This window comes from Pseudopipra pipra, chromosome 2 (assembly GCF_036250125.1).
Source record: "Pseudopipra pipra isolate bDixPip1 chromosome 2, bDixPip1.hap1, whole genome shotgun sequence".
In the NCBI taxonomy this organism is placed as follows: domain Eukaryota; kingdom Metazoa; phylum Chordata; class Aves; order Passeriformes; family Pipridae; genus Pseudopipra; species Pseudopipra pipra.
In genome coordinates, this window is record NC_087550.1 from 114,307,915 (window position 1) to 114,365,870 (window position 57,956).

Genomic DNA, 57,956 nt, shown 5'->3' on the forward strand with positions numbered 1-57,956 from the left:
GCTTCAAAAATCCCTTAACAACCAAGGACAGAAAAGTTACAGGGTTCACATTTTAAAGATTGTCGATTGTGCAGACCCAGTGCTGCCAACCCACAGAGAGATTTATGGGCCACTTCTGTCACGACCTGAAAACACTGGATTCTATTAACTTGAACTATGTCTCTTTACAGGAGCCCACAAGGTTGGAAAGGCATTTCACTGCCTTCTCACACCTTGCTTTTCTCTGGCAAAACCAGCTGTGATCACTCAGCAGGTCCTAAAGAACTAAGTCACAGAAAAGGAGCAGATTTGATATTTCCAGGTGACAAGAACGAACAGATAACCTGATTTGGGCAATCACTTAAAAGCACATTAGTGGCAATCTCACTGTGCTTTACACACTGGACGATCAGGTTACTTCAGGCCTTGAAAATTAAACAACCCAAAACCTATTTGAAGGTGTTTAGCATGCCAAAGGCAGGGGGTGGGGGGAAAGGAATCCACATCGAGCTTGGCAAAATGAACCTGCTGCTGCTTCAGCTGCACTGCAGAGGGAAGAGCAAAGTGCCCCCAGCACAAGGCTGATGATTTGATCATTTGCACACCACAATTAAACGTGCATGTTCATGGATATGCTGTTTTCAGGAGGTGGTGAAGAGTCTGAATTTATTATTAGGAAACCAAAAACATTTCACTTAACTGTTCAACATGCGAGATTTCCATGAGGGAATGAAGGGTAGTTACATTTCCAACAGGATTTCAAAACTACACTTTGCCTATTCAACTCTAAGCTGAATGTAAGGCTGAAAGGTTGATGAAAAGACTAATCAAAGTAACAGAAGTCAGAAAGACAACAATAATACAGCACCTAAAAATGGGTAATTTACACAGTTTTGACATTTGTGTCTTGCATAGACCAATACTTATTAATTTTTTTTCCTCCCAAGATGACTCTGCTTCAGAAAATAAATGTTAAAACATCTTTAATTACAATTAAATGCATGTGTTCCAATTTTTCAAAATACCAGGGTGTTCTGGATTTTTGTTTTTTTAAGTGCAAATATCATCCCTTGGAAAGGCTTTTGTTTCATCCTGTGGGCTGTCAACTTCATAAAGTCAGGAAGATGAACCTCTAATTCTTCCAGAACCAAATCCACATGTTATTCATGCATTAAGTCCTTGTGGCTTCATTCCACTAGAATATCCATAAACCTGAACCTACTCTGGAAGCACAGGAACTGGGAACTCCAGTTCCTCACTGTGGGTCTGGCTTCTTGGCTGCATTTTGAATACCAAAACAATTACGTGGTGCACACCAGCCCAACATGAGTTCCTGCCCTTCCAAGCCCTTCATCCATACCCTGGTTGCCACTGGAAGAACACCCAGGTATGCAGGCAAAATAAAGCTGGAGGGCTCTCCAAAAAGTTCCTAACAGAGATCAGGTACCAGAACAAGGAACCAATTCCCTGGCAGATAAATGCAGCCTGATATGGAGCCTTATGGAGTTTCCCTGAGGTCAGCAGGACTCCACTTTGACACAATATCCAGACGTAGAAAAAACCCACTGCAGAGCCAGAGATGATTCTAAATATTTTCTAACACGATTATTTCTTTGTAACAGTCATTTAGAAATATATCCTGATCGTTTTGGAATTGGTTTACTAAACTGCAATGCTTCCAAAGTTAAAAAGCGACAGGAAATTGCCTTGCCTGTTACAGGAATCTTGAAAAAACTGGACTGAGAACCCTGTTTGGGGTTAGAAAAATAAAAATTATAAGTTTCAATAATCATAACTGCAGAAGAATCACATTGATTTTTAAAAAAATTAGTTCTATTGCATATGAATATGACTTTACTTGGGGGCAGGGGGGCAATTACTTATGGGTTTAAATTTATGTCCCCTATAAAGACTTTTTAACTAATGTAAACATGTACCTTTCCTGAATGGTGAAACTTTGCTGAAAGCAAAGTTTTCTTATACAGGAAAAATGAAGGACACTACTTTTTCTTTTTTAAAACCAAGAGAAGAACAAGCACTCCAGTGCAGTTCACACCCACTACAGAATTCTCACTGAATTAAAAGAAAAGGTTTGAGTTTCATATGTTAAGCAATACCTTTGATTATACTGGTAAAGCCTTTCCAGTTTTAGGAATTCACATTCCTATGTTTTCATGTTTCTAATCTTACAGTGAAACTATTCCATATTCCCCTTTCACAGTAAACTCTGTACAGTTCAGTCTCTGGGTACTGATAAAGTAGCTGAACACAAGGTTGCAAATTTTTCAGAAGAATAAAACTTCTGCTGCATGGAGGGTGGAGGGAATAAAAAAAGGGGAAAAAAAAAAGCTGACTAGATAATGGCTTCTTTCTGAAAAACACACTTTCAGAAGTTTGCAAACCCTGAGGCTTGGTTGTTTCCAATTGAGTTCCAAGTGGCACATAACAACATATTCCTGAAGCCTCTTCCAGTTGGTTGTATAGATATTAAATTGCTTTAATGCCTTCTCTCTTTTTAGGATCTCAGTCCTCATAGTTTTGAGGTGTGGGCAAATGCCCATTGCCACGCTATCTCCAAAGGATGGAAGTTTTGCCCACTTTGGTTTTACCCTTCCCTTCACTGCTGGCTGTTTGCTACCCCCAGGATCAGCTGGATGAGCTGCTTCCAAGCCCACCTGGAAGCAGGATGGGGAAAGCCTGAGGCAGCAACAGCTGGTCAGGGAAGGAAAGGATATGGTGAAAAACAGCCTGGTGCTCCAGCACAGCCTGATTTGGAAAAGCAGGTGTTTGTCCATGGGCCTGTACTCACTAAAAAGCAGATTATTCCTCTGCCTACGTGCTACAAGTACAAGGATTAAAGGTCTATTAAACATAAACAAGGGTGGTTGAATAAAACCCCCAAAACAACCAACAAACATGACCTGTTGTATGATGGAAACTGTGGGGGTGATGAAGCACTTTTGGAGTTAAATCACAAACAATTAAAAACACAGAATCTGTCTCTCTGTTCCAGTAATCTCAGTTATCTTTTGTAGGGGCAGTAGGTTGAATGTTTCCAAAGGAGTAGGATTCATACATAGTTTCTGTCCTTTAAAATATTTTGGGGTCAAACTGGATTTGACAACAGCCTTTGAGATAGTTATGCTATGTCAACACCTTCCTAATTAAACCTTTCATTATTCATTTACTGTGCTGTTTAACAAACACCCCACATCAGTGGCAAAGCAGAGAAGCCAGGAGAAAACAATTTCTTTAGGAATTACCACTCCAGTGGAGCAGATCATTACAGCATTTGAACTGAGGAAGATCCTCAGCCAGGAATAAGTGAGTGCCACAGCAGAAACATCACTTGTGTTGAGTAAAACCAACACCAATTTTTTTTTTTTAAATAGATACTAGTCACTGAAAACTAGTATTATTTTCCATGTGCATATGGCAGTGCTATTGACATTTCTTCCATAAGTTTTTCTTCACACCAACTCACACCTGCTTTGGAATCTGCAATGACCACCTTCCAACCAACTAGATTTGGTCTAAACCAGAAGGAAGTTCTGATCCAACCCCTCACTGTGACAAATAGGCAGAGATTAAAAAGAGGATGTTGATCATACCACGAGGCTCCCAGAATCCGTTATTAGTACTTGACAAAGGGAAATACAAAAGTTCCAAAAGTTCGTGGATAGATAGACACAGACTTCAAACTTTGGGAAAATAAATGAACTGTTACCACAAAAAAAAAAAAAACAAAACCAAAAAAACAGCTGTTTTCACAACAGCTCTTCGTTTTTAAATGACACACAAGGATTTTCTACTCTAATAAAGCCTGTATATTCTGATAGTAAACTTCAGATTTGAAGAAATTTTTATATAAATCCATAAGTTATATTTCTTTTCGTATTAGGGGAAAATATTTCAAATGCAATAAAATAGCAGAATTCATGACTGTATAGTAGGCAACTTTTCATTTTTTCAGATTCAGTTGTACAAACTATAAACTGTTAAATTCATCTAGTAACTGGAAAAGTTGTGGGTATTTGAATTTACTCACCTGAATAGTCATTTAGCAAATATTTTCAGATACAAGTCTAGATACAGAGTTATGTAATTTGAATATTAGTTTACACATAATATAAATCAATGTTTGACAATATCAAAATCCCATCAAAGAGTGGGCCCTTCTTATGCTACTATCAAATATAGTATATCACTGTGGGATAGCTGAGAATCATAGAATGCTACTGTAGGCTTGTTTATTAAATTGGGTCAGTTTTCAGACCTTCCAAATAGGAATACTAAACATTTATTTTTCCCCTCTGGAAATTTTTTTTTTTTTCTCCTCCTGCTTAATACAGTCGTCATCCCAATTTCTAATGAATTTATAAAAATACTTTTTTTTTTTTATCCAATAACCCCAGCAAGGTAAAAATAGGAGTTTTCATAGCAAATGATAAACAGGCTCACGGACTATGAGAGAAACTAAACTTATTTAAATTGCCATACATTCGCTACTGAATCACACATCAACAGTTCCTTTTTATGTGTGTTGCTGTCCACCTCAGACTAGCAGTTTTTAAGGTGCAGAAGCATCTTTCAAATATATGCATCTAACTTAATAATTAAGTTTCACACACTAGTGTCACATGCTTTAAATTTACATCACCTGCCCATCCAAAGCTGTGTTAAATAACAGCACTAATTGAAACTGCATAATTCGTTAGAAACTGCAGCATGTCCAATTCATAGGACAAAGGGGTGCTTACGTGGTTCTTATTATATTACTAGATATAATTTTCTGAAATAAGAAAAAGGAAAAAGAAACGAAAAAAAAACAAACCACATTTGAAAGAAGTTGCTGCACCTGCAAAAACACTCTTTAAGCTTACTATGAAATACAAAAAAGTGCACCCTTCTATATCTACATATAAAACATATTAGAAATAAAACTTGTGTAAAATGTTTGCTGTGCAAACTATAAAAAGTCAGTCAGTCAGTCCATTCTTTTTTTTTTTTTCCTAAGTGTTTTGTCACACTTTCTTGCTTCCTACTGCAGAGAATCGCTGTTATCCAAGACCAGCCCGCTGATGTTTGTTGTTGAGAGGTCTCCTCCATCGTCCTCCCCGCTGTCTACAGACTCATCCTCGCTCTGCCCTGCCATCATGACTTGCTGGACAGCCAAAGTAGCACCATCAGATGACAAAGACTGGAGACTGTCTACATTCATGTTGACTGGAGCTGTAATGGTGACAACAGCACCTGCAGAAGCACAATCACAGTAATTTAGCATCTTTCTTGCTTTCCAATTTTAAGTAATATGTATTTATTATTTATAACAGGGTTTTTTCCCAATCAACAGGAAGAAAACCTAAGAAACTAGATTAAAATAAAAGCCATATAGGTCGTCAAACACTCAAGTATCAGGAAATGCCAGGATTAGGTTGGTCAGGAATCTTAAACTTAGCTGTGTTATAGACACTCACTACAGCAATTCTCCAATCAAGTCATCACAAGACCATTTCTGCAAAGTATTCCAGCTTAATTCATTGCAGAAAAATGGGAGTGTTCATAGAGGTTCAAGGGGATTTTTAAATGGACAAAGCTGTTGTCAGGTCCAGCACAGGCTGAGGGAAAAGTCTGCTACAAACTGGAAAGGAACAAATCATCAGGCAGCAGGACAGAAAGGATGATCCTGAGATTAAAGCAGGTATTTATCTTTCTCAAATTAGGTCTTCTTGTCTGATCTGATGCTGAGGAAGTTACTTCAGTCAAAGCCTCTCTGCCTCTCACTGTTCACCTCGAAACACGTGAGGCAGATGTAGAATTGCAGATGCTCAGCAACGAAACTGAAGCTGCAGCCCCACAGTGCTCATCAAAGAGAACACTCCTGACGTGCACACACGCACTGAGAGAACTTAGTTCTACATCAGAGCTGTACATCTCGCTTTTGTTCTGCCATTTCACAACTTCTGAAACAAAAGCAACAGTCTCTCGACGCAAAATCCAATAAAATGCTCCTCTAAAAACACAGGCAATTAAAGACAAAAAAATTGACACATTTCTGTTGTGTTTTCCCGGATTAAAACCACATTTATACTGAAACATGAAGAAGTTCCCCCTCCCCCTAAAGGCATCAATCCCCTCATTTCCCTGTTACGAAGGAATTAACTACCCATGGTCTCTCCTTACCGTCGGACATGGTGAGCTCGCTGGATTGCTGCTGAGCAACTCCTGAGGCAATGGAGTCAGGCCAGAACCTCTGCACCGGCCGGTTCTGAGCTGTTTTCTTCTTCGTTTTGGGGGTTTCAGAACAACTGGAATCCAGCATGGGCTGAAGAATTCGCCTTCTAGCATTGATAAACCTGAACACAACCGAGGGCAAGGAGAACTTGTGACCGGTTTGCTGCAAGTTCTCTCCCACACTCACAAAGCATGCAGTGGAAAGGAAAAAAAAAATCAGGAATATAAAATCTTCTCCCTATCAGCTGGGCTTCATTTTTTTTTTTTTTGAAAGCTTTTTTTCTGCTTTCAGAATAACCACATCCTTTGATTTTGGCAAACTATTATTTGGCTTCTATTATTTTGCAGCTTGCAGCATTTTTTTCCCCCCACCTCAGAAGGAAAAATCCTCCAGACAGCACAACAGATGTACACTTCAGGATCTTATTAAAAACTAAGCACCAGAAAACTTGCTGACAGCACAGCTCAGAAAGCTGACACTCTTCTCATTAGGGTCCACCTAAAATCTAGCCCCTGCCTAACCTAGTTTGTTTGGCCTGGTTTCATTTACTTCCTTGAGCTTCCACATTACTTATTTTATAGGCTCCCTGGCTTTCCAAGGGCTGGCTCCTGATCCAGGAGACAACAGCAAACACATTTTTCACATCTTTCCCAATTCCTTTTAGTTCCCTGGTTTTCACTTGTTTATTTTAGCATGTTAATTGCTGCCCCTCCTGCTAGTGAACAAGAAAATGCTTAAACCACATCTCATTAGCTACCAGCAATTAACTGAATCAACTTTAATGCAGGAGCTGTGCCAAGGAGCTGGGACTGAGGATATCATCCCTAAATCTGACAAAACACAGCCAGGACACACCTTTGCCTGCAATGGAAGGAGGTTGGTTGCAGCTGGCAGGTCCATGTGGTGTAATAAAATGCTCTTCAAAGACAGCAGTCGGATCCCAGGCCACAGAGCTCCGTGACTACATGTCCCACAGGCAGAGTTACACTGTTCCACTTTTGGAACCTGTGTTCTGTCACTATCTTAAGTATTTCCCCACTGGACCCCTCTGCAGCCATGCAGCCAGTGTCCTCTTTGAAATCTGAGGAAGATCCCTGCTGGACTTTGCTGCAGTAATTTTAGGAACTGAACCACAAGCAGAATAGGTGCGTGTTGGCACCTTCCCTCCTCTCTTCTGCGGGGGCAGGTGTCTTATCTTACACCTCCAGTGAAGATAAAACATGCTAAAACATGCTGAACCATGAACTAGTGCAGCTGAGGTACTGCCACTCTCCAGGCATCACTGCTCAGAAGAGAACCCTTTGATACAAGGGCAGAATCAATCTCTGTTGACAGTAACTTCTTAAATGTTTGCAACCTTTACAGAGCTCCAGGTCACTGAACACCTTTAATCTTCCATTTGTTTACTTGCAGAAGAGAAATGAGAGTACTTCCATCTCTCTCAGCAATAGAACATAATTCCTTAATGTTGCAATGTTTTCTGGAGTCCTTATATAATTTAAATGGCAGGAGTGTTATTATACCTTAAAAAAATGACATGCTTGTGTATCAGTGCACAACTCCTGTATTTCTATACATATTTTGTAGCATGTGTAGAACAGCAAGTTCAATTCCAGATACCCAACTTACACTCTTAACTATTTCTATGTTTTAAGCACGTGGAGACGATGACAGATATTAAATAAGGGTTTTGCTCTTACCAGTTGTTAACCTGGAGTAGTGTCAGATTTGTTTGTGCTGCAATCTGCTTCTTCTCATCCTCTGTTGGATATGGATGCTAAAGAGGTCAAAAAAGCAAACAAAAAAAAGGCATAAGCTTGTTTCATCTCCTCATCAAAAATAAGGACTCCTTTATTATAACTGATTAAAGCTGCTCCTCATCAAAAATAAGAATTCCTTTATTACAACAGATTAAAGCTGCTGGATTAAGACCATCTGACTCATTAAAACACGAACTTTAGAAAGCTCACAAACTTTTACAGACATAAATAATTTAACAAGGAGTGCTTTACTACACAAAACTGATTTTATCCTTGAAAGTGTCTATGACACCATTAAACTACTGATGTGTAATTCAGAAGAAAAAGCTTCTCATGGCCGACAGTCTTTATTACACAGCGTGATCCCAGGGCAACACAGCATGTGATAACATCTGATTAGTTATGCTGTCTAAAGGCAATGTCATATGAGAGCACTGACAAGCACTTTCTAGTTAAATAAAGCTGCTCTGAACTAAACAGATGAAGTCAGTGCATGTAACACAAGAGGAGCACACGCAGCTTCCCTGTGTCAGTTTTCTGCTGTGAAATGGTTGTAAAACACAAAATATCCATCAACTAAACACTGAAATATAACTTGAGACCCATTTATCCTTTCAAGGTAAGTTGAAGGCACAAGTAGATAGTAACACACTTGGTACACATCAGGGTTGGTGGAAAGGAGACAAAGCCAGAAAATTTGAAATTTTCCTCTATCAAAAATACCCCCAAAACACCACAAAACACAGATGGAATTATTTTTCCTTGTGCCATGAACCAGGGTGTAGGGAGTGTTAAGTACTCAGCACAGTGAAACGAAGAAAGCTTCCCTTTAACAATGTTTATTGAGACCATGAAGTACAAATGTAACACACTTATTAAAATAATAATAAAATCAACTGACATTAGACTGTGGAACTACTCCAAATGACTTCAGGGAAAACTGAACTGAGATTGCATAAAGGACACGAGAATAAATTCACCTTCCTTATGAAGCAAAGTTGTAAGAGACCACATAAAAGAGTTACATAAAAAACTGACTCTTGACCATGCTCAGTCCTTACCCCTATGTGCTGAAAAAGCCAAGATCTCATCACATTTGTAGCGTGCTTGGGAAGAACTCCTCTTTTATTTTTTGATGAGCCATCATCTTGATGCAAGATGCCTAGATCTTGGTTTAATTGCAACTGAAGCTGCATATAAAATTTTAGAAGAAATAAGGCAGTTAGCACAGTAATAGTTCTGTGTCAATGAATGAACAACTCATTTAGTGAACAAAAAGAAATTAGGCTTGAATATTTTGAATAAAGTCACTGTGTGCAAATATAAACAACTATGGAAGCTGTAAAATACTTCCAATACTTCCAAAAATCTCAAATACAGATTTGAGAATTAAACAAAGGGTAAAGTAAAATTAATTATTATTTTAGAGTTGCACACAATGATGTTAAAGGTCCTGTTAAAAAATGCATCTAAATTCTCAAAGAGCAAGAAGACTTATATGGTAGAATATGTAACTCACTTCACAACACTTTTACTACTTCCTAAAGGTTCATATTTCTTCATCTTTGTTTTTCACTTTCTATGGATACATCAAATCATTTGCACATTGGTTATCTATACATTTAGGAATACATTCTTAAATGCTTACACAGAGGTAAAAAGAAATACTGTACAAATTGCATATAAGATTCTATTTCAGACAATTATAATTGAAATCATTCTAAATCAGGTTTCTCAGACAAACCAACCATTATGCCTGTGTCCTGTATGAAACTAGTTTTGAACAAGGTTTAAGCTATCAAATTACAACAAATATATATCTGGAGCATACTTTGATTTCCAAAATAATGCTTTACATTCTACATAATCTGCTTGTATATGGAGGCTTTATAATGAACTTTCAATAGCTCTCCACCAGTAGTTTTCCCTACCTCCAAAGCATTCTGAAACACTCAAAAAGAAGAAACTGAAGAAGGATTTTCTATGGGTGACAAGGAATCCAAGTCCAAACCTATGCACAGGTGGGTCTGGAGATTCCTACTAACATCAAAAGTAGCCAGAGATGTTTGCAGAAGGTCAAGTCCTTTTTTTGTTTATAGACTATACACATTATTTTCGACTCAGTATTTTTTTTTCCCCATAAGAGGTATAAAAACCATTTTTCTTCAAAAACACTTCAGTATAGAAGAGTAATTTTACACATTTCTTTCTGCAAGGTGTCTGAAGGCAGAACTGTATTTGTTCTAGGCAAGTACATACATGCTCCTGCCAATTAAAAGAACGCTCTGTGCACGCTTTCTTTGGTTGGAAAGTCAGAATAAGGAAGAAAAGAAGCCAGTGAGTCAGTGATTACCAACAGATTCAGATGGTAGCTCCTCATTCACATTTTTAATTGACTCCAGGTTCCTGGAAGATTTGATTTACCACTTCCAGCTCCAAGAGAAAGCGAGCCAGGTTTTCTGTAACTAAAGATGGTCTAGTTTTCATGTTTCCTTTTCCTCAGTTGTTCCTTTGAACTCTCCAGATCCAACTCTCAGGATCCTCCCCCAAAAGAGTGCTGGCCCTTATCTTTCAGGGTACGACACACTGAGCCAAATGTGAGGATCTCCCATAGTCTCAACTGAGTATCTTGAAGGTTTTACAGCAAAATGCTTCCCAAAACAGACAGACTCTGAAGTACACAACAGTTTCACAGTACCAGCGGTTGCCATCATGAGAAAAAGTCAGATTTCTGACAACAGCAGTGTGGCACCATAATGCAGTACAGTAAATGTATCTAAACCTCGTTCAACAACTAGAAGAGTTGTAATAATTGAAGAAGTGTCTATTTAATTCAAAGGGGTTTTTGGTTTGGAGGGTTGGGGTTTTTTTTCCCTAGGGAGGAGGTTAGAGGTGTTTTGGTTTTTTTTAATTTTAGTTCTTTTTTTTTCTTATTTCTATGTGTCTATACTCTTCTGCCATCAGCAAAGGAAGACATTTAACAGGTAGGAACTATGATGTGGCAAGGGAGCTCTGTCTGGGATCTCCAAATTATGCCATGTTACACAACTTGTAGCTCCTACAGCAGCACTTGCACTAATTTTACATGAGTTATTATGTGTGTGCACACAGAGCTCGTTCTGACAGTCTCCCAAATTGAAACCAAACCTCTTAAAGTCACTGAGATTTATCTGAACCCCGAATAACTGTTCTGTGAAGGCCATGAAACAAACCTGAGAGTTCTGGATCCGAATAGTCCCAGGTGACAGTGCCTGTGTCACCACTTGGCCTTGTGGAGTGACCACAGTGACGGGCTGATACACTGTCCCCCCTTAAAGCAAAACAGCAACACACATTACAGGTAAGTAAAAGCCCTTCAATTACTATTATCTTTAAACACATAAAGACATCAGCACTGCAGACAATACAAGAGCTTTGGTAATATATTTACTATGGTTTTTTCTAGTAACCATGTAAGATGTGCTCTTTGCTACACTAACATTTTCTTCCATTCACAAAAAGACTGCACGAAATTTGACTTTATTTCCCTATATTTTGGGCATCCTAAACCTATTTTCAAAGGAAAATGTCACGATTATCAGGCTATAAAAGAAGTTAATTGTTTTGTTTTAACTGACCCAAGTCTTCAAAAAGGGTCTCAACACCAAAACCACACCTATGTGAGTGCACTGGTTAGGGCAGGTAGCTGGGTTTGTTTTAAAACCCTGCTTAGAAGGAAGATAACATGTTTCAGTTAAAATGTCATTTCTACAATAGCAGGGCAACAAGGACACAGACTTGTAGGTGTGGTTCCCAACTCCAGGGAGCATGAGGCAGCCAACAAGTGCAATGTTTTAGGTAATGCATGCTTTTGTCAAATAGAATTTTTTTTAAAGGGGAAAAAAAGTCTCTAAAATGTCTTTGTAGTGTTGTACAGAAAGATCTCTTAATCTTATATACATGTAACTGCCACTCACATAGGCATACTTGGTACACAAAAAATTAAACCTTCATAAAACAGTAATGCACTTGACTGTATTATAACAACTTCTCAGGTATTAAGACTAAAAACACATTTTTTAAAGTCTTTGTGTATTTTTTGTAACAACTATTAAAGAAACCAACACGAAGAGCAAGGTGCCAGTTGTTTTTACTTTGTCATACCTGCTACTGTTGCCATAGTTACATTTCCCTGCTGCAATGCTGATGCTGGCACCATAATCCCTTGGGGACTGAGTGTGCCTGCAATGGCACTTGGAATTTGCTAGAAAAATAAAACAATTAGTTGCTTGCATTTTTTTAAACTTTTTTTTTTTTTTGTAAGGAGATAAATCATGCTTGTGTGTTTTTTTATTTTGTATTATGCATTTTTGGTTCTAAAACACATTTGGAGCTTAATCACAGGATTACCTTCAAAGAGAAAGAGACTTCATTAGAGGTTCATCATTACCTATATTAACTTCCTCATTATCACCAACCATTACCTTTGAAAACCCTCATGAAAGCAACTGTTAGATGTAAAACTACCTTCAGAAATTCTAGTTCTAGGTGTATATATATAGCAAGAGAAACAGTTTCAAAAAACACAAGGGAAAAAGGACAGATGAAATGAATGACCCTTGATGCTCTGATTACAAGCATCAAAGCTTTAGAATTTTAGTTATTACCTTAATTCCATCAATTTCAAAATGATGTATTAAGTATTCAAGATGCCCAGCATGTTTTATTCTGCTCAATATAGTTCTTACTCAACCTTGACCATGCAAACTCTTCCACACTCCTTAATGTGTATGAATAATTTCTTTTGATAGCAAATGCAAAATGTAGGAGACATACAAAAAACACCTTTAAAAGGGTTCTTTTTATCTGATTTTAGAATCTCCTTTCCACACTTCCAGACACTGAAACCTAAGTAAGGAGTGCAGAAAGTGGAGTTCAAAAGTCATTGAGGCTTTTTTGAATACAGAACATCAGACACATGAGTAATTCAGAGAAGGGCCATCCCTTAAGATTCAGTATCTTGTACATACTTGGGTGTCAGGGCTCACTTTGCAGCATTTAACAGCAAAAATATCAACCATAACATACAAACTGTTGTTAATTGTTACCAATTTACTACAAAAAATGCAATTGGCCATTGTATTTAGTAATGTCAACAATATATGAACTGAGGTTCATATGTATAGAAATGGGTCCTTTCCATAATTACACATTTACCTGATGTGACATGCAATGACAGACATCTCAAATATTGCAACTATAATCCATCAGACATTGTCTATTTGTCCCACAATACAGACTGTGTATAAAATGTATCAGTCACCTCATTATTTCAAGGAAGCAAACCAGACTAAAGAGACCTTCTTAACAAGGACATTTTTTAGTTCTCCTTTGTTTACTCTGTTTCCTACCCGCCTTCCAACACAACAGCAAATCCAAGCTATTCTGAATATTTACACTTGCTGAACTGAGGGAAAATCATAAAAGCAAGTCAGACAATAAAAAATTGAGTCCATGTTCTGGCATATTTGAACAAATTTGTCCATCAGGCAGTGGCACACAGGTGTGCACACAAAAAAAATAATAAAATAGCTCTTCCTACTCTTAGTAAAGGATTTGAGAAAGTAAAGGAAATTGCAGAAACTCTGTTTGCAAACTAATAGCAAGAGAAGTGCAGCTATGAGTTCTTAAGGAAATCTAAGCAAAACCACACTGAGATGTATTTGAAACACACCTGAGATTGCACAGGTGAATAAGGACTTCCAGGCTCTCCACTTAACAGAGTTTCACTGTTCATTTTTGTCTTCAGGCAGGCAATGTAACGACTGCAGAAATCCTTGCAGAGTTCATTAACCTTTTCCAGCTCGAGCAGATGGATACGAAGAACTTGGATTGCTTTTACCATCTAAGGGAGAGAAGTGGGGGGGAAAAAAAGTTAGAAACAAAACAACTGTTAATTCAAAAAATATTTAATGTGAGATTTAAGCAAAACACTACTTCCCAGTACCAAAGTTCATCCAATTAAAGCAGACTTGCTAATTGCTAAGTCCTGAAATGTGAAAGGAACATAAGTAAACTACCACACAGGGGAAACAGAACAGGACAACAACATGATCTTTGTCACATGTGACACATTAAGAAGACAGAGCACAGTGAAGGTGTTGCAGGGCACGGGATGATCTTTAACCCCACTGAACAACTCTGTGCCATAAAAACACACAAGACTGAAAGTGAAGGAAAGTAATCCCATCCACACATATTATTTGGAAAGCAAGTTTGGAATAGGTTTGGCCACCAGCAGTTGTCTTGAGCTCTATAATTTAGAGATATCAGCTCCACGTTACACCCTGACCCAAGGAAACCAAAAGTGTACACATGAGTTTGAGATACACTGAGAAGACCCTCCTGTGATTTAATCATAAATTTGTCACACAGACTGCTGGGGAGGGTGAAAGTACAGGAAATGGCCTGTCATCTCACCTGTAACCAAAACACAACAGCTTTTATCTCTCAATTAAATTAGAATAAAGAGGTCCCAAGCTTTGTCACGTTGTTCAACAAAGCTTAAAGTAATCAAACAGTTTGTCAGTCCTACGGCTTTTATTTAAGTTCCTCTGCAACTGTATGTCAAAGATGAACAACTCTCAGGGAAAACCTTGTAAAGAACTTTCAGGTGAGGAGACTGGTTATGAAATATATATCATTAAATAAAAAGCAAGAAACCCAATTAAAAAAATCCATGTTTAAACAAAAATCAAAGTGCAGGAGATATGTACATGGTGAGAATACTTATCATGTTTACTGTAAGAAAAAGACTTGTAAGCCTGGATAACCAGTGGCATTACATACTGCATAAAAATAGCTTAGGTGATTGTAAGGGTCATGGCAGAAGATCAAAAGCTAAAACCAAACCCAGATGGTCTAAATTTTCATGAAGCAGTAAGAAATCCAGGGCATTCAAATATGTACACAACACACTAGCAAAGTAATTATTTTTTATACAGCATGCCACCCCCCAACATTTATGTGCTATGTTATATCTCCAAGTGAAATACCCTTTGGTTTTATGAAACTGAGGAATTATAATTTTGAGGCAAAGTGCACAGCTTGATTTTATAATTATTTGGAAAAGCTTCTCCTATATGAAGGGTCATTTCCCTGGCCAGAGCACTGAATCCAATGATCAGAAATGATCATTGGATTATGAACTAATCCACCTATTACTTCTAACTCAAGAAGCCAGCTGGGAGCTGAAGTTGCCTTTTTTCAAAGCACCCAGAGAAGATCAAGGCAGGAAAACTTCTGGGTGTTCTCCCCTCTCCACCATGACACTTCAGCTTTCATTGTGACAGATCTTCTCCCTGTTTTTCCAGCAGAAGGTATTCCAGCTGTAGGACACTCACTCACTGTAGACAATTGTATGTTAAAATAAACAAGAGACAAAAACATGAAGGGATTTAAAAAAAAAAAAAAGGAAGAAAATCCTATTTCTTCTCAGGGCTAAAAAGAAAAAAAAATTACATGTATCTTTCGAAGCACAGCTGCAGAAACATCTGAGCTGTAGATGTGAGGCAGTGGATCCAAATTAGTATCTGGTAACTCTTTGGACCTATGGCACCAAAAGCCTTTGAAATAATAAGTGCAACGACCCAGCACTGAGGCATAAAACAGTGATCTTCTAAATCAGCCCAGGTTGCTGTTTAAACTCTGTTTAAGTACCTTTAACACAACAAAGTTAAACCATGCAAATTTAACTAGATTTTACCACAAAACAAAGGTCATCCATGTCTAAACATACTCTGTTCCAGAGACAAAAAAGCTTAAACTAGAAAATTCTTCGTATGTTGCAGATCAACACATTGCACGTATGTCAGTGAGTGCTTTAAACATTCAGCTAAAACTGAGGTAACAAAAATATGCCTTTGGACACATAATATTTAACTATATTAGGGATTAGTTTTGCTCGGTCAAGAGGGTTTATTTTTCTTAAAGCATTACCCATATTTGCATTATTTATTTATCAGCATGTGTTTGGAGGAAAAATAAAAGTTCTTTCTTCAGCTTAGATTTAGTTTCAAACTGATGGTCAATACCTGAAGTGAAAATTGAATTAAAGTCAGAATTAACCATAAATCAAGAATCAGTAACACTATCCAGGTTTCTCCAGAGCCACACACTGCCACACTACTCTTGCAGGAAGCTGTGCTAGAAGGCAAACAAAACTTTGTAAATGTGCCATGCCTGTCACCAGGACTTATTAATTAATTTACAACTACACTAATTGTGGCCATATGGCTCCTACTCTCTTGTAGCATGGGTGGACCAAAGTTCCATGTCAGCAGAAGTTCAAGAACTCCTGATAAAATCACCCATGTTGAACAAAATTAATACAAAGAAGTGTTTTCAGACAGGCCATGGCAGCAGTAATATTTCACTCCTGTGCTCTCAAAAGACACCACTTCAAAATCTACAACCTTGTTTTTGGTTTTTAGTGCTTCTGGACGGAATATGCCACAGAACAATGGATTTTTTTATTTGCCAATTGATTCAGTTTTTTCAGCTGTAGAAATAAACCTGGACTATAATTTCACACAACATGCATGAAAGAATCTCCATATACTGACACAATCTTCTCACTCAAATAACTCTTTCCATTTGCAAAAAAACCCAAACAATTAAAATTCATTCACAGCTCACCTACCTCCCTGACCCAAATTCTCCTGGGGTAATTTAGGTCTTCAGGGGAAGAACACAAACTCTGGGAGGGGGGGTATCTTGTCTTCATTTGTTTTGATTTGAAAAACCTCTTTCCCCTATTTTGACATAGCTAGAAAAGGTATAACTAGATGTTTATGAGACAGTTCTGCACATTAAAATACTAAGAACACTTGTCAGAAATGCAAAAGTGTGACTTGTTCAGTCAAGAATATTCAAACTACATCAGCTGGCTTCACCACTACAACCTATCCTGACACAACTAAGAATTCAATAGGACAGTCTTTGAGAAGAGGGTACTGAACCAAAAATCCTTACCCTGAACAAAACAAAAAACTTGAGGGGTCTTCAAAAAAGTCAGTGAGTGTCCTCTTCAAATACAAAAATGAGAGCATATTTAACACTCCTTGTTTTGTATTGTTTCTAGACTTGACAAAGCCTTAAGTAACCTGCTCTGACTCAAGAGCTGACCCTACTTTGTGCAGGAGGTTGGACTACAGACCTCCTGAGCTCGTAGTCCAACCTGATCCATCCTGTGGTCCTAGGAATGTGGGGTAATTTGAAAAGTCACCCACATGGGGGAAGAATTTACTCTGAACAGAAGCTACACAAGAGGTAGGAACACTCTGAGGCAACGTGGTATTTATGCAGCATCTGGGTTAACACTAAGCAAAAAAAAAAACAACCAAAAACCAGTGTTAAGTAATGAAAGTCTTAAAGCATGCAATCTGTGAAAGCTCTAAAAAATTATCTGCAAACACTCATGCTGAACAACCTCTTAGACATGGAGGAGCCTGTCTGTGTAAGTCCTAAGCACAAAAGGATACAAATGGAGAAAAAAAGAGCAGTTTAGAGCAGTGGTTGATTACAAGATCTGTTTTATCTGTGAAAATGAGGTAGAGATGGCAAAGGGTAAGGGCTGAAGGGTATGAAGCTCCAACAGATGATACTCCATGTAATGAGGACACTGAGCTGGAAGCTGAGCATGTTTCCAGAAAGAAGCACATGCACTTGGGAACCTCTGGCTAGTGATACAGAGCAGATTTTGTTGCAAACTCAGGTCTTCTGATACTGATGCTTGATATAAGGACTAAGGTGGATGCAAATAACATTCCAAAACAGATGAGGAGGTAGTTAAAGCTTGGAAAAGAAAGCGCACTTCCAGTCTAGTAAGAAGAACATGAGCACAGCCTTCAGCTTCCACTTCATTCCCACAGGGACTAGGATTTGAAAATGGGAGGTCTGCAGCACAGGATGGGTCAGGCTGGAAGGGACCACAGTGGGTCATCTGGTCCAACCTCCCTGCTCCAGCAGGGCCATCCCAGAGCACATGGCACAGGATTGTGTCCAGATGGTTCTGGAATATCTTTAGTGAGGGAGACTTCACACCCTCTCTGGTCTCTGTTCAGTGCTGGGTCACTGCCCAGCAAAGAAGTTCTTCCTCATGTCCAGGTGGAACTTCCTGGGCATCAGTTCCTGCCTCTTCCTCTTGTCCCTTTGCTGGGCCCCCCCAAGCAGAGCCTGGTCCATCCTCTGACACCTTCCTGCAGACACTTATTGATGAGGTTCCCCCTAAAGCTGCACTTCTTGCAGCTAATCAGCACTTTCATCCAGTTCAGAGAACATCAACAGAGACACCACGAGTGACCAAGCCTCAGAAAAGAGAACAAAATTATTGAAAACTGGAAGAAACCTGCAGAGGACATTCCAAGATAGAGGATAGTTCCAGTTCAAATAATAGGCTGTGCCATGCACATCTGTAACAGCTAAATACTTACTGCAAAAAACCCCATAACATAAACCTTTTACCTCTCTCTAAATAATCTAAACCTGCGTGGTCAGTCAGTGGAGTCAGAAGGGAACAGTTTCAAAGTTCTGTTTGCAGCCTACAGTTCTTGAGGAGCAATTCTAGCTGCCACAGAAAAGCCACTTTCTCTGTGTATTTATTAGGGATGGACTGGAACTCCCCCCTGAGTTCCAGTCCGAAGACAACTGCCTCTTCTGACTGGAAGATGGATCTGCGCTAAAAATACACACATACCTAGAACGTCAAGACTTCCTACATCTCAGAGCAAGCTGATAAAACCTGTCCAGGAGTAGGAATGAAGCTTCTCAGTTTTCTTTCAACAGATCTCAGAACTGAACTTTGCATTTTCCTGCTATATGCTCTTCCTTGGAAAGAAAAGAGGCATCTTAAACACCTTTCAGATGTAAGAAGAGACAACAACTGAAACTTCACACTTCAGGGAAGCCACAGCACAATTTTGTGGGGTATTTTTTAGTGCTGCAGGTTTTGAACATAAACCATGGCTAACTCTATTACATGAATGCACACAGAGAAAAAACCAGGAAAATAGCAATAAACCAAATAAAAAATAAAGTTAATCAATGTAATTTCATGGAGTACCCTAAAAAACACCTTGCACAAGAAAGTGTAACTTTTTCCACATCTTTTCAAATTCTTATAATTTCTTCTGAGAAATTCTCATTCTCTTAAACATGCTGAATCCTAACACCAAAGTTCTGACCCATCCAGAAGCCAACAGTTATAGAAATGTTCTTATCCATTTCACTGCAAAAATCCTGCTTTGACCACGTGCCTGACAAAATCAGACTTGGGAAAGACACTGCAGAATAAAAGGCCTGGTAACACTATTTCTGAGTGGACCACAACCCTTTGCCTTGCTGCTTCAAGATCATCAATTTATGCTGTTGGAGTGTTTAACTGGAAGGAATAGAATCCCTCCATCTAGATAATAAAGTTTGAAACTTGGTTTACAGGTCAGTCTTAACAATATATGGGTATCCTTAAAATTAAGTTTCAGGTGGATGCTACCGGTATTTCCCAGTACTGAAATCCTTTATACTACTAATGCAGGAAACCACCAATTAATTCAGAATGGGAACCATAATACCCAAGTAACAAGGTAATCTAGACTGTATCTTTAGAGCTACTCAAGTTGGAACAACCACACACTGCTCTCAATGAACCTCCTTTATGGTCAAACTGATCCAATGCCTGCACCACTCAGATTAAGATTCCTTTGGATGAAAACCAAGCTCTTCCTTTGGAATATGCAAGTGAGAGCACAATGTGGAATGTTGCCAGGACTGTAAGTGACCCTACAGTCACCATCTGTGACCCTTCATAATTTCTGTTACCTGGTTAATTAGCTGACAGGCAGTACAGAGAATGAAATTATATTCTGCTGGTTTGGAGCCATCAGTTTAAAGCTCCATCACAAAACCTGAGTAGTTGAGTTTTACATGCCACTTCCAAAAGAAATAAAATAAAAACCAAAACAAAACAGCTGAATTAGTGGCCCATTTCCTCACTGTGACTCTTCAGATAGGACTTGAATTTGGCTCCTTAGAGTACTGTGATACTCAATTTATCTTAGTGTAGCTCTGGCTCCAAGTTGAACGACTGCAAGCATTTACATCTGATTTGTTTGACTCTTTTGGGTCTAGAGAAGAACACAGGTGGAAAGTAATCAGTTGTCTGGCCTACCTGCTCCACCCTTCTAGCTCATTCTAATTAACAGCCCTAACGGCTTCTCCTTTCAAGTGAATAGTTTAATTAACATTGGGAGTTAAAAAGGGAAGGACAGAAAAACAGAAGATGCAACAAAGGTGCACAATAGGGGCCCTCTCTACAAAAAAAAAAAGAGATTTTTAATCTGTGTAAAAATGTATATATTTATTTGACACAAGGCAGAAAAAACTGCCCATCTACAGCGTTCTCTGGGCAAGCACCAATATTTCAAGCTGAAGAAGGGACTGAAAACCATACTAGCCAGTTCACTACTTGACAGAAACTCTTCTGCTCATTGCCCCAGACAAAATGATCAGCCTGACAGAATGTCAGCTGTTCAGAGTTCCCAGCCTCCAGGACAGGCAGAGGACAAGCTGCACTCAGATTTCATTTGGCATCTAGCAACAGAAAGTCACAGCTAACAATATGACCACAGGACAGGAGTTCAATGCCAAAGATTTTTAATTTTGCAACCTGGTTCCAGTTCAAGACAGAACTGACCTCAGGAGCCACGGGATCCAAGACATAAATACTTCCTCATCCACCTAAAGCAAAATCAGCCAGATTTGTGCAGCCCATTAACAGAGGTGAATACCACCTCCCTGGGCACCCTGTACTATTCAATCCACCTCACAGTAAAAAGGTTTTAATGGAATTTCCCTGTGTTTCAATTTATGTCCATTTCCTCTTGTCCTTTCCCTGGGCACCGCTGAGAGGAGTCAGAGGGTCTGTCTTCTTTACTCCCCTATTAGGTATTCAGGTACACTGAGAGATGCTTTCATCCCCTAATCTTCTTTTTGGTCCTTTGCTGGACTGACTCCAGTATATTCATGCCTAGAGGTGAGGAGCCCATAACTGTACCCAGCACTCCAGATGTGTCCCACCAGTGCCAAGCAGAGGGAAAGGATCACATTCCTTGACCTGCTGGCAATTCTCTTCCTAACACAGCCCAAGTATGCTGAATTTCTTTGCTGCAAGGATGCACTGCTGCCTCACACTTGGCTTGGTGTCCACCAGGACTGTCAGGCTGCTTTCCATAAAGCTGCTTTCCAGCTGGTCGGCCCCCAAGGTGTACCGGTGGAGGGGGAATTATTGCTCCCTAGGTACAGGACTCGGCATTTCCCTTTGTGGAACTCCGTAAGATTCCTGTTTGCCTATTTCTCCAAAACCAACAAAGTACCTCTGAACAGTGCCAGAACCATCTGTGCACCAGCCACTCCTCCCAGTTTTGCAACATCTCCAAATTTGCTGAGGGTACACTCTGCCCATCATCCAGGTCATTAATGAAGACATTAAACAGTTCTGGTTCCAATATCAATCCCTGGAATACATCACTTATAATTTGCCCTCAAGTGGCTTTCATGCTGCTGACTGCAATCCTTTGAGCCCAGTGGTTCACCCAGTTTTCAGTCCATCTCACTCCTCATTTATCTAGTCCATATTTTATCAGTTTGTCTATGAGAACATTGTAAGAGACATCAAAATTCAAGATGAACCACATCCACTGCTCTCTCCTCATCCACTGAGCCAAAGCTACTACATTCCACCTACTAGATTTCAGCTGTGCTTCTGAAAAGAAACTGGGATTAGAGAGGTAAGGGAAAACAGTGTATTTGTGTTGAATTCAGTTACAAATGAAGTAAATAACCTGAGGCTTAGCAAGTCTGCAGACCTGCTTCATGCAGAACAGAACTAACTCTCATTTCTGACTAAAATATTGAAGGCAAGTATATCAAAAAAAGGGAAAATCACAGATCCATCACAGGAAGGACTTCCAGAAAGCCCAAAGGAGTCAAGAAATAATTTGTATACTGTAAAGAGTTTCTAAGCTCATCTTATAAGAGCTCTTCTCCCACATTAATTAGATGAACCCTGATTAAAAAAACAGCTGGAAAAAATTTACATTGATTACATGTTTTTTTATAAATATATGCTATACACTCTAAAATTGATATGCAGTCAACCTGGCAATGGCAACGATATGTTTCTGCTTGTATCCAAAACACCGATCTCAGCCAGCTGAGAAGGGGAAACAACTGTGAAGGGCCCAACGTAAATTTACAGATAAAAGGGAAAAAAGGGATCAGAATAAACTTCAAAAAATGTTTCTCAGCATTAACATAAATAAGAATCTCTCACAGGAAGAAAAACGTGAAGAAAAACTATACACACCAGTGGAGATCAGGAATTAGGAAGAAGATGCAGTGATGACTGTTTCAGAAATAAAACAAGCAGCTTACACTTACCAAATTATCGGTTTCTGGGTCTTCACAGAAAAAAGGTTTTCCTTCTTTCTCCTGCTTCCTTACAAAGTTTTCAATATCTACATCAAAACTAGCAGAAGTTGTGCCTTCTGAGCCTTGTGTAGATTGTTCACATTTTTCAAATAATAGTGCTAACAAGGGAAATAGTGGGTGCCTAGAGAAAAAAAGTTTAAACATATGAATAAATATTTTCACTTATGTGTACACCACTGAAAATTAGGACATCTAACTCAGATAAGGTCACAGTCACTCATGTAAGTGTGACAAGCCTTGGAAGAGACTGCATTTAACATCACTGGTAGTAGCAAAATATGACAGTTTATTTTCATTTTGATTTGTCACGTTGTAAAGGCAAATACACCACTAAAATAGGTATATATTTAAATAAAGAGAACAATCAAAAGTGAAAAAGCTCTGACATACTATTTAATTCACTGAAATTGAATAGCAAGAGATACATTCATACAGTGCACTAGAAATGAGAATTGGGATTTACAAACAGGATGAATGCAGATTTAAATGAAGTCTGATAAAATTCATCTATTCTTTAACGTGGGCCACACTTATACATCACAAAATAACTTAAAAAAATTGAGAATAGTATTCAGGCTGTACTCAGAGGCCTCCTATGAAATCATGCTCTGAGGAGAAGATGATTTTGTTAGCACAAGTCTGTAAATGAGTGAATACGTCTTTCTCGTCAGGTTGGCTTTTTTGGTAGTTTGTTGTTTGTTTTTTCCCTTCTTTTTTAACCTGAAAACCAGTAATAATTCTGTCTTTATAAAATGGTTAAAGCAAAACAACATTTAACCTCATCAAAACTGAGCAAACTGCTTAGCACAGCACTTAACACTGAAAAATCTCAAATTAGTGTGTTTGTACATCAATATTTAATCCCTTTCAAGCTAATTGCTGGGCATTAGATTGTTATTGCTAAAAAAAAAAAAAAAAAGGAGCAAAGATCAACCTAATTACAATAAAAATAAAAACTTGCATTAAAGATAAAAACTACAATATAACAAATAGTGACCACAGTTCAACAGTCTAAGGTAGCTTGCTAAATATCCATTAGAACATCCATTAAAACTACTGAAATTGAAGAATCCTGCTATCTAGGGAAGTTGTTTTCTTGGCTGATGACTGACAGGGAGGCTAATTTGATCTCATTTTTTTCCCTGCAAACCACGGAGACAGTTAGCCAAGAGATCATCTGGTTTTAAGCTACTTATTATTATTTATTTAAAAAAAAAAATCCTCTATTCTTTACCCTTCAAAAGACAGAACACAAGTCCATTACTACCTGTAAATGGCCTGCTTGTCTGCATCCATTGGAGTTTGAGATTCTACAGGGGCAGGACTCACCCCTTCTGCATCAGTTTCAGAGCAGTTGGGATCTTGTTCAGTTTTTAACTCTGTCACCACTTGCATCTGTAGAGAAAGAGTAAGTTACAAGTAAATCTGTAGGCTTGACGTAAAATAAGAGCACTGTTCTCTAGGAAAAGAGGAAAGCAAAGGGCTCCTAAATTGCCAGAAGGTTGGTATGACTTGGCAGTGATACAAAAAAAGTAGCAGTAACAAAACCCCTCTTTTAATCCTTGACACTTTTTTATGGGTAAAGGTCACTCCAAGTTTCAGCATTTGGCTTTAAAATGAGATTGACAGATATTAGTAAACTGTTACAGCATTCTGTCTCTGAAGTGGCTGTTTTTGGAACAGGCTAAAGGACACTGCTCCAAAAAATTTATGGGGATGTCTGCATAAAAATCCTCTGGGATGAAATCAATGTAAAGAAAAGTTTCTCCTCTTAAGCTTTCTTTATTTCTTACTGTACTTTGTATGAGGATACTGAAGAAGAGGATCTCCAAATTTTTCCTTGTCCACTAAAATGCACATTTCCTCAAGAAGAACTGAAATATTCTGTGTCCCTCCAAAATCCTTCAATTATCAGGAGCACAACATCCCCTGGCCTTTACCACTCCATTTTGTCTATTGTAACAACCAATTATTTTAGGAAAAAACAGTAGTAACTGGTTCTACACATCCATTTAACACACAGTCATACAATGTGCCACCACCAGAAAAGCAACACAGAGCCACAGCTTCAACTGAGCATCTCCTGCATTGCACCAGGTGGCTGGGAACACCTTTGGGGTGCTTTGAAAGTGGTTTTCCCATCACCTCCAGCTAAATATCTTTTGGACTGAAAGGTCTTAAAGGAACCTGACCTGTGAAATTCATAGTTTCCACCCCTCAACCCAAACTCCTTAGTTTTCTGCCCTTTGAGCATCAGCACAAAGGTATGAAATCACTGCAGTCTTTTCTCCTACTTCTCCAGCAAGTTTTATATCCATGGAGGATGGACATTGTTCCAGACATCTCCAGGCAGCCAGAACTGACAACTGCAGAGAGGAAGTGTACAGAATGAAATGCTCTGCCCTCTTCTCCCATCGGATGAAATCATCCCATCACTCACAGGAACCCTCTCAGACGACAGCCTGGCCTCCACAAACTATTGGAGAACCTGGCTCTGGCAGAATTTATTTCCACACAACAAAAAGCAGAAGAATTTGTGCTGTTCTGAACATGAAAGTCTGGAGGAACCGAAAGCTCTGTGCTTTGTCACCTGTAAGGAGCCATCTCCCAGCAAAATCAGAAACTGAGAAAAATCCAGCATCTCCCACCCAGCTGAGCAGCCTGACTTGCAAAAAGCTTCCTCCAGAGAAGACTTTTAAGCCAGAATGCTTGCAAAAAAAAAAAAGATACAACTAATGGACTCATTTCTTGGCTAATGACAGGAAGGAGGAGCAAATTAAAAGGGGATGACTCAGACAAGTGATTATAAATGTTGGCCATACAGCTGCAGAGCTTGAAGGGAGAGAGTATATTCAGCTGGGGTTCTATCTCACTGTGAAGAGGAAATAGCTCACTTAAAACTGCAAGATATTTTCTGTGGGCCATTTCCAAACTACAAAAACAGCAGGCACCCAAATTACCTGGACACTGAGAGCTTGAAATAAAGAACAAATAAGACAGAAGAAGCTCTCTCCCAATCTGTTATTAAGAAAAAAAAAAATCAGATTTTACTTTCACTGATGTGCCACAGGATAGCATCTACTTGGTGGGGGAATAAAGCCAAAGATATATAAAGCAGGTGAGAGAAGAGAGAGAAATTAGAACTGCAGTGAAAGAAACAAACAACAAAAAAAAAACCCCAATAATCCCAGACTCTGTTCAGATAAACATTTCCTAAGAGACGGGAAAAATTCCTCTTTTTCTTCTGACTGTTCCCCATTGTTGCCATCTGCTGACAGAAGTACTTGTATCTGCTGCTTAGGGCTGATACAGAGTAACCTAAAAATGCATCTTCAGAGTACAGGCCTTTAGGCATGACTTGTCTCCAGTCAACAGTATTTTAATCCGGCTATTTCAAATTGTTGCAATGTACAGCCTGTTGTACAAAAAAGCAACATATCCCAGCGTGTTTCATTATTCCAGCTGTTTGCTAACTCAAATAAGAAACTGGACTCTGACTGAGCAGCTTTTCAGTTATCAATTCTAAGCCATAACCTCATTAAAATGAATTTAAGTATATAACCAGTTTTCAACCCGAAGCATAATTCCACCAATTTAAATGCAGTCAAAGTAGCATATAATTCTAGATAACTAAATTTTTCCTTCAGTTGCTGAAGACCAACAAGTCTGTGACTGTGTGGACATCTTCTATCTGTTGTAACTTCAGACACAGGAACACTGAAGTACCATATACACAAAATATTATGGATACCCCTTTGATTTTCCTAGAAATGGGATCATTACAGCACACCAATAATACAGAGTAGATACAGAGCAAAACCCCTTACCTAACCATTCTTCCAGAAGTTAAGTAAAAACCATGCAAAAATTAGTTAAACCTTTAATAAGTACCCAAGAATTAAAGTGATAAGCTGCCATTTTTTAAATATCTTGCTTTACAAATAAGAACAGATAATTAAACAGTGCCAAAGTAGCCATTAAGGACAAAGTCACTACTTTTTTCCTCTTGCTAACTGTACTTAGTTCATAGAGAAAAAGAACCACACCTACCTGTTGTCCATCTTGATAGTTGTCTATACTTAATGTCTGTGTTGCCATCATGGTTAATAAAACGTTAATTATGTCAAATCATCATAAGTGTGAACAAATATTCTTTAGAAGGAAAAAAAAAAAAAGTTACAAAAGTGACCACTTAAAATCCAGTTCTAAAAAGTGACAAGAAGAAAAAATAAAGGAAAAAAATAAGATTTATGCACATCTCTCCCCAAAGAAATCACTGAGTTTATTGACAATGAAAACTACATGCATATTTGAACAACAACTTGATTATAAAGTTTCAGAAGAGACCAAGGAGTTCTGAAATCTCGTTTTCAGAGACATCTGATACTTTGGGAAACATTAATTAAAATAGGACTTCAACACAAGTAAATAGTGTATGTTATTCCCTCTAGGCATTAGCTGGAGTTTGGTGCCCAGATGAGTTAAATATTTTTAAGTCAGACACCTGGTAATTAAAAAAAAAATAAACTAGCAAAGCACCACCACCAGATAGAGTGTACCCATCAGATTACTAATTTACAGTTCATTTTCTTGTCAGATTTGTAGCCATTACAACTGAAATCACATAACTCATTAAGCTATTACCATTAGCTATTACCACAGAATTCAATTTTCGACATGTAGGAGTCCTAATGTTTAGCTACTATAAAAAAAAAAATCTATATTAAAAAAGAAGTCAGAGCTCATGTCTTGAAAAAGATTACATCCAGGTATTAAGTCCAGGTTTTCTGCTCTCCTTCACTTATGCCAGTATTGAAGAACTAAGTTTTAGAAGATTCAGCAGTTTAAGAGCTGAACAGAACTTTTTTCTTTGTAATGTGTTCAATCCCCACAAATTTTTCAACTATTTTTAAATCTTTCCTTCAGCATTGCATACTACTATGGTACAGGACCATTTTTAAGAGCAATTTTTACATTTCTGGATATTTTCCCCTACAGTTTATAATAGTCTCAAGTAAGTGTTTCATTTTGGAAACACAGAACAAATTTCAAGATTCCCTTCTCTGTTAACAGTTTCAGGCACAGAGACAAACCAAACTCCTCAGGACAAACCTCAAGCCTTACTTTGCATCAAGTTCTACTCAAAGTGTGATTCCTAAGCATTGATGCAATTTTAAAACTTTTTAAACAACTTCAGAGACCAGAGAAGTTCACCAGGATGATGTAAACACGACTACCTTTGCAAAATAGGTTATATCTGTCTACAAAATATCAGTATCTCTTTCTTTGAAACTCCTAAAATATTACTGATTTCCCCACCAAAATTAAAAATAAAAAGGCAACAACAGAAATGCACTCACTGAAAGAAGTACTTCAGATTTTAAAATTTCGTTTATAGTTATAATCATTTGGTGTTAGAAGTTAAATCAGCATTTGCCACAACAGCAAAGTGAGATACCTTTCAAAATACTTTGAGGGGACACATTCTAAAACATCATCCTGCAAGCAGAGTTTAAACATTTATTTTATTTCATAGATGGCAGCTTACAGCCAAGGCAAGGTCTCTGTATTTATAGAGTGAAGAAGCACATAGAAAATGCTGCTTTTCTTCCTCCTCAAAAGGCACACGTAATTTCTGACTGTGACATCCAAAGTACAGACCAGACTACCCTCAAAATAAAAGTAGAACAACTGAAATTGTCAACAAATAGAGTAAACACTATTTAATAGTTCTAAACCTGAAGAAGTTCATCATAAAGCACTGTTAAATAGATTGTTTGGCTGTGGGAGAAAGATGAAGTTCCTGGTCAGAAGTGAGGAAATAGAAGGTGAAACAGTTGTAGAAGAGGAAGAATGTCTTAGAGCTCACAGGGATGTGAGATCATACTGGTGGCAGAAAGAACTAACTGGAGAGGAAAGCAACAAAGATATGTAAACCTGTAAAGACAATAGGGCATGGCAAGAATTTTTGGAGAACAAGACAAGCTGGACCAACCCTTCCCTCCAGATTTTCATAAGGAAGAGATGTTCCACATCTGGAAGGCCCTCAGGACACACCAAAGAAGAAAGGAGGTGCACAGCTTTGAGCTAGATCCATAGATTACTTCATCTAGAAGGACTTTTTCCCTATTTTGTCCCAGGGGAAATACTGGAAAGAATTCTACATGGGTATATCCTTTATTTCCCATAAGAGCTTCCCCTCTGACTTATAATTACAGCAGAAAAAGATTAAGCTATTAGGCAAGATAGGAACTGATGAGATTTAGTGAAGACAACTACAGCAAATCAAGAAGAACAAATTGAGCTAATCACACACTTAAATTGAGGCAATTAACCGAGGAATTACTTTGGTTCACTAAAAAGAAACATCTCCTCATTACCCAGAAGCGGTAAGAAACAAACTATGCTAAACTTTAAGAAAAGTGACTGAAAAGGTATTTACACATTTGGCTTTTATAAGCTAATTTCAGATACAGCACCCAGCTCTCGTTAGCAGACACAGCCCCAGCAGATGTTCACTCTGCAGACAGCGATGCCGGCATCGCTCCCAGATGTTTATCAGTGCCACCCTGCCAGAGCTAATTACTTCCACAGCTCCACCACGGAGCTCACAGAGCACGTGAGCAGTTTCTGATCCTTTTTTTACATCAAGTCAGGCAGGCCAGTCCAGCCCTGTGTTAAAGGTGGCTATGATGGAAACCAGCTGACTTTGTCCCAGGCACGTTGCTGTGCACTCACACAACCCCTGCTCTTGGCTGACCTGCTCGTGTGGTAATTTCTGGCTAAAGGGTGTTGATTTTCAACTCACAGCAAGACCATCTTTAACCAGCACAGCTATACCTTAGGCCATATAGTATTGGGTATCTGAGGTGAACCTAAGAACATATGACTGCTGGACAACTTAGCTTTCAAAATGCCAATTATTCTTTGTGAAAGGAATCGGGGGTAGAAGGAAAGCTGTGCCTTTGTGTTACAGTCAGAGAGTTACAAATACCAAAAACAACCCGAGGGTGAGTCTGCCAGTCTGCTTCACACAGAACAGAACTAACTCCCATTCTATTTATTTTGAAAGCAAAGCGTGTGGAAAACCCAAGGAAACACTTAAGGTCATGTAACTGGGAGCTGATGCATGAACTGCAATTAGAGACTCCACCAATATCTGTGGCGAAAGGAGTTCACAGAAGCATTGTGTTCTACAAAGCAAAGGGGGGAAAAAAGCAGGCCTTTACTACAATTAGAAGTAAAATGTAAAGCAGGGAGGAAGCTAAATGGAGTAATCATAATTAGAAATGTGGAGACTCTATGCAAGCTGAATATCCAAGGAGAAGAGATTAAAGGTGAGCTGAAACAGGCACACAAAGTGATCACTTAACATACATCACTCCTCACTTGCTCTACTTACTCCTTTGTAATTAAGAGCAAAGGGACCACCCAGTAACGTTAACATAAGGTGCAAGTAAGCTGTTGGAGTTCAGTGGTATCGTTTTTTAACATATACAAGCTAAAGCAGATGTTTGTAAGAGATATAAATAGTTATGCTTCAGGCTATAAACTAACCACTAACCCTCTTAGGGATGTGAAGAAACTACCCACCAGACTGGTTAACAAGTAATCATTCCTTCTAATTTTCCCTCATACATGTTCCTTTGAAGTCCTTCAGAGAGAACTGGATGACTGGCAGATTCACCATGGCTCTTTTGTTCATTCTTATTTAACTTTAGTCCTGTCACTTGCTACATAACATAAATCCTTACATTCACATACAGAGCTAAAAAGAAACAAAAGTCAGAATAGCAAGTCTGTTTGACACATGAAAAGCATCTAGAACTGGCTTCACTTTTCAACACAATACATGATGGTATTTGCTTCCAGGGCACACTGTTTTCTAAATGAGATAAAATATTGTCTGTGAGAAAGCTGCTCACCCCTTTCCTTCAATGGGTTGAAGAAGACATGATCTTGTTCCAGCAGAGATGCCACTCACGTACAACGTTGAGGGCAGAAACCTAAAAACCAAGAGAAAAATAATCAGAAGAAGAAAACAACACAGAACAAACTTTTCTAAGACTGAATGTGATTTAAAAAAAATTCTGGTTTATTATGTGGTTCCCTCACCAATTGAAATGAACTGACAGGATTTTTTTTTTGCATGTTTTGCAAATTTTTTTTTGCATTGTTAATAACCTCTAATCACACCCGTATCCCATGCTATTATCTGCACTTTCCCTCATCTTATTACATTCATTCTCCATATTTACCTTTGTGTTTGCTGACACCTCTAACAGAAGGCTCCATGTGGACTAATAACTCACTCACTGTTCAACCTTCATATTTTACTCTATGGCTCAGTGTCTGTCTGCTATGACTAGACAAGGCACATCCCAAAAATAAAACTACGAAATGCAGACAGGAATAACTCACCAGTGTTGTGAAAATTAAGCACGAAACCAAAAGAGGTGAAAGACCTTTTCCCCCCACATTTAAAGTTCCTTCATAATCATTTGAATACATTCCATGGCAAAATCAAAGCATGATCAAGTAATCTACTACATGATAAAAACTAATAGATGATAGGAATGGGCCATTGTTAGGCTCCTGTGTTCTGGGAACACAGGTCCTGCTGCAGGATTATGCAGCAGTTTTAAAAAGCTTTAAAAAAATTACCACTTAAAATGACTCGTATTGTATTTAATAGCACCTGTTTGATACATTGAAGCTACTTTAAAAAAAGCAGTAATGATTGTGAAAGCAATGTAGCAAAGACTGTGAAAACATATTTAGAAAACACAACTGCTGAAAAGCATCAAAAAACCATCTCAGGGGAATTTCCAGGCACCGAGGTTGCACAGAGGCCACCTGAAATGATATGATGGCTAAAACACACAGCTCAGATTTTGAACAAAGTCCACAACTGCATGAGAACTGGAGTGAAAGTAACTCCAACATTTTTGAAAGTGAGAGGAAGTTGGTATTTGGATCTGAGAACCAAAATTTATGCATGTGTTGGTTTTTAGACAAGTTCATAGAAAAGCAAAATTCTAAGGGCCTAGGCACAATCTAGATGCCAACTCTGGTTCATGAAACTTTGTTCTAAACAGAGCAGGGAAGACACTCTGAGAGGTTCTAAGGCAGTATAAATTTCAGCCGTTGGTAAGAGATTAAACACTGAGCTAGAAGGAGTTTCAGTCCAAAGTGATACATACACCTGGTCTTGAAGACTCAAGGAGCAGATGAGACATGAAAAGTTCTTACCACTTTTCCTTAAACTGTCAAAGAATGGGCTTCTCCCATTTTTGCAGCTTCTCAGTTCTGTTCTGAGAAGACTGTAACCCTCTTATTCCCCCTTCTTCACATACCATGTATTTTGTATAATTTTGGTATCCATTTTCACCCACCTCAATTTACTGGTCTACTTTCAAATAGAGGACTTCTCACTATTCATATTATCTTCAAAATGTAGGTCACTGCCAGATAAACTGGGATAATTAGATAAAATATCTATTCCTTGTCTCAGACATAAAGGAGAATTACTGCAAATCTGAAAAACCTGTTCCCTTCATTCAGAAACAACTGCAGCAATGAACCAGTGGTGCCACTGCTGCCACTTCTGGTCAGTCAAAAATACTTAATGCATGAAGAAGTAGCTCCTGCCTGCAAAGCCCTCAGCTGAAACTCAGGAAATAGGCAAGTTTCTAGACAGCTTATGAGATATGGAGGGCAGGAAGAAAGAGGTGCTAAAGAAACACAGGTCCAGTGAAAGATGCTGCAGAGGGAAAGGTGTGGCTGAGAAGGAGCCAGGGGACACTGCAGTCATCTTGCCCTCTTCCAAGAGACACTTGACAGCATTTAAAACTACTGTCTACCCTAAAACATACCAGACAAGAGAGATCTGAGTTTGCACTCTATGTCTTCTTGCTAATCTCAGTGGGGGCAAGAACAGGGAGCAGATACACCTGTGAAAGGATGGAGACAACACCAAGGCACTGTGGAGCCTAAAACAGGAATTGCTCTTGCCAATTTGTGTTTTCCTTCTATTCCTCTTGCTGAAGAGCTTTAACTTAACTATGAAACCAAAACAAAGGGCAACTTGCTTTGTCTCTTAGAAAGGGAATCACCATTGAGGTTTCTACCACAAAGCAAAATATGAACTTGCCCAGTCAATCATCCAAGAACCCTCTCTTCCATCATTCCCTCACTTCGCACGTCAGCCAGGAAGAAGCAAAGACCTGTGTGTACATTCACACGTACACATATTAGCAGACATCAAGATCCAGATACATTTGTATTTTTATAGATTCAAATAATAATAATGAAGAAGTAAGCAGAGTACAGATGACAACATGCCACCCAGGATTCATTCCACCTTTGCTGCAGTAGCTATCGATCTCCATCAACCTGCCCACAAAGAGTCATTCAGTGAAATTAAGACAAACAAATCAATATGAAGTTGATGCAGACAAGTTTATTAAAGCTGTGCTCAATGAGAATGTTCTCCTCGTTCAGCAGCAAGGTGGCTTCCATTTCCTCTGTCTTATGTACTTACAAAGTACAGTCATTATTTAGAATATTATACTTTTAAGAAAGATGATGTTCCTGTTCAGGAACATAATACCAGCCTGAGGGAGTTCCATCACACAGATACAGCTACATAGTTATTATACAACAGCTATGCTGTCAATTGCCCTGGGAGTCAAGCCCTAAAAAGCCACAAAACCAATTTTTGGCTGCAGTAAAATGAGATTTACTTTGTGTCACTTTTTTCCCTTTATTGTTTGGTGGTGCAATAGAGTTATTTATATGTTAATCTTAATGAATATGAGATTACATTAAAAAACTGAATGCATATTACACTTTAGGAAACCGAAAACTAAAAATAAATTAAAATCCACAACTAAACTTGAATTTCTGCAGAGATACAGGTTACACTAAAAGCTACCACCAACCTTTCTTAGCATGTAGGATTTTGAATATACATACTACATAGCACTGATTTCATTCAGTAAGATCTCTCCAACACTATATATACTGCTCTGTTGTCTCATTAATCTTTCATAGCATCCTCTTTTCATATCCCATTTCATAACTTAACAAGCCACACAAAATGTTCATATCACAGACCACCTTCCAAGCATCACCACACAATGTCACACAGCATGACAAACAACAAACTACCTCATTAAAAGACTTGTGTTCCTTTAGCAATTCACTCTTTTTGTAAACTCTGCTTTTGGTATATTTAAATCAGGAAATTCTCCTACTTGCAGGAACCAAATACAAAAAAAAAAGTATTACGAAACATGCCACTTTATAAGCTAAAATTGAACATACAGTTAACTGATAAAATGGATATTAAGGATGCATAGATCATATAAATTTCTCAAGGCACAACAACAGAAGTAAAATTAAGGACATCTGGGTCTTGTGAGGAACTCCAGCTCCTAATTCTGCACACACCCTTTGTGTGCACACTGACATATTTCTTGGGAAGTGGTGCATAATCATGGTTTATGTTCCTGGTTCATGTCATCACCAATTTACCACAGCACTTCTTAACAACAGAGACAAGAAAGATGAGGAATCCTACTCAATCCAGTCACAAAATAATGTCACCTCAGTATCCCAGGTATCCTGCCCCCAGGTAGCTCTTGGCATTACAGGAGGAAATCCTCAGGTTGCTCTCCTACCTCCTCCAAAATGAAAAACCTCATTCTTCTGACTATCAAAAGATTCTCAAATTCAAGAAACTTCCTGCACCATCTCAGTTTCCCCTGCCCAATTCACACTGTAACTTGACCCTGCTTTATTAGCTCCATAAAGTAAGGAATTATGGGGACTAAGCAGCAATTTTGGCAAGAGAAAAACAAAAGTCGGGGGAAACAAAACCTCCTTTAATCGCTCCAAGACTCCTGAGGGATTAGGGTATGAGGGAGCAAAAATATTTCCCATCACTCCCTCATCCATCACCAATATTCACATAGTAAGCAAAGATTCCTTTCTTTCTGTCTTCTTAACACTGCAAACTAAAGGACTTTTCATGGTTCCAGCGTGTGAATCCTCACATTCACATCATGAATCCTCACACATATTTCTTGTAACATGACAGAGCAGGAATTTTTCCCGCTTGGCTTTTACCCAATGTGCTGTCATAACATTTTGGACACAAAAATCAAGAACACAGTGCCTAGAGAGGGTGGCACTACAAAGACTATGAACACCTCTCACATACCAGAGGACGTGTATCAGCAGTTCCACAGCTGGAACTGATCCTGGTGCAACTGTCTTACTTAATGATATTTAATTACTTTTTCAAAAAAATTCCATTAAGAAAAAAGAAAAAAAAAAAGAAAAAGAGAGAGAACTCCACCCTCCATATCTCCCTGGCATTCCACACATGGATAAACAACAAGGTTGCTTATATACTAGACACAATTTCATCCCTTTGCCATTGAAGCCTTTGGAATATCCACATAAGCTTGCAGTGAATCTCCTGCTTTTGGAGACATTCATAGAACCATATCCTGCCAGACAAATTAAGTCAAAGCAACAGGAAATCCTATTTTAATCATGATTTGCATCAGCACCCAATAAACTATGACTGAAGTTAATCTTGTTTTGTGTTTATATTTTGTGGTTTCATGAAGAAGACACAGAATAACCACCAGTCTCACTGCCTTTATTGCTATTGAATACTTTACAATGTTAGCAGTTTATGTAAACATATGTTGTGCTTTCCAACATTTTTATTATAAAATCATAAAAGTTTCCAAATACTCGTTCTGTAAAAGACTGAATTCCTAACACTACTGAAGTACAGTTGAAGGATGAAGAGGAGTTTTATTTAAATAATAACTGCATTTAAAATGGACTTTGGATATTGAATGGGTAAGAAAATCCCCTCTATGCATTTTTGGCATTTAAACACTTCATCAAGATCAAGATGTTGCATTATCAACTATTTCATTTTTATGTCCTTTATGATTTCAGGAATAACAACCCCATTAATGAATCAAGCACTGACTTGGACCAGTGAATAAACTGAGCCACATCAAATCCTAGTCCAGCAACCCTCTGTCAAATCCAGTTCCAATCCACCACTAACTTTTCCAGAACCATCCCTGTTTTGACTCTAACATTTGGTAAAACCTGAACAACTTCGTTTTGCTACTAAGTTTAGGCCCTAAAATAAACTGTTATTTTCTTTTCAAAATGGTGATTAAATAAAAATCCTTCCTTTCCTACCCCACTCTGTTTCCCACCTCTCCTCAAACATCAGCCCTCTTCCCACCAGGAGCAGGACTGCTGCCTAAGTGTTCTGGGGTTGGGGGAGAAGCACAGGTAAAGAAAGACTATTAGGATTAAATTTATCCATCCTCTACTGCTGTGGGACACATCATGTTACCCACTTGGTCCAGAGGATGACTGCACAGTCAAGGGACATGCAAGGACCAACAGACAGGAAAACACTCATGTTACATGGAATATTCAGATAATTTAGTTAATAAATCTTTGTCCAGTAACATACATCAACCAGGTTTTCCAAGAGCTTATGATTTGTTGAAGTTTCTCAAGGAACAGCCATATGCTCCATGTGAATGCTGACCTTCTCTGTCTCCAATGCCAAATTGCAGAACTCAACTGCTGATATGCTCTTAAGTAAGAAGCATCCCCCTTTCCTTTAAATTAACATATTTACTTTCTCTTAAAGTCATTTTCAAGGTGCTGAGTCATTTAAACTTGCTGGAATAACCCTGCTCAAACATATTCATCATGGCACATTTCAGCATGACAAAGAAATAAGCCATTGAAAACAACACCTCAAAATAACAATAAAAAATAACCAGGTAATCTTACTTTTGGTATTGCTACTATCATGGCCTAGAACACACAAAAATGGGTTAGAACACGCAAATTAGGTGATTATAGACTGACCTGGAAGTTCAGGTTCTTTAGTTACAAAGAACAAACAACAGAGCACTCACATTTTCATTCCCCTCTTCTCCAGGCACGTTAGACATGTAAAAAGCTCCAATTTTTGTTCTGTAATTGCCTCTGTTTCCTTTGAATATAAAAGGCTTGGACTTCATTTTTCAGTAAGCATGCTAATATCCTTTTCCCTTTGTTTTGTTTGCTATGTGATTTGAAGAAAGCCAAGCAGGATGTGAAGTAGAGCCACATTTCCTAGCTTCTTCAGTCCTCAAGGAAAAAACCACAGGCAATTCCAAAAGCTCACCAATAAAATATAAATTGGAATGTGTTAGTTTTAAAAAATGGATCCCTCTTTTATTACACTAGCAGTAATCTGCCATATTGTCCTACTTTTTGCCTGAATTTCCTGCGAGCTGCAGAAGAGACAGTTGCGGCCCCCTGGGCAGAGCTGGGCCAAGGGACAGTCTGTGATTATCACAGTCAGCTCCCATTTTTGAATATCACCTTCTGACTCTCTGTTTACTTGAATGGCCTTCAGGTTTAACAGCAAATACCTTTTATACACCTGTGTGGAAAACAATGGGAACACCATGGCCTGGAGCAGCTGCCATATTAAAACCCGAACAGTGTGTTCCTACGAAGGACGATAACCAACCATGTGATGACAAGAAGAGCTAAGCTTTATTTCCATTCTAACACTGAAATTTCCCCTTCAGTGACACACATGATGTGGTATCCCCATGCTGCTGGCAGGGCAACCAAGTTACTGCCCCTCACCAACTTCATAAAAACGTGGCACTGCTCCATAACAACAAAATTTGCGTCTCCAGATCTGCGGTGCCACTATTTTATTTCCTATCCCACCCCCAGTTCCACTTGATGAATCCCGTGTCCCACAGTTCTGGCATGAAACAATCCAAGTGAACAAAGTGAAGAACCTGCTACAAGAGCGAATATTTCAGCGCTCAGTTACCTTGGGGAGATCTATAATGGTCTGGGTAAAATATTTCGGTAACATCTGGCACCAAGTAAGCAAATGAAAGAACTCTATCAGCAGCTTTTTCTCCTTGCTCTTGGAATCCTCTTGCTTGGAAGAGCAGTAAGTTGCTTTACATTTTGTACAGCACTGAGCTGTGGTAAAATAACCCCCCCCAGAGAATTCTCATTTTTAAACCTACAGACTCTTTATCAAGTGAGACTAAAGTAACCAGCTGCTGCTGAGAGAGAAGTAACATTTGTAGAATTTTAAATTTAACACACCAAAAAAAAAAAAATGAATTCAGTCTTAGTTACACCAAAATAAAAATATTAATCTGCTTTACTGTAAGCTTTCACATATGTGCCAGTTTTGCAGAGGCAACATTTGGCTCCCAGACCACAACATAATATTCTGAAATACAATTTGAGTTGCTTCATTCAGGACATTAACAGGGTCATTAGAACAGGCAGTTCCACCACCACAGCAGTGGTTCTGTGGATCATTCATCCTTGGCCACTAACACAGGGCTTAATAACACCAAAGAGTTACTCCTTTCCAGGAAATTGAACTGCTCCTAAACACTTCCAAACTTGCTGTGGTAGCAATTAGAATTATCAGGGCTTTATTAGAGTATTGCATTTACAGCACAGAGAAAGGTATCAGAGAAATATAATAGGAAAGCAAAATTCTGAAGAAGAAAGTACAGCTTCTAGAAGACATATCTATTTTATGAGACCAAAGTATGTAAAATAAATTTAAACATATATTTCATTCATTCTAAACTCCTTTCAGTCCTACTAATGGAAGGCTGCAAGGACTCAGTTTTAAAATGTCATTTTATATAACCCAAATATTTAGAATTGTATTGAGATTAAGAGTGCAAATCAAGGCTGTAAATTACTTAATATCAGACTGACTTTTTACATGCCAAAGTGGAATTTACAAACACAAAATAAAATCCCAACCAACTCCAACAACAACATACACGAAATTTGAAGAATCCTCAGTTTTCCTATCAGCACACAGGAAATATAGTAACGAGAAAAATTTCAGTCCAGCAAAGGACATTAACTACATGATAACAGGACCCACTTCTTACATGAGACAGGTATTAATACTGAATTTATGTAGAGGATACTCAAGCACAGATTAAAAAAAAAAAAAGCATGGCCCAAACCCACTCGGGAGATCAATGAGAAATGATATGAGGTCTCCAAAATATCAGTGCAGTGCCAACAGCCCCTACACTTCCCTGTGACTGAAGCACACTGAGCTCTGCCTTTCACCACTTAACGGGAGATTACCTTAAGAAGACACAGTGAAACCTACACTGAAGTTTTCCTGGGGATACTTTAATCACAAGATGGCAAGAAAATACGTCAAGGGGTAACAGTCAGCACTAAAAATATACCATACAGTTTGTAAAGTAAACTGAAGATAGAACATACATGAAGAACACCACCAGAATTACTTATTTTGAATATGTGAAATATTTCGGGGGCTTTTTCCTCAGAAACTTATGAAAACTTGAATGTAACGATTCTGTGAGTTATCCTCAGAAAAGGGTAACTCTGCAATTTTATCTGACGGAAAAAGGACTTCAAATGCATTTGCTGTTGCTTGATACTGTAGCAGTGACACGGTCTGGAAATACACCGAAGGATTTCTGATACAATCACAACAATTTGTTTCCTTGTTCAGTGTAATCCATAAAATTCACAGGTGCACTGACAGGGACTAACCAGGACTCCATCCAGCTGCAGAAGCCATCTCACTTTAACCACACATGTAACTAAAGGGATATAACCCCATAAGCACAGGCAGATCATAAACAGATTATATGCCACAGAGGAAAGGGAACAACCTGTGAGTGTATCCACAGGACAGAGAATAGCAAGATGTGTGGATCTCTTAAGCTTCAGTTGCTACGATTTCCCTCATCAAACAATCTACACTGGTGAAACTTTGTGCACAGCACTCTCAAGAATAAAATCAGAAACTTTGTGCATGTTTTTTTTGTAAAAACTAAGAAAGAAACCGTTAGCTTTAAAAAACCAAAAAGCAATTAAATGAGACATTTAGCACACGTTGAAAATTATGTACACCCTTCTGCTATTCCCCACAGGATCCTGGCCCAAGTGTTTTCCAACATCCAGGACATATTGCCCATGCTCCCTATTCTTGAGATGTGTTTAATGGAATGCACAAATCATATTCCAAAGAGGGGTAAGGAAAAAAATTAGTCTTGCCTGGGCTGCTTGTAAGTTCATGTGAAAAAAAAATAAAATTTAAAAATGTAATTCATTGTAAGGCACAAAAAAATTTTTAAGGGTGTCATACCAGATCTAGAGTCTCATATTAGGATAAAATTGTTTACTGTGAGGATGTGAGGCACTGGCACAGGTTGCCAAGAGAAGTTGTTGATGCCCCATCCCTGGAATGTTGGGATGGACGGGGGCTTAGAGGAACCTGGTCTAGTGGAAGGTGTCCATGGCAAGGGGTTGGAACTGCATGATCTTTAAGGTCCCTTCCAACTCAAGCCATTCTGTGATTCTCCCTCCCAAAATCACACTCATCATTTACTTAAGACATAACTGCAAAAAGGGACACAAAACTATTTAAAAAAAAATTAAAAATACTGTGACTGTGTCTCTAAAATTACACTATATGTCACCATTTAAGAAAAAAAGAAAATGTTTAATATTTTTTTTAAAAAACCCACAACAACAAGCTACACAGAGAAATATCACACAGATGTGTTAAGTACTTATATGGTTATATTGTTAATTGACAGACTGCCGTGGCGGGAATGAGGGAAAGCCATGGACTACTCCATGGAGACCCGGGACATGTGGCTAATTGAGGCGATACTTCAGGACAAAACCAGCGCTTGATTTATTGTTGTTTACACACATCGCAACCCGGGGCCTCTGGGCAGTGTCAAATCTCAGCTCCTAATCGCGGCCGCGTAAACACCCGGGAACCCCCGCCCGGGTGTCAAGGGGCTGCCTGCCCATAACCGAGCCGGGAGACAGCGGGGTCACACCGAAAACGGGATAAAAACAGGGGGAGAAACCAGCACCGCCGCGAGCAGGCTCCGCTTTCTATGAATCGGGGACGAGGGGGAGCATCCCCAAAATCGGGGGCTGGGGCACCTCCTGCATCCCCTTCAACCTCCTCCCGCGGCAGCGCAGGTGTGGAGGGAGGGAGGGATGGAGAGAGAGGGAGAGGAGGAGAGAGGGAAGGAGGAAGAGAAGGAGGGAGGGAGAAAGAGAGGGAGGAGGGAAGGAGGAGGGAAGGAAGGAAGCAGCTGCCGCGGTCGGAGCCCCCGGTCCGGCCCGGTGGGGCCCGGGGCGGCGGCGATGGGCGGCGGCGGCGATGGGGACCGCGGAGCGCCCCCCGTTCCCATCGCCACCCCCCCTCCAGCCCCTCCAAGGAGCGGCCAACACGGCGCTGCCCCTTTAAGCATCACGTCGCCTCCTCCTCCCTCACCCCCCCATCCCATCGCCCCCTCTCCTCCTCCTCCTCCTCCTCCTGCTCTTCCTCCTCCTCCGCGCGGACCCGCGCGCGCTCCCGCGTCCTCCCCTCCTCCCCGCGCGCGCGCCCCCGCCGGGACACAACGGGCGCACCGCGGCCCTTTCCAGAACCTTCCCCGCTCCGCTTCCCCCCCCACACACACCCCCGCCTTCCTCCCCCCCCGTCTCCTTCCTTCCCTCCCTTCCCCTCCCCGCGCCCGCCGCCACCGCCCCTTTAAAACCCCCCGTTCCGCTACGGGCGGCGCAGCCCCGTCTCTCCCTCTCTCTCCCTTCTCCTCCCCCCCCACCCTCCCTCCCCCCTCCGCCGCCGCCGCCGCCGCCGCTCTCCCTCTCCCCGCTTTTTTTCCACCCCTCCGGGGAAGCCGCTCTGGCGGCTGCCCGTGCGGCGGGCGCGGCGGCGGGCGCGCCGTGATGGACGGCGGGGCTGGAGCGGGGTTTGAGTGACAGCGCCTACCTCGGGTGCCAATCTTCGTCACACTGACAAGCGGCTGCAGCAATCGGGACCCGCACCGCCGCCGCGCGCGTCACCGCGCGCCGCCGCTCCCGCCCAATCGCCGCCCGCGCCGCCCCGCGACGACGCGCCGCGCCCTCATGCATATTCATGAGCCTGGGGGGGGAAGGGAGGGGGCTCGAGCGCACCGCCCACTCCGCGTTGGTTAGCGGTCGTGAATATTAATGAGGAGGCGGGGTTAAATCGGAGCCACGCCCCCTCCTCACCCCTGTGTGAGGCGGGGAGCGGGTGAAACCATTGCTGGCGGCGGGGGGGGAGGAGGGAGGTACCAAGTGGCTCCGCCATGAGGGAGAGGCGGCGGCCGCCATGGCGGGGTCCCGCTGCCTTTCCCCTCTACTCGCCCTGGGGTCGCCTCAGGGGGGCACTCCCCGGGCTCGGCAGAGTTCCCTGCCTCCCTGCGGGTCACCCCGCCTTGTGGGGGACCCTTGCCTTGCTGGTTGGGGCTGCGGGTCACCCCGCCTTGTGGGGAGCTTTGCCTCCCTGGTTGGGGCTGCGGGTCGCCGCGCCTTGTGGGGGTCACCCCGCCTTTGTAGGGGTCACCCCGCCTTGTGGGGGTCACCCCGCCTTGTGGGGGGACACCTCGCCTTTGTGGCGTGTCCCCCGGGAGATTCGGCCCCGAGGAAGTGCCGAGTGTGCGGGACCTGCCGCGGTGGGGGCTCCGCAAAGGCTGTCCCAGAAAGTCGGGGGGAGGTTCTCGTCTGCCGGGTGTGGGGTGAAAGTGCCCGGCAGAGCCTTGGGACCCTTCCAGCCCCGAACCCGCGCCCCCCTGCTCCTCCAAACACCCCCGAACTGCGCGGTCTGAGTGAGGGCAGACCCTGCACTATCCCTCAGGATCCTGCTCCGTATCCAGCCCATGGATCAGGTCCTGGTTAGGTCCTCCTACGCTCCCCAATAAAGCTGCTTGCTGGGCACACATGACTTTTCTTGTACTGAAAAATCCACTTGGAAGAAACCACCGCTATCACAGCTCCATCCCTCCTGAGTTACCACTGTTCAACATTCCCCCTTTCCCCCAAGCTGTTCCTAAGGAAGGGGCAGGAGAGCAGCAGGAATGTGGTTTCAGACAGGTGCCCTGTGGCTTGGCAGTTCTGCTGTTGGGATATTTAAAAAGTTTCTCTGCTGTGCAAAAGGGCTTGAATGCCTTTCAGTGGTGTCACAGGTGATCTGTTGTCTCCACCTTGTTCCTCACTCCCAAGACTTCTGAAAGATCATCTTCGCAACCCCTTTCTGTCCTTGAGGGCAGAGGTTGTGGAGGGGACAAAGAAGCCGACACATACAGACCAAATCTCATCTTAGGAAGCTCAGTTTAAAACCAAAGCAGGCTTAGTTTCATGTTTTGTAGCCCTTCTGCACAACAGCAACTGTGAATCTACTTGATCTTGTACACGGTAAACTGGGAATACCCTACCTTTTTTCATGGTTAATGCCACTCTTCCTGATGGTTTTACAGTAGCAAGTGACCTGTTTTTTTCTTTTAATATATAACACTTTCCTGGGCCAGGCCACTTTTTAAAAATCTGGGTAGTAGTTTGGCAATAGAAACAGCTACTTAAATGTTCCTGTAAGCCAGGTCTGCCCTCAGTGCTGTGCACATCACTGCTGTGTCAAGACCCTGCTCAAGCCAACACAGTTGCTTCAGGAATCTGGTCACTCTGTTCGCACTGCCACCATTTGTCCACTGACAAAACAGTTGCTCCATCCTCAGACTGCCTGGAGCCTTTACAGGAGTTCCTTTTCTAGCCTTTTTTCCCCCGTACAGTCAGAACCACACAGACATCAGGCTTGTCAACAGAGAGGGAACTGTACAGAGAGAGCGGGAATGGAAATGAACTGTGCTAATCCAGAGTGCTCAGATGGCTGAATCAGGGCTCAAAGTTAATGGGAATGATTTATATAAACAAGATTAAAAAAAACCCAAAACAACCAACTCTTAGTTTGTCTCATTCACAAGAGCCTCTTTCTCTGTTTCCGCTCTTGTGCCGTGTAACAACACCTCTAATAGAGTTCCTGTGGCCAGGCTGGCATCTTCTGCCGCAAGTTTCAGCTCCCATTATCCCTGACACATTCATGAGTGACACATCCACTAAACAGTGCTTAAAATTAACTGGCTCCCATGCCCAGACCTGCCTCTTCTTCAAATTTGATTCTCCCTGCAACCCCTTTGTTCTCTTCTGCCTCGCCTGCACTTCTTTAGATAGGAGTTCACCGATTTCTTTTGAGAATGTACAAATTAAATTCAAACTAATTTAGTTTCTGTTTCATCTCTTCTCCCAGTGATCTTTAAAGCCTTTCTCGATGCTTTTCCTAACTTGAATTTTCTTTTCTCCTCCTGCTTCCCATTGCTTTTCCTTCCCTTCCTGCCTGCCACTTTCTCTTCCCCAGCTCCCCCCTCACACACAACAGGTGTAGGAATTCCTCATCTGCTCTGTTTCCCCCTCACCCCAGTAATCCCATCTTCTGGTCTCCTTTGTAGTTAAAGTTACTCCATCCTTTACTCTCCTCAGTCTCTTACACATTTTGTGATCTCAACAGATGTTTTAACTTCCTCGATCTTAAAGCGTGTGATCAGAATGAAGAAAGCCTGGTTCCCCACACATCTGTGCCTCATGGTTTGTTAACTTTAGGGTCTAAGGTACAAGCTTGAACTGAAATCTCTTCCAAAGCTGAGATGTACTTAAGGTCTCTCTTTAGACAGCGGATGCTGTTGCCTAAAAAGCTCCTGCTGCAGCCTTTCCATCATTCAGGGAGTACATGACACATCCTCCCTGCTCCACAACTTATTTTCATGAAACTAAACTATTCTGACAGCTTTAATCCTGTCTGGAGTAAGCCACTAGGTTAAAACGTTATTAACCGATGGACACACCCCAAATATACCTGTACCTACATGACATGACTGTATAAACCTCACTCCCACAAGAAAGTAATCTAAAAATCATTCTTGATCCAACTCGTGCCTTCCAGCTCGCTGAAAGAACTGACCCCACCCGCTGTCAAGAGGTCCTTGCTTTTCAATTTGTCTTCAGTTGTCTCTGACACAGCCTCTGCAGGCAGGAAAGCTAAGCTTAAATTTTTAAAATGTCACAGCTGAAATGGCTCCAGGAGATGAAGATTTAAGAAAGGCACTAGAAATTACAGGGGTTTTGAGAGAAGCTGGCAACTTGGAAAACAGGAGCAGCAGTGGAAAAGGATGATAAAGTAACTGATGTGTGGTTCAAAGGCAAACAACAAAAACTCCCAATAGAAAGTGATAGGACAGGTGCCCTTTTCTTTCTCTGTTTCTAATTGTTCAAACTGTGTTGTCCCTCATCACTTCTGCAAAAGAACAAGAGTCCAACCTATAGGATGGAAGACAGCACTCGTGAGGAAATTCTCCATACTACACATCTTGTAAGGATTATTACACAACTGATGAGTTTTATGCTCTGAACTCCCATTGGTATGGGTGCACTCACTTCAATGCAGTGGTGAGAGGGCTGCTTTTCTTTCTAAAAAAGCAAAAGCCACATTCCAAGGTGAACAAAATGCCATTTTAATATTTTGTAATAGCAAGTTACAAGTACGTAAAAATGAGGTTTGGTAATATTCAGGCAAATAACAGAACACTCAGATTCTCCAACTTCTGTTACCTTCTTTACATTGTACGTATTAAATAAGCTTATAAAATATAGCTCATTACCTAAAGCATGCCCAGATATGTTTGCAGGGTCAGGACCTCACTTGGTTACTGAGAACAGCCCCTAATATATAAGAGCATTCCTCACAGTTGGCCCAAATATTTGCACACACTAAGCTCACCAAACGAGACAGGCACTCTCCCAAATCTGTTCACTGAAACACACTTTCAGTAGCAATTTAGTGACAGGAGGATTGTGTAGGTGTATTGGAGGGCAAAACTGTATCCTACATAGAGCTGCTAGAGGAATTAAGCTTAGTCTGACATCCTTCAGTCATTTTCAAGATCTGAATATTACAACTGCGTGCATAATATAACATTAACATGCACTTAACCTGTTCAGAAAATGATCTCTTCTTATGCCTCTTGACTGTGTGAATTGCAACTCTTTCATAATTAAGTTTTCAAAGGAAATATTTGCATAGAGGTGAAGGGATGAGCTTCCATACAGGTGGCAGTAATCTGTACTCATAACTCGTGGAATAGAGATTGTAATTGCAGTGATAAGACTGGAATAATCTAAACAGAGCAGGGTTTTCCCCAAATTTCCATAAAAATCAGGTGAGTTTTTGAGTGTTGATCTCCTGACAATGGGAGGCCTCTGCAGAAAACCAGTTTCTCCTTTCCTCACTCCAAGGGAGCAAAAAGGATGTAGTAAGATATGTCAACAGCTCTGATGTCCTCTGGCTGTTTGGAGAGCATTCCAAAGAGCAGCCTCAGTGCACCCTGTTTGCAGGCACAGCACATTCACATCTGCAGCCACAACTTTGCGTGGTCTAGGAGGAGCCTGGGAAAAAAATGTGTGACTTACTTTATAATGGATATAGCTTTTAAGAATTTAAAGCCGAAATTAATGAGTTAACTCAGTCTAAATAAATGTCAAGCTTTGCTTGAACTAGATCATGGAGATCTGCGTAACTCAGCTGGGAACACTCCCTCTGGAGAAATTAAGAGCTCATGTCCCACAGCAGGACTTGGGCTCAGACCAAGAGCTGGCACTGCAGTGCAGCACTACTGCATGGAGTTTCTGTGTAGGGATCAGGATGCCATCCTTTGGATGAGCTGTTATTGTCTTATGTTTTTCCACCCTCTCTATTCAGCAGAAAAACTTAAAGTCTCCTTCAAAAAAAAAAAAAAAAAAAGGAAAAATTATAAATGTCTTATTCAATATTTCTCCTCATTTTAAATCAAATTTGAATTTTCCAGAGCTGTACATTAGCTGAATCACTGGCTGCACACTACTCACTCCATCTGTTTATATGGTTGAGTCACTGCATTACCAATATTTTAACACGTTACTTGGAAAGAATTTTCGGTGATCTGGAGGATAAACCCCCAGAGCTCAATAAGATAATGTTCCCTTCTCGGTGTTCTGTAGCACCATACTCTACATTGCTCCCTTTCTGCTATCGGAGATGTTAATTGGAACAAACTGCTATTTTAGGAAGAAGAGCTTATTGTAAAAGTACAGCTTCCACTTAAAGGCTGGAGAACGAGCTGTGATGTAGAAATGCACTGTCACCTCCCCACGTGCCATGCCTCGCCCTGGGAACTGTGCGAGGAGTTCCGTGGTGTTGGGACAAACATCTTTCGCCACCCAAGGTATCTTTTTGACACTTGAGACACTTATAAACAGATTGCCTTCTGAGGGCAAACTGTCTGCTTTCAGTGATGCCAAAAGTTGAGAGTATCCTATTGTTTGACTGCAAAGTTTCTTAAGAAATGCATTAAAAGAAATTTTTGTTCACCTCACTGGGGGAGGGGGGAGGCAAAAAACAGAGCCAGAAGGACAGCGGTAGAATTGCTAATACACATCTTATTTTATGAAAAAACATAAAAAGAGAATATTTTGAATGAATGTCACCATGGAGGACTATGAATGCATTCACGTTATTCTGGGAGTTGAGAAGCAGAAAGTGAAACCAACTGAAATAAAAGAAAACCAGTGAGACTAGTTTTACTTTTCAGACCAGGGGTTAGATCCAGCTCTTGCAGAAGTCAGTGGAAAAATTCCCACCGGCTCGAGCAGGATTTGGATTCAGCAAAGTGAAATGCAGAAAAAATAACCAGGAAGCATTAATGAGAGGTTCTCAAACACTGGTCTACAGAGCACTTTCTTCAGCCTATAGAGACCTGACTTTCCTCTCCATTACTCACTTACTTCCAGCTGCTTTTATGGGTTTCTACGTTTTGGAGCCTAGAAGGACCGAGAGGTGTTGGGAACAGGGAATGAGAATGGCCGGCCAGCCAAGCCAGATCTTTTGCAGTTGGAAGAGGAAACGATTCAAACTGCTGAGCAAATAGAGAAGAAATAAAGAAGGGACTATCTGAAGGAGCAGCAGGCCATTAAGCTGAGAGGATTAGGTGGCCTTCAGTGAGGATTAGGTGCTTTGCTGCCTAATGCAACTGTCTAGCCAGGCACCTGAGCTTCCAGCACAAAGCAAGAGAAAAGCTAAGCTCCACACAGATGTCTGTGCAGAGCTAAAAGCAAATAGGAAATGCCAAGGGCAGGAGCATTCCACAAACATCCCCCTCCTTGTCTCCACCAAGTTGGGATTTGTGGTAACTGCCGTGCACTCCCACCCCTGGGCTGAAAGTAGCCAAGCCTGTCTCTGATGGTCCTCACTGCACCATATCCTCCAGGCCCACATCCACACTGTCATTCCAGAGGTGACACACGTTTCTACCACCACATCTAGCCGAAGCCCTTCCTCTTTGGAGCAGCCAGGCATCTGGACCAGGCTACGGATCAGCTGATGGTTTATGCTTGGGGCAGCATTCCCATTAATGCTTTCAGGCTCTTCCACAACAGAATGGCTGTTGTCATCTGAGTACAAGGATACCACATCCACGCTTGACAGATCAGATGGACAAAGTTGGCACCCGGCTCTTAAGTGCAGGGCAATCCTTTCCTCCACATGTACCTGTGGGTCACACGGCCCTGAGTCCAACAGCAGCCAGTAGAATCATAGAATCGATTGGGTTGGAAAAGACCTCCGAGATCATCGAGTCCAACCCTTGGTCCAAATCCAGTCCATTTACTAGATCATGGCACTCAGTGCCACGTCCAATCTGCGTTTAAAAATCTCCAGGGATGGTGAATCCACCACCTCTCTGGGCAGCCCATTCCAATGCCATTCTCTGTAAAGAATTTTCTCCTGATATCCAACTTAAATTTCCCCTGGCGGAGCTTAAGCCCGTACCCCCTTGTCCTATTGCTGAGTGCCTGAGAGAAGAGACCAACCCCCACCTGGCTAGAACTTCCCTTCAGGTAGTTAAGTGCTTTGTGAAAGAGTGACCACAACTGCCTCAGCCCTCCTCTGGTGTATCTTAGGAGCTCCTGGGGTTGATAGTTTACAAAGTCACAGAATCATTTAGGTTGGAAAAGACCTACAAGAACATCGAGTCCAACCTTTGACTCATCCCCACCTTGTGAACTTGACCTCAGCACTTAGTGCCACATCCAGGCATTTATTGAACACCTCCAGGGATGGTGACTCCACCACCTCCCTGGGCAGCCCCTTCCAATGCTTAACAACCCTTTCCATGAAGAAATTCTTCCTGATGTCCAACCTGAACCTCCCCTGGCGCACCTTGCACCTTTCTAAATCAGAAGTTGCAATCAGACCATCATATTCCATAGCCACTGGCAGACTCCTCCTCCATTAATTCCTTTATTCTTTTTTTTTAACCCACTGACAGATTGCAATTCTATAATGCCCTTCTACCTGCCAGTGGCTTATATTACCTAAGTCAGCCTTTCTTCATAAGACAGAGGAGATACAAGAGTCTTTCTGAACAATTTTTCTAAGATTCATTGTTGAGAAAATATTTTAGGAAAGCAAGGCTTTTGTCAGCACCTTGCAGAGCAATAAGGTACAGAGATCCCCATACTGGCTCTGCATGAAATAGCTTTGGATCTGGAAGCAGTAGGAGAAATACCAACCTCATGCTGTGCCCTGGTTAGTTGGTGGACTGGGAAGCAAACTGGCTTGAGCCTGAACACTCTGCCAGCAAGGCAGTGCTGCTTCTGGGATCCAGGCTTGTATCCCTGCCAAGGTCTGCTTCTTCCTCTGAGAAAACTGGCCCATTCAGCCCTGGACTGGGGATCAGCAGCACAGAGATGCTTTGTGTCCCAATGGCACACCCCTAGGGGCTTTCTCCCAAAGCTCTGCAACGCCTGGAGATACAGACCCACCTTCCCCACGGAGCATCTAACAGGCAGGGTGAACTGCTTGGTGTGCCCAACACCACTGGCACACACTGCTTCCCACCCATGGGACCTTCCTGAGGTTCTCCAGCAGACCTTGCTCTCCTGGTCAAGACTTGTCCACATTGAACAAGTAACTCTGGTCTGGTGAGCAGCAGCACATTTACTAGGGAGAGGGGACAGCTCGGCCCCAGCTCACTTCCCCAGTCAACAGCCAGTGCAGTCATGCTGGGTGGCTTTTTTCCTCTCTTATCCAAGGAGTTTTGCCCAGAGAAATTGTGGATGCTCCATCCCCGTGACTTTGAGCAACCTGGTCTAGTGGAAGGCGTCCCTGCCCATGGCAGAGGGTTGGAACTGGATGGTCTCTAAGGTCCCTTCCAACCCAAACCATTCTGCGATTCTGAGCCCTGGAGAAGAGACTTATTAACAACTCACTCCCTTTTACTCATGTAAGGCATAAGTCACATCAGTAAGGGCTGGAATTTCCTTTTCTTTTTTCTTAAATCTAGTAAGTTAAGTTCGTGTGGATTGTATATCTTTTCTAATAATCTGTATATTTTGATAGATTTACTTTCATAAATATGGCATTGATCAGGGTCAGACAGAACACTGTGAAATCAGCAGAGACCTTTCAAACAGTGCCAGAAACAATACTGCTTATGGCTTTGTAGCTGTTCATAGAGAGCAGGATCAGCACTGAAGTCCATTTCATAACTAACCTCTACACTCCATAAGTAGTTTAAAGCAACAGAAAAGGCAGTGATGAAATATGCTCTTCATCGAGAGGTGACTCCTTCTCTGCTCCCTCACCATTGCAGAGATTTACAGTTCAGCTGCCTCCAGGGTTTGTTTCCCTCAATTCTCCTTTCTGACTATTATCCCCGAACCCAGTCAAAATTGTGCTTTTGTTTTGCACTGCCTTCTCCAGTTCTCTTCTAAAAATGGTCATGTTTCTGCTTTTCCAGTCGCACAGGAATTGAAAAGCTGTGTCAAACCCAGCTTGTTTATCTCAGTACAACATCCCACGTACAAAACGTGTGCTATTTTGGCTGTCAATCTTCATTATTTTCTCTACTTCAATCAGACCCAGGAAAACAATCACAAAACACTCAGGGGATTTTTTTTTTTTCCCCTTCCTCTGTGTGCATCCAGAGGATGCTGGCATTCCTTTGGCTGCTAAGTAAGTGTATTCCCTGACTTCACAGCCTCCATAGGCAGCAGTACAGCTCCCTTGCTGCATAGTTTGTGTGACAGACCACGTTTGCACAGTGAGATTCAATCCTGTCTCCTTGGAGGGACTGGGGCTGCCTTTATCTCTTTAAAACTTGTGAGCAAAGTTTTCAATTATCAAAGGTTTGGTGTTTTGTGTTTCCCCCCCCCAATTAGTATAACCTAAGTTGCATGTAGCCAGAATCTGTGGTGACTATAAATTCCGGCTGCTCCCCTAACAGACCACAGAATGGTAGGACACTACTGAGACAGTTAAACATGGAAAAAAAAAAGGAAGCCTTCAGAACCCCCATTTTCCTGTTGTACCTAGACCCAGCCTTGCCCCTTTCTCATACTCCAGTTCAGTTTTGTATCACCACCTCCACTGCTGACAATACTTTTTTCAATGGGAATATCAGAGCCACAGCCACTGCCAGAATCTCTTGGCAAACGAGCTGCTCTCTGAGTCAGAGCCTAATGCCATTACAAGGTCTGCAACAGCTGCAGCAGTCATACATCTGCAAGTCATTTGAACATTTTATGATGAATAAAAACTATCCATTACATAGAACTATACATTATATATTAACCCTAATACTTATTCAGTTACACTAACAATAACCTTTTCCCTCTGCATGCTGTAAACTTCTTTGGCTGCAGCACATGTTAACAGAGGGACTCAGAGCTCCAGTCCATGGTGGAGCAGTCCCTGTGTACATATTACCTAACTTTTCTACCTATTTAAACACAAAATGATGGAAAGAAAGAAAGAAAGTGAATGCAAAGCTATAAAAATTCATACCATGCATAAGGAAAACATTTTTATATAATTGTATGAGACTGCATACACTCACAAAAATAGAGAGGACACAAAACAATGAGAAGTGCAGAGAACGTGGACTCAAAGGGTCTAGTTAAGAGATCTGATTATGCTATGCACAGATCTCAGACCCATCCAGATGTCTCCAGCCAGCAACACGATCCTCAACAGCACAGCCAAGATTTGAAATCTACAAAGTCAGAATTCCGACGGCGGGGCAGCAGGGCTCATGGAAAAAGAAACTGGAATTGTGAGGAGTTAAAATCCTTTAAAATAATAACGAGAACAGAGAAGCATAAATGTGGTTTCATGAAGGAAATGCATACAGAGCCGCAAATTATGAAGTCAGCCCTCCAGGACATTACATTCCTCGTGGAAGCTGCTGAGCCCGCTCTACATAAATAGGTGTAAAATACACTCACCGGCTTAGTGACTTCAAGGATGGAGTCCCATATGTGATTCCCTACCAGTGAGTCTTCTACATATGTACACTTTTACAACAGTAAATGCGAACTGGGCAAGACATACCTCCCTATGAGTTTCACCATAAGAGTTTTAAAGAGACAAGGCGAAAGTCTGGCGTGACAGAAATTATCATAAATTTTCCGTGATATTCACCCAGAGCCAGGATTTTACTACCAATCCATATGCATGTCAACGTGATTTCATGTTTGTTTATTATGTATCATTTGCAAACTCTTTGGGATTTTCAGAAATACATCCCTGTTGTTTCCCATTCACTTTTACTCTGTGTTTCATGGAGCAGTTTAGTGCCCATCATAACACCAGTATTGCTTTGGAAGCACAATGTCCATTAACTTGCACTTTCACACTGAGTTAAATGTGTAGATTAGTAAACTGCAGAATAGTGTAGGTTTTAAGTAAGAATCAGCCATTAGAATTGCCTTACAGTCAGAGAAGTGACTTTTAGGAAATGTTTTCTTGACTTGATCTGCTTCCTCAGTGCAGTCAGAGGCCAAACTGTTTATTTTACTGGCAATCCATCTTTATTGCTTGTGCTGGCTTTAACACTGCCATTCAGACAATCCACACATTAAATATGAGAAGGATCCTAGCATCCTAAAATCCTAATAAGGTTACAAACAGTTCATTTAAAGGGGATTTGAAAGGAGTCCAGCAGAGATCTTTCTTTTTGAGGGTCAGAAAAGCACTGTACTTCAGGGCTGAAAAGCCGCTTTGCCCCCGATGGATGGGACACTTTACCTGACATGGCCAAATCCCTGTGGTCAATTTGTGGAGCACCTACCTCCCACAAAAAAAAAAATAATAAAAAAAATATATATATAGAAAAGGGGGGGGGGGGGAAGTCCTGGCTCTTCTGATCACAAAGATAACTTACCAAGCGTGACGTGACGCAATGATGTCTTTCTAAGTCAGCAGCCAGCCAGCTGTCTCCTTGCTGCTGCTCCTGCTTTTCCCATGCTCCGGCGGAGCGGAGCTGAGCAGCCAGGCCAGTTGCACAGCCGCTGTCGAGTCAAAGGGCAAGAGCAAAGCTTAGAATAAACACGTTGTTTTCACTCGCTCGCTTGAAGTGCTGCCAAATCTCTTAACATCAGCACACGTAAACCTCGGGCGAGTATCATGAAGCCCGAGGCCCGAGCAGCTGGAATCCTGGAGTGGTTACCTGGGATCTCAACGTCCAAAAAAATAGCCTCCCCATTCCTCGAGGCTGTGTGGAAAATCTCAGAAAACACAACCGTAAAAGCGCGACTAACACCAAGGAAAAGAGCCCCCAATTACTTCTTCCTTCGGTTCTCTTTTTTTATAGTCATCTCAAGTTTTCAGGGGTGGGGGAGCGGGAATGGGGGCGTCTTTCTGGAGATTCTTAAAGATGCTGGTTTTCCCAGACTGGGCAGAAGAAAGCAGTCATTGATTCTGGAGATAAATCCTGAGGTTATTCAAGGGGAGGAAGACTATGAAGATAAGCAGTTCAGGGCCCAGCAGTAAACAACCAAGCAGCAGGAGCAGCTGGAGGAAGGGTAGAACTGGTCCATTTTTCTCTGTCCAATGGCAACCTTCAAGAAGCAGGAGTGGGGCAGAGTAGTGATGTTCCTTCCCTGGACTCCAAAGTTCAACAGCTTGGAAACAGTTCTTCAGCAAGGACTTGAGAGAAAAAGCTCCTTCTCCATATCCAGCCGCCAAGAGAAAAGGAGTTAAAAAACACCGATCTCTTATGGCTAACGGGAGGGCAATATAAAAGATGGAGTCCATTGACTGGTGTCCAGAGACAACAACCTGGTATGAATTCCAGCACCATTCCACTTCCCAGCAGCTGGATTTCTCACCAGGGTGGATTGCTGGTTTTGGACACGTCCCCATTTTTTCCTGTCTGTTAACAGTCTTCCACTAGTAAGTATTTGGAACAGTTGTAAAGCTTTTTTTGTATCTCAGCGGCCTCGCCATTGCCTGAGCGCAGTTTCAGAATCGCTGGCATTGCTGTGCAGACTATCTGAAGTGTATTTTTGTCACGCTGTTAATAAGGGTTGTGTCTCCTGGGAGAACCTCAGCTCGCTCCGAGTTCCTGAACGACGTGCGCGCTCGAGACAGGAGATGTGAGGAAAAAAGCTCCCCCATTTTAAACTAGTTTTTATTCTGAGTTGCTTGCTAAATACATGTGATGTGCGAAGAAAAAGCTGGGACCACTCTCCTCATCTATAAAGCAAGGATGAGAACCCAAGGAATTATGTGTCTTGCCAACACAGGCAACCAGAGGTCTCACAAATGATCCAGAACCAGTCCAATACCTGAGCCATAAGGACCATCCTTGCTCTCAGTTCCCACATTATCCTTCTGTATTCTGTATTCTGAATTTGTTCCCAGCTCCCCTCACGTTTTTCCCAGCCCTCAAACAATTGGATACATCTCACTTTCAGGAACACCCCAGGAGAGTTTGGGAAACATCCATACAGTTCAGGATGGCCTTGCCTGGCATGATTTTAAACTAAAACAAAAGCAGAGGATATGCTTTTCGGAAAAGGAGCACGTGGAAACGAGCAATGAATGCATGAAGAGGTGGCTCTCTCAAGTCCCTTTCCAAGCCTCCAGGGAAAAATAACTCTTGCCCCCTTCTTTGAGACAAGACACGAGCATTTGCCAAGCACAAGGTGTGTTGTGGTTTGCACGTTCCCTCTCCTGTGCTAGACAGATGCTGTCACAGATTTTAGAAACCAAGTGTACCCTCCACTGCACAAACAGCCAAATGGAATGCCAAGAGCATCTCATAACCATTGAGAGAGATGAGACAGAAACAGAAAACTGATCACAAACTCAACCAACAAAAAAAAGAAAGCATAAATAATCTTAATTAGGTCATTTTTTACATTACTGTGTTAACTGCATTAGGAACTGTCTATCCAGGCTCAATATCTCAGATTTGGAAAGGGGCACTGCATTTAACCACATTTCAGACTGGAGTAACAAAGACAACTAAGATTTTTAGGTGTTAATTTTAACTAAAACACATGGCACAGGTTCTGTGAGTATTAGAAGTTAACTTGCATAAAGGCTGTACTCTGTGATGCTGCAGATTTACTGAACCATGCTTCTGCTCATCTATTTCTCACTTAAAAGTTTGTTGAGAGCGCAGGAGAGACCAAAATAAATTTTGAGAGTTGACCCACTGACTCCATACACTGAGCCAAAGTTTTGGGGGACATTTTATTATAAACACACATATTTATGTCCCTAACTTTTCACTAATGCAGCCTTTTCTTCTTTTCTATCCCAAACCTGCCACATATCCTAAGACTTCCAGAGGTGGGTATGAATTTCCAAGTGTAATTGAATGTGTGTGGGCAAACCAAAAAGAAAAAGGAGCTCAAAAATACGTGTAGTTTGTATTAGGAGTGGTACCATCCTGAGCTGAACACTAAGGATAATATATAAGCACCGAGATCGTGGAATCATAGAAAAGACAATAAGTATTTACAATTCAGTGAAGTAAAACCACTTGAGAGGAGAAAGACAATCTGGAAACCTGATGAGATTTTGTTTAGAGTCCTAAATTAATTAATATTACTCAGAGTTTAGAGGAGTTTCTCTTAAAAGGATAAAATTAAAACAAATAAACAAACAAAGCTGCAGTGCGAGAACGCCCTGGTTGTGAAGTTGATCACTCAGACTTCCAAAGGACCTGTATTAATCCTTGTTTTAGCTCCTCGTGCCTAACTCTGTGTGCAAACAGCAGCAAGGAAACCAATCTGGAATAGCACAGGAGGGCTGTAAATCCCAGGCAGATGGCAAAAACTTGGGCCAAGAACGATTCCAAGATTTTTTTGTTTGTTTTTACAGCAGAGGGGACGTGAACCTGCCCCTGCAATGCTGTCGCTGCGGAGCAACTTGAGGAGCAGGAGTCTCCCAGGTTTCTTCCCAACCACTTTAGTGTGGAAGATTCCATACTAAAAATTAAGAAAATTAATATAAATCCCTTTCTAGCATGTTATACCTTGAAGCATAAGCTCTGGGGAGCTCTAGGGAAATCAGAAACCACTTAGGCAACCTGTGTTGCTACAGAACATGCTGGAGGTACACCGTGACCACATAAATACACAAACGGGCCTGGAATTTGTTGCACAAGATGAGCCTGAAGGAACAGGAGTTACCTGGTCTGAAGAGGAGAGTAAGGGGGACCTTACTGCTACCTTTAACTACTCCTTGGAGGGTTTAGAAAAGAAAAAAGCCAGGCTTGTCAAGAGGTGTGTAGTAAGGATCAGAAACCCAAAAATTCCAGTTAGATAACAGGTAAAGGTTTTGTTTTCTGGGTTTTTTGTCTTTTAAATCATGAGGGTGTCCAAATGCTGGAGGTGACCAGAGATACTGTATGATCTCCATTCTTGAAGATATTCAAAACTCAGCTGGTCAACCTGATCTAATTGCACCTGTTACAGAGCAGAGCTGATCATCTCAGGACTTCCCTTCTGACCTCAATTTGCAGAATTCTGCTACAGGATACTCAGGATGCTTTCTGCTCACTGCACTCATTGATTAGACTCACCAGGTATTAAATCTGTTTGGAGCAGACAAGCAGTGCAAGCAGCTTAGGTGATGGCATCTCATGTGGTGAGAGAAAAGACAGGTTTTTAGGGCTTATTGAATGTGTTTTGATTGTTGAACATTGGGGGCATACTGTGGAAGATCTGTAAGTACACCCAGTTAAAAGTCTAATTTCCCAAATTTAAAAGACATCTTGAAGAGATCCTTATATATTTCAGTTCTCGTCATGACTGGAGGCAAAAGCAAGCACCAGGACCAAAAAAGTCTAGAACTAAACTGATCACCACAAGCTCTGTTTGCATTATAACTTCTGGACCTTGGATTAGTGGGTTTTCAACAGGTGTCCAGAACCTTCTGGGCTCCAAGTTACTTCAAAAGATTTAAGTGGAAGGGAATTATGAAAAGCAATTTTATTAGCACTTTGCTACACTTAAAAAAAAAAAATAAATCGAGGGATCTAAAGTTTAAAAACCATTCCCTTTGAAAAGGAAAGTGGCTGCTTCATCTTTTTAGGGTTGGTGAATTCCACTTTCAAGATTTTCATGTACTCCTCCATTAACAATATTTACATTGAAAACCTCTCTTCTGAAATTTGTGTTGGTTCTGAAAAGCTGGTTTTCACAATAAATAAGCTGAGACAATTTCTTTCACAGCTGTGGTTTTCCAGGCATTATGTTAATATCCTGGATTCTACATTCTTCCAAACAAGGTCCCTGACTGTATCTAACAAGTGCCCAGCACAGCAAGACAAAGTTACTAATGTTACAGAATTTGAGCATTTTGTGTCACACCCTGCTTGAAATGTTAGCATATGACTCAAACAAAGCAACATCTGATAATGGCCAAGGACAAAAAAAAATGAAGCCTTTTTCATTGAAGTCTAGGAAAATACAACGGTGGGAAAAAAAATCTCAGTGCCCTTCCTCACATTATCTGTCCCTCCCAGAGCAGACGGGCTCACTGAACTGAGCAAACCTAAGACAGGCACCACAAGAGTTGTGGAGTTTGTTAGACTTCCAGCTTCATTTTAGAGGTGCAGAAAGATCACTGGAAGACACAGAGATGGGACTGCACGGATAGGAAAGACATTCACTGTTAATTTCTGCTGTGATCATGAAACAAGGGCAGCAAAATGCCCAGCCCAGAAACAGATTGGAATCTCCTTAGTTAAAACACAGCTGAGGAGAGAGTAGGAGTTGACTGAAAGCAAGACACACTGTTTCAACTCACTCCTGACTGCATTCGGGCAGTGTTTATAAAACCAACCCTCCTTGGAAGTAAAAAGGGCACAAGGTGAGCAAGTCTGACTCCAAACTGCCAAGAGTCACAGCTACTGGGGGCAGGCTGAGTAAACAGACATTTCACTTTTACTGTTTAGGTTCTGACAATTTGCAGCCTCCTTCCATAATCACAGAACAGTTCAGAACACAGCTCAGCACCAACAGAGCTCCAACCTAAAGGGCTCAGGTTACAATGTGGACTCTCAGGTAATAACAAAACACAGCAGCTTCACTGGGGCCCTCAACAAGGGAAGACCCCGATTCTTTCATGTTTTTAATGTCAAGAGCAAATTTCT

The 57,956-nt window shown here is 41.0% G+C and overlaps 1 protein-coding gene across 2 annotated transcripts; it reads right to left on the bottom strand.

The window, feature by feature from the left end:
- Positions 1 to 4,338: 4,338 nt before the first annotated feature.
- Positions 4,339 to 41,518, bottom strand: PKNOX1 (PBX/knotted 1 homeobox 1). Of its 2 annotated transcripts, XM_064646997.1 has the most exons (12): positions 41,396 to 41,518; positions 30,426 to 30,506; positions 26,551 to 26,652; positions 23,768 to 23,895; positions 22,450 to 22,621; positions 13,688 to 13,858; positions 12,118 to 12,217; positions 11,187 to 11,284; positions 9,036 to 9,164; positions 7,915 to 7,991; positions 6,163 to 6,335; positions 4,339 to 5,232 (listed from the first exon to the last, which is right to left on the bottom strand). In XM_064646997.1, exons 3-12 carry the CDS (start codon positions 26,599 to 26,601, stop codon positions 5,021 to 5,023), a joined length of 1,311 nt encoding a protein of 436 aa, XP_064503067.1. In that variant the 5' UTR covers positions 26,602 to 26,652; positions 30,426 to 30,506; positions 41,396 to 41,518; the 3' UTR covers positions 4,339 to 5,020. The 2 variants fall into 2 exon arrangements, with proteins under 2 accessions (XP_064503067.1, XP_064503066.1); XM_064646996.1 differs by lacking the exon at positions 41,396 to 41,518 and having other exon boundaries at positions 30,426 to 30,557.
- Between the last annotated feature and the right edge of the window lie 16,438 nt (positions 41,519 to 57,956).

Bases quoted from the DNA above. Each gene is read 5' to 3' on its own strand.
- PKNOX1 (XM_064646997.1), bottom strand. From the start codon at position 26,601: ATGATGGCAACACAGACATTAAGTATAGACAACTATCAAGATGGACAA. The intron at 12,218-13,687 runs GTGTGTTTCAAA...TTATTTTTCTAG, and splicing joins ATTCACCTGTGCAATCTCAG to CAAATTCCAAGTGCCATTGC. The intron at 6,336-7,914 runs GTAAGAGCAAAA...GGTTGTGTTCAG, and splicing joins CTACTCCAGGTTAACAACTG to GTTTATCAATGCTAGAAGGC.